The sequence below is a fragment of the Acomys minous genome (assembly GCF_964271855.1).
Source record: "Acomys minous genome assembly, chromosome: 10".
In the NCBI taxonomy this organism is placed as follows: Eukaryota; Metazoa; Chordata; class Mammalia; order Rodentia; family Muridae; genus Acomys; species Acomys minous.
In genome coordinates, this window is record NC_140491.1 from 36,339,029 (window position 1) to 36,411,117 (window position 72,089).

The 72,089-nt window shown below is 42.9% G+C and overlaps 1 long non-coding RNA gene across 2 annotated transcripts; it reads right to left on the reverse strand.

The window, feature by feature from the left end:
• Positions 1 to 26,864: 26,864 nt before the first annotated feature.
• On the reverse strand, positions 26,865 to 47,446 carry LOC311606386. 2 transcript variants are annotated; one of them, XR_014782324.1, is made up of 5 exons: positions 47,338 to 47,446; positions 46,244 to 46,395; positions 30,231 to 30,550; positions 29,969 to 30,129; positions 26,865 to 27,070 (listed from the first exon to the last, which is right to left on the reverse strand). It is a non-coding gene; the product is annotated as an uncharacterized lncRNA (long non-coding RNA). The 2 variants fall into 2 exon arrangements; XR_014782325.1 differs by lacking the exon at positions 47,338 to 47,446 and adding an exon at positions 47,173 to 47,310.
• Positions 47,447 to 72,089: the final 24,643 nt, after the last annotated feature.

Here is a 72,089-nt window from a genome sequence, read left to right on the forward strand (position 1 = left end):
AGAGCCAGTCATTCGACTTCTGAACTCACATGTAAAGTCACAGGTGGTTTTGCTGCTTATACCTGGTAGAGAGAATTCGGGAAAGATGGGCTTCACATCAGATTGCCTTGTAGAATTTCTTCTGATCTTATCTGTAAGTGTCCACTGGTCAGCATGTAAGGTCTTATCGTTTTGTTCACCTCAACAAGCATATTGCTGTGCTCAACCTGAGCTATTGCAGCTACAGGCTATCACTTCAGGGAAGCTTTGAGTGTGGTCATGGAGACGTTGCACAGCTGGCCTCAGCTGACTCTGTGATGTTCGAGTTCCTGTTTGCTACCTCTGTTCTGTGTTCCATACTGCCATTCCTAGACAAAGATGGGAGGTAGAGATAGGTTGGAGCTGGAAGGCCCCGCTCCACTTGCACTTGTACAGGACCGGAGCGAGGATGCCTCCTTCATGCTTGGGTTGTGCTAGAGCCACCCTAAGAGAATCCAAGATCAGCGCCTTCACCGTTGCATATCTTGGCTCCTTCTTGTAAATGGCAACAAACTTTGATCTTTTTTTTTATGAGTATCCCCCAGAGGCTTTTCTTCCACTAGGATGCCATGGGGAGATGCTCAGCGGGAACCTCCCACACAGCTTCTCATGAGTAGATGAAGGGTGCCTTGAGGAAGGGTTTTGCCCATGACACTCCCATTCTAGCTGTTAAATCAATCAATGTTTTTCTAAAGAATGACTATAGAAGAAATGCAATCTGAATGTATGCCAAAGTCAACGGTTGCATTTGTACTGCAGTTTTATGACAAGCACAACTGGAGCCATGTCACTTATGTCACGTATCATATATTGCATGTATTCAGTGCTTACCGGAGATATTTGTAGATGTAGGTTATGCTATTTGTTTACAAGACGTTCTTCTGCTTGCCAGTAGCATTGGTCTTTGCACCTGTGAGCAAAAAATAAATAGAATGTTACAAATACGAAGTGATGTCATCATTTTCTTCTTATGTTCTCAGTGGCATCGCCTGTAAGGTAATAATAAGGTAAGATGTAGTGATGACATAGGCATTTGGATATTTGCATTGGTTGTTCCTCATGTATTAGTAATCCTGGAGATCTTACTCAGTGTTCTAGCACTTTTGTGTTTTATAAAATTGCTTCTTTTTCTCCTAGTCCCAAAGCCATCTGTGGAGTATAGCTCCTGATGACATTTCAAGACTGCTACAAGTGTCCAGTGTGTACATGGCCTCCAGTTGTGTGCCTGGCTTCTATCTGCCTGTGGGTTCTATGGACTAGAAGTCTAGCAGGCTGCTACGAAGACTGCAAACCAATGGGTCTAAGACCCTCTGTGGTCAGTTTTTTGTCTATTAAGTTATGGAGACAAGAGCTTATTTGTAAAGATTCTGATCTTATTGGTCTGAGAGAATGAGTTGTCACATCTGTTGAGAACACCCCAACAGTTGAATATTTCTTGAAAGTGCACTTCTTGGAAAGCAGGTACAGTTTGCTGGGCGTGGTGTCATCTCTGTGGGGCCTGAGTGAAGCTTGCTGCACCTGTCATAGAGGAAATCTACTCTGCAGAGAGGCACTGAAGATGTCACAGGAGCCTTTCTAAGGGCTAGCCCACTCCAGCTTCTGGCCTTGCCAAGTGCCAGAGAGGAAGTTATACTGCCATCTAGGACAGTAATGTTGGTAGCTTGCAGCGATGACAGAGTAATCTTGTTAGCTAGATGACTTTTCTATATTGAAAACATAAAGTATTCTGCATCAAATCATACGATCAAGATCTCCCGTTCTCTCTTTAATTTGATCATGAGCTATTGCTGTGCTTTGCTGTAAAATATGAAAGTTTTACATCTTGATAGTTTTTCAAATGCTGATTTTACTTTCTGTGCAAATACTTCAAATCTTTCCAGCATAATTATTTAGCAGCCTTTTCAGGTTAATTATTGTCATTAACAATATGAGTCCTATGAGGGAATATCAATTAAAATATGCACAGCTGAACTTTCAAATGAGTAAATAATTTAGTTTTAGAAAATGACTGGAAACAGCAGGGTAACAGTCAAAAGGGGAACAATTATTTTAATGCGTATTTGACAAATGAGTCATTTTTACAGCAAATTAGATTCTTATCATAGCACCCCTACTGGTTACCACGGGAAAGCTGCTAACAGGAGTTTTTTAAAATAAAAGCTGTTAAGTTATGCATGCAAAGTTAAGGAAATCATTTGTATGAGGAAAAGGTGATTAGGACGCATTGTTAGTGGATGGGATACTGCCACTGGGATCTAATTAGGGCCATAAATCACACAAAATGATGTGTGTTTATCCGGCCGGAAGTATCAGAGTGATGTGTGCTCCCGACAGCAGGAGGAACCATTCCCAGTGCGTTTCCTGTCTGCACTTATCTTTGTGCTGAGCAGGCCCTAAAGCCCTGCTCAAAGGCATGGTGGCATAGAAGCCCAAGTTATACGCTTCCTCCAAAGTTCTGGAGAGACTTCGAAAATGAGTCCCTATCCTTCCTGGGAGGGAAACACTTCATAGTTTTGACATGGATTCTAGCTCCTCCTTGGTCAATTTAATTTAGTTTATTAAAACTTTTTTTTTGTCTCAATGATTTTGGAAGGAAGAAACCATGTGTTATTTCTAATATAACCAATATTGTGGTTCTCAAAATTTGAGTTTAGAGTTGCTAAAGGCAGATAAATCCATGCACCGTTTCCCAGCTCTTGCTCACGTGCCTGAACTCCTGAACTGACAGTCTTACTGGATGGCTTCAGCACTGAAATCACATCCTTCAACTTGTGTGAAAAGTTGAGTCGAATACATTGGATGGAAGTTGCCCTACTGACCCCAAAACTCAGACCCTGAGACGCGACTGCACACTGATGTCACACTGGCATCAGCATTGCCCAGGGACTTGCCTGAGAGATATGCTGGACCCCTCCAGTGGGCTGAGTCCAAAGCTCGGTGGGAGTGTTGCTGTCTCTGTTTTCACTGGTTCTACAGGTGATGCGTGCCCAGGCTTGCGAAAGATTGACTTAGGCTAATCTCTGGGGAACTAAACTGACGCCAAGTCTTGTGGGAGACTTCCAAAGTGATTCTAAGGCATCTCTAGGACTTAAGGGCCTTAAAAGGCAGCAGCCCGCCCTCTCTCTTTGTCCTGCCTTTGTCACCTGTGGGTGTGAATGTGTGCTTATGGCTTAGAAGATCAGGATTTGGTGTTTCATGGGTAAAGCCTTTGGAGTTACATACAAGGAGAGAGACGCCGAGAACCATTACCTTATAAATATGCTATACACTATAGTCTTGATTTAGTCAAGATATAAACAGAAAGAAAAAACCATTAAGGGACACTAATTAGTTTTTTCCTGGAAATTATAATTATCTGACCCATTTACCCTTTGAACTCTGCCTGAGAAGCAGCTGCATTTGTGGTTAGGAGTGTTCTATGGGCAGTAGAAACCTTCATGCCAGCTTTTCTAGACTTCTCAGCTTTGGAAGTGAGGAGCTCATCTTTCTGCCTGGTGGCATTCTGATGTCACTCCTTGCTAATCACTGAGGAAGATAAGTCAGTCCAAATCATGTCCTTTTATCTTACATCTTTGCCTTCTGTTGATCGCTGGACACGGGTGCTTTCCACAAGCCATTCAGTGTTGATCGAATGAACCTCCCCACCCAAACCCGTTCTGCAGAAGCTCCCAGCTTATTAGGGTGGGGTTGGGAGGTGGGGTGAGGGTATGGAAGTCAGATAGGGTATATTAAGTTTTTCATACGTATTTTTATTATAATTTATTTACATTACATCTCAATTGTAATCTCTTCACTCTTATCTTCCTGTTCCCACCCACCCTCCCTCTTCTGCCCTATTCCCTTCCCCTAGACTTCTGACTGGTGGGGTCCCCCCTCCCCCACTGACTGACCACAGCCTATCAGGTCTCATCTGGATAGCCTGCACCCCTTTCCTCTGTGTTCCAACAGGGTCTCTCTGCCAAGGGGCAATGATCAAATCTAGGGCACCAGAGTTCATGTCAGAGGCAGTCCCCAACCTCCCCTCCCCTTCTCTATGTGGAGAATGAGCTGTCCATAGGCTACATCTGAACAGAGGGTCTAGGTTCTCTGCTTGCAATGTCCTTGGTTGGTGCATCAGTTTGTGCAGGCCCCCTGGGTCCAGATCCCCGAGCTTGGATAGTCTCCTTGTGGAGCTTCTGACACCCCCTGACCTCCCATCCCCCATGTTTTCCATACAACTTGCAGTTCTTAACCAAGAGTCTGGCTTTAAGTCTCAGTATCTGTCCTGATCTCTTGCTGGGTGGAGTCTCTCAGAGGACATCTATGTTGGCCTAATATTCACTTATAAATGAGTATATACCATGTATGTATTTCTGGGTCTAGGTTACCTCACTCAGGATGCTTGTCTCTCGTTCCATCCACTTGCTTGCACAATTTCAAGAAGTCCTTGTTTTTGATAGCTGAATAATATTCCTTTGTGTAAATGCACCATAGTTTCTTTATCCATTCTTCCATTGAGGGACACCTAGGTTGTTTCCAGATTCTAGCTATTATGAATAAGGCTGCTGTGAACACAGTTGAGTAACTGTCCTTGTTGTATGGTGGAGCATCTTTCTGGTATCTGCCCAGGTGTGGTTATCTGGGTCTTTAGGCAGCACTCCCTATTTTCTGATAAAGAGCAAGATGGATTCCCAAAGTGATTGTATAAGTTTTCACTCCCACCAGCAGTGGAGGAGCATCCCCCTTTCTCTACATCCTTGCCAGCATGTGCTGTTACTTGAGTTTTTGATCTTAGCTATTTGGATAGGTATAAGATGGACTCTCAGAGCCTGTTTGATTTGCATTTCCCTGATGACTAAGGATGTTGAGCATTTCATTAAGTGTTTCTCAGCCCTTTGATATTTCTCTGTTGAGAATTCTTGGTTTAGCCCTGCACCCCACTTTTTAATTGGGATATTTGTTTTGGTGGTTAATTTCTTGAGTTCTTTATATATTTTGGATATTAGTTCTTTCTCAGATGTAGGGTTGGTGAAGATCTTTTCCCAGTCTGTAGGCTGTCATTTTGTTCTGTTGATAGTGTCCTTTGTCTTACAGAAGCATTTCAGTTTCATGAGGCCCCATTTATTAATTGTTGATCTTAGTGCCTGAGCTATTGGTGTTCTGTTCAGGAAATTCTCTCCTGCGCCAATGAGTTCAAAATTCTTCCCCACTTTTTCTTCTAACAGATTTAGTGTGTCAGGTTTTAAGTTGAGGTCTTTAATCCACTTGGACTTCAGTTTTCTGCAGGGTGATAAATATGGATCTATTTGCTTTTTTTTTTTTTTTTACATGTAGACAGCTAGTTAGACCAGCACCATTTGTTGAAGATGCTATTGTTTTTCCATTGTATGGATTTGGCTTCTTTGTCAAAAAACAAGTGTTCATAGGTGTATAGTTTTATTTCTGGGTCTTCGCTTCAACTCCATTGATCAACCAGTCTATTTCTATGGCAGCACCATGCTGTTTTTATTACTGTTGCTCTGTAGTACAGCTTGAGATCTGGGATGGAGATTCCTCTAGAAGATCTTTTATTTGTAGAGGATTATTTTGGCTATTCTGGGTTTTCTGTTTGTTTGTTTGTTTGGGTTTTTATTTTTATTTTTTTCGTATTAAGTTGAGAATTGATCTATCAAGGTCTGTAAATTGTGTAGGAACTTTGATGGGAATTTCATTAAATCTATAAATTGCTTTAAGGAAGATGGCCATTTTTTACTATGTTGATTCTCCCAATCCATGAGCATGGGAGATCTTTCGATCTTCTATCATCTTCTTCAATTTCTCTCTTCAGAAACTTGAAGTTCTTGTCATACAGGTCTTTCACTGGCTTGCTTAGAGTTACACCAAGATATTTTATATTATTTGTGGCTATTATGAAGGATGTAGTTTCCCTAATTTCTTTCTTAGCCCATTTGTCATTTGTAAACAGGAGGGAAACTGAATTTTTTTTAGTTAATTTTGTATCCAGCCACTTGGCTGAAGGTGTTTATAAGCTGTAGTTCCTTGTTAGAATTTTTAGGGTTACTTATGTATATTATCATGTCATCCATGACTAGTGATAGTTTGACTTCTTCCTTTCCAATTTGTATCCCCTTGTTCTCCTTTAGTTGTCTTATAGCTTTAGCTTAGGCATTCAAGTACTATATTGAAGAAATATGGACAGAGTGGACAGCCTTGTCTTGTCCCTGATTTCAATGGAATTGATTTAAGTTTCCTTCCATTTAGTTTGATGTTGGCTATAAGCTATAGGCTATATATTGCCTTTATTATGTTTAAGTATGTGCCTTGTATCCCTGCTTTCTCCAAGACTTTTAGGATGAATGGGTATTGGGTTTTGTCAAATGCTTTTTTTGCCATTTAAGGAGATGATCAAGTGGTTTTATTCTTTCAATTTTGCTTATATGATGGATTGCATTGATGGATTTCCATATATTGAACCACCCTTGCATGCCTGGGATGAAGCCTACTTGGTCATGGTGAATGATATTTTTGATGTGTTCTTGGATTCAGTTTGCAAGTATTTTATTGAGTATTTTTGCATCAATGTTCATAAGAGAAATTGGTCTGAAATTCTTTCTTTGTTGAGTCTTTCTCTGGTTTAGGTGTCAAGGTGACTGCAGCCTCATAGAATGAGTTTGGTAATGTTCCTTCTGTTTCTATTTTGTGGAATAGTTTGAAGAGAATTGGTATTACTTCTTCTTTGAAGATCTGGTAGAATTCTGTGCTGAATCCATCTGGTCCTGGGCTTTTTTTGGTTGGGAGACTTTTGGTGACTGCCTCTATTTCCTTAGGATATATAGGACTATTTAGTTTGTTTACCTGGTCTGATTTAATTTTGGTAATTGGCAGCTATCAAGAAAATTGTCCATTTTGTTTAGGTTTTCAAATTTTGTGACATATAGGCTTTTGAAGTAGGCCCTAATGGTTTTTTGGAATTCCTCAGTGTCTGCCATTATGTCTCCTTGTTCATTTCTGATTTTGTTGATTTGAATCCTCTCCCTTTGCCTTTTAGTTAGTTTGGCTAAGGATTTGTCTATCTTGTTGACTTTTTCAAAGAACCATCTTTTGGTTCTGTTGATTTTTTGAATTGTTTTCTTTTTTTTATAACAATCTACGTGTTGATGATTTCCAGCCATCTACTCCTCTTTGGTGAGTCACCTTTTTTGTTCTAGAGCTTTCAGGTGTGTTGTTAAGGTACTAATATGGGATCTCTCCAATTTCTTTATAGAAACACTTAGTGCTATGAACTTTCATCTTAGCACTGCTTTCCTTGTGTCCCATAAGTTTGGGTATGTTGTGTCTTCAGTTTCATTGAATTCTAGGAAGCTTTTAATTTCTTTTTTTATTTCATTGCTTACCCTGAGGTTATCAAGTAGGAACTTGTTCAGTTTCCATAAGTTTGTAGGCTTTTTTGTTCTGTTGTTGTTGAGTTCCAGCTTTAGTCATTGGTGTTCTGATAAGATGCAAGGAATTATTTCGATCTTTTTTGTATCTGTTGAAGTTTGCTTTTGTGACCAAGTATATGGTCAATTTTGGAGAGGGTTCTGTGAGGTACTGAGAAGAAGGTGTATTCTTTTGTGTTTGGGTGAAGAGTTCTGTATATATCAGTTAGGTACATTTGATTCATGGCATCAATTAGTTTCATTATTTATCCATTCAGTTTCTGCCTTGAGGAGCTATCTATTGGTGAGAGTAGGGTGTTGAAGCTTCCCACTATTAATGTATGGGGTTTGATGTATGATTTGAGATTTAGTAATGTTTCTTTTACAAATGTGGGTGCCCTTGTATTGGGGCACAGATATTCAGAATTGAGATGTAATCTTGGTGTATATTTTCCACATTTTGGAAATGCATTGTTCAGACTTCTCTATTTGGACAGAGACTGGGATGTCTATGAGTCTAACTGCCTCGATGGAAGATGAGAAAGGTCATCTTTATTTGGAGCATCCTGTAGGCACCATTTTTCTCACAGGGCTTCCCTATGGCTGAACATAATCTTGGTTTAACATCTTCCAGAAGTAAATAACCCCACAGAAAAATTTGTGTATTTCTAGTTTCTAGAGGAACAGTAGCTCTTCAATGACTTTCATTTCATCCATTGGAAATTCCAGCTTAAGGAGGTAAAAAGACAAGATGGATGTCATGAGGATAGTGTATGTTAGAGCCAGGCAGAGAACCAGCCCCTCCCTTTTTTTGAGACAGGGTTTCTCTGTGTCCTGGACTTGCTTTGTAGAACAGGCTGGCTTTGAATTCACAGAGATCACCTGTCTCTGCCTCGAGTGTGCTGGGCTTATAGGAGGGTTCCACCACACTCAGCTCAGGCTGTTATTCTTATAAGATCAAGGAGAGATCACCTGAATGAGCAAGGATTCTCCAGAGAAACCAAGCTAATGAAAGATAGAGAGATGTCTGCTAGAACAGGGATATTCTAGAAATTGGCACTTATGATTCTGGAGGCTGAGAAGTTCTGTGCTTTGTTGTTTGCACACTGGAAACCCAGCAACACTGTTGGTGAAGCTTACTGTGAGTTTGAAGGCCTGGGGACAAAGAGAGCTTGTGTTGAGGGTGAGAGAAGACGGGGCTCTCCCTCCTCCCTCCAATTTGTCTACTTCACCCACTGCTCCTAGTTTTCATCTTTCCCGTCTTCTCTCCTCATCCCTTCCCCACCTTTTCCCTCCTCCTTCCTGTATCTGTCTTTGTCTTTCTTCATTCATTATTTCTCTGGCTTTTCAAGGGTTCCTTTTTTCTTTTCTAAATCAGTCCCACTAGACGCTTTCCAACTGAATGGCCAGTTTTATCTGTGTGCTTCCAGCCCCATGAGAAGTTAACTGTGGACACAGAGCTAGTTATGAGGGAGGTCAGTTACCCTGAGTGTCTGAGGAGTGGTTCCCTGGAGTGGATGCTGACTTGGGTGGAAGCAAATGATTCACCCCAAGTGGGGTGAAGGATCTGTGTGTCTGGCTAAACCAGCAGTTTCTGAGTGTGACCTGGGGGTGCTCTTTCTCTTTGGAAATGTAAACTAGCTGGTTTCCTTCACATCATGGGCATTTCATCCCAGCAACTGGGCAACAGACACAGGCCTGTCTTGTGCATATATATATGCACATATACACCTTGGTAATAATAATTATAATATATATAATAGTTTTTGAGGCCCTGTCCCAAAAAAACAAAACACAAAAATTTCCCCCCCAAAGCCAGAACATAACACATCTATATTGCAAATGCTTTCTGGAGTGAGGGTGCTTAGAGTTGGTATGAAGTCCCTCAAATCATAAGCCACTTCCTTGACTCAATTATAAACAATTTCATGCAATGATAGACTTGTGAATGTACTGTCTGGTCTGCCATATCATTCTAATCACTAGGACTGAGCCCAGGGACTTGCAATTGTTTTCTGCCTTTGTGTCCTGCTAGTGATATCTATATAAGGTAACAGCCAAAACAATTTCAACATTTAACGATTTTCAGAATAGAGTTTGAAAGAGCTAACAACTTTCTACTGATGTTGGCTATGTCTGCTGCTGATGTCCTGGACACATCACTGGATTTTTAAAGTATGACCTTTGAAACAGGGAGGGTGCCTTGAATTTTGTTCTCCAGAGGACCCGGCAGGTCATCTCTCTTCCTGATGTATATTACCACTTACTGATTTTGACAGTAAGTAGTAACAGCTTCGCCTTTTATATAAGGAAATACATAAGATATTTCCAAATATGAGGCAAGCAGGAATGGCCAGAGTGTGCAAACTAGGAACAGAGGCCATGCTCTGCACTTTTCAATCAAGCATCAAGCATCTAAGCAATTTAAATGTCTTTTTAAAAATGTAAATATCTTGACTGGATGCTCATCAAACTCAAGGTAATGAAATAAGCCATGTGAAAACTAGGAACAAATATGGACATTCCTCGCCCTGAAGTACTTCATAGAATGATCAGTGTAGGATTTATCAAAGATGTTTGGTGTGAGGTAAAGTGGTGGAAATTTATCTTCAGAGTTGTTTTCCAAAGACAGCTGCCTCTCTACCTTCTGGATAAGTCATCAGGAGCAAAGATTCTTGACATCTGCTCTTTGAACTTCTCTGAGGGATTCTGGCACATGTCCACCAAAGACCCAGGGGTTAAGGAGTAAGGCTGAAGTCACACGAGAGGCTAAATACAACTTGGGACATACGTCAAGTACCTAGTGCCAAGGCAAGGGATCCAGGAAAAAGCTTTCAGAAAAAGCTCCCTCTGCCTCTTAGTGCACAAATACCTCTACAAACAGGACAGAATCGGGTGCTGTTAATTTAAGAAGCCAGACCTTCAAGGAAGCCACTGTTCAAATTTCTTCTCAGAGAGATGCACAGCTAAGTAAGTAAAATTGCAGTCACCTTTACAAACGTGGATTTTACTGGATCTTGGGAAATAGAAAATGGGATCTCCTCCCGTCATTTAAGATTGGGTTCAGCTCCACGCATCAGAATGCTGGATTCAAGTAGCTTAAGCAAAGACGTTGAGTTACCACATATAATAAGGCCAGAAGTGGGTGATTGTTCAAGCTGACTCAGATGCTCTGCAATGCCAAGGTTGACATCTCTGAATTTCCAATTGGTTAGTCTTTTTCTGCTGAGCCAAGACAGACCAGGGTGCCATTTTAGACACACATTGGTATTTAAAGTAGAAGGAGGTTGGGAGAGAGGATGTGTGCTTGGCACTTGCATCCCTTCTTCCTGGATAATTAAGGACAGTAAGGTGGTCTGACTCTTCACCTAGCGCTTTTCAGCACTGGTCCCACCCTGGGCATCAAGTCACTTCTTTTTTTTTTTTTTTTTTTTTTTTTTTTTTTTTTATCAAGTCACTTCTAACTTTGAGGTTTTATAGGTTAAAGAAGTGGTCCTGTCTTCGTTCAACCCTTCCTGGGGGGAGGAATGGCAGTGAGAGGAAGAAAGGATTAGAAATGACTTTTGAGTTTCCAAATATTAGCTTTTGCCTTGCAGTTCTTAACTTGGCTTCACACCAGAGTCAGCCAAAGGACCGTGAGAGCCCAGAAGCATGCAAGATAATTTGGAAAAATTACACTTCAATTATGTGGTGATGCATAGGCAAGAGGTAGTATGACTCTTTTTGTTGTTGTTGTTTTTGTTTTTGGATATAGAATTCAGAGTTTTTTTTCTTTCAGAGACACATTTTTATACAACTTTCAACATTTATATGTTTAGACAAAATGAGCAAAAGTACACTGAGTGCTAAAAAAAAAAAACAGAACAGAAGTAGTACAATTTTAAATTCACTATTTTAAAATACAGAAATTAGGAAGTAAGAATACTAAATATAACATTAAGCAAGTCACTTGTCTTCTCTATAATAATAATATAAGCTACTTAGAGACTTACAGATTCAGAGTAAAACAGAAACAAAATAAATACTGAACACTTTCCCTGCCTGCAGAGGTAGTCTGACTCTTTTACCCAGCATGTTTCTGTGCGTGTTTAAATGGACCAGTCAAATGCATGTCCAGCAGAGGTCAAAATCTACTGATCTAACCCACCACCAAAGGTTTTTTTTTTTTATCAGTTCCTCAGAGACCTTTCTTGTTGTGCTTCTTGGCAAAGCACACGTTCCTCAGGAACTTGGGGTCAGCCCCCTTAAGAGATTTGCATCTTTGTGACCGGGGTTTCTTCAGGCCATTTCTATGCCATCTGTGGCACCGGCTGTGTGGGGTGTGGTTCTTGGACTTGTCAGCCCAGTTACCCACAGATCCCTCAGTGCCTGGGACCACAGGACAAGCTTTTTAGTGGACAAAGAGGTACAGCCTAAAAGGCTGGGGGATGCTGAAATTCAGGCAGGCTCTGTTCATCAAGCTCCCACTGAATACAGGTATATGTGCTCTCAAAGAAACAGTGTCTCCGTAATTGTCATGTAGATGACGTGTGACTGTGTGTGTTTTAGCCTTAGCCGTTACCGACACTATCTGTCTTTAAAATGACTCCATTCCGCCCGTTCATTTCGTCCTTTTCCTACTCACTATTCACGACACAGAGCAATGGCTCTCACCCTTCCTAACGCTGTGACCTTTAATACAGTTCCTCATGCTGTGGTGATCCCAGCCATAAAATTATTTCATTGCTACTTCATGACTGTAATTTTGCTTCTGTTATGAATTGTAATGTAAATAGTTTTGGAGATAGAGGTTTTTCTAAGGGAGTTAAGACCCACAGGTTGAGAAATACTGATATAAAGGCTTTCAGGTTGTTTTGTTCCCTTCTAGAAAATCCCTAAGAGGCATTGCCTAATGTACGTTCTGGGCCTTTCCTGTTTATGTATGTGTAGTTTTCTTATTGGGATTCATTAGCTAATCATATGACGCTAGGATTTTTAAAATCATTATTTTTTCATAAAAGCAATATACAGATTTGATAAGAAGTGAAATCATTTAGAATTATAATGAAATCTACAATTTTTCTGCCTGTACCCTCATCCTCTAACACTGCCACAGTAGTTCCTTGATTCTACTGTTTAAAATTGCTGTTTCACAAAACACCACCTACCCCAAGGATCCTCTGCCAATGTCTGTGGGCGTCCTATTTGGAAGGTCAATGGAGTTGAACCAGAAGGGATTACTCTGTCGTCCCTGATATAGATGAGGCTCAGAAACACTAAGAGTCTGAGATGCACCATAACTTTCCACGTGCTCAGTTTGTCCTCTCTCTATTTCTCTATCTTCACTCAACTATTTGCACAAAGACTGGTACTGGGAATACAGTAGGAAATTACCAAATACGTGTGAATGAGTCACGAAATAAATCAATGCAGGGTTAATATTTATATAGTATATAGGGAGAATTCTGAAAAATTGGTTTCTTTAAAAATATAGAAATATAATTTGAATAAATTAATAAATTAAAATAGAAACGAAAAATATAGAAATATAAAAAAATAGTTTTTTGTTTTAATTCAACGTATGGGGATATGGGGCTGCTTTGCAGAGGTGATTGTGATTTGTCTTGTGCTCTGGTGGGGGCATGATTTTTCTAGCTGCAGATAGTTTGTGCAATTGTGTTTTGTGACATTTGGAATTCTGGGGACTTTTCAGAGGACATATAAATACTAGGACCTTGAGAGGCAAGGATCTCTTTCTTTTCATCTCGATTCTCTTGTTCTTTCTTATCTAGTGTTTGGGAGTTGAAAGGGTTAAAGAAAGGGGGTGGAGAGGGTGGAAAAAAGAAGAACCCACAAAGTAGCAATTGCTGGCTGCAATAGTGTCCAAGCTTCAAGATGCTTTCAAATAGCTAACTATATCAGGTGCTTTTCCTGTTTCCCTGACAAAATGCTTGAAAAAGGCAACTTATAGAAATTTTGAATCATAGTCTGGGGACAGAGTCCATTGTGACAGTAAAGCCACAGCAGAGGACCCCGAAACAGCTGACCACATTGCACAGTCAGAAGACAGAAAGTAAAGCATGCTTGGGCTCGGCTTCTTTCTTTCTTTTTTTTCAGGTCAGGACTTCAGCCAGCAGAATGGTAACACACATTTTAGGTGGGTAGATCGTCTCATTTCTACTTAACCCAATCTAGAAGCTGTCTCCCATATGTGCTCAAAATTTTGTCTCCTAGGTAATTCTAGATCAAGTCAAATTAACAATCGATATTAAGCATCACGCATCTACCCCCTGTGAGCTTGGCATCAAAACACACCACTCTTAAACCAGCACTGTCCACCCTTTGTCTCTATAGGTTCATAATTAAGAATGCATTCAGCCCAACCTAGAAAATACCCATAGTCTTTAACGGCTTCAACACTGTTGAAAAGTTTAAATGCAGAGTCTCTTCTGAGAGTCAGGGTAACTCTTCAAATGACAAACATTACCCTATGTGCAGTGCTGGGAGTTGAACCCACGACTTTGTGTATGATAGGTAAACCCTTTATCAACTGAGCTACATCACTGGTCTCCGTCAGGCTAGCTCTTTAATTATGAGTCAATGTACAATCAATACCCAAGTTTCATACTTCCAACATGAAAGTAAACATGCCTATTTAAGAGGTAAGAGAGGGAAGCATAGCAAGGAAAGATTGGAAAAGAGGAAAGGGAACGAAACGCAGCAGACCCAACACTAAACCCTGTGGTTCCACCCTGTGGTTCCATGTTGGGCATCTGGAGTTTGTGATGGAATTACCTGGGCTCTAAAGAGCTTGGGTAGCCCCATCCCTCTGGCTCTGCTATCTGCAGCACATGGAGTTTTTCTCTTGGGTTGACTCTACTCCAAGCATGTAGCTTTCTTTGGCAGATAACCCCAGTGCTGGCATCTGCGATATCCTGGGGGGACTTCATTGTGCCTCAGGTTGTCCCTTCCCAGATTTATGAAATGTCCTTTCAGGGCCTCATTGCAGGGAATCTCACCCTACCAGACAATGCCAGCGATTTGCCTTTTGGAATCTTGGCACAAACGTTCATGAGTACCTCAATCTTGCATCCTTCATGTCTGTCAAACCAGTATATATGGATGCTGCTGCCAAGTTTTAATGCCAGCTTGAGCTATAGCCTGGCCTCAATGGACCACAGCTGCATCAGGCACTGTGAGTGTGAGCCTTTCATGATGACCCCAGGAAAGCATGGAGCACCTTTAGGTATATTCTCAGTTTGCAAGCAATCAATCAATCATTCAATCAATCAATCAATCAATCAATCTTTTCCTCCCCTGCTTCTTAAATGAATGTGTATTTTCAGAAGATGCAGGCTTTGATGAATAGGGTCTTTCAGGGTACCTTCCCTATCCCTTGTACCAGTGCACAGTGGGATGAGCTTGTCTTGAAATTTCCTCCAATCAGCCTACACGTTGGTGTTTCTCTTGGCATCCTGTTCTTCTGTGTTTCCACTAAAATGGGCCATTAACTCTACTCACATCATACAAGGCATTTTCTAGCCCCCAACTTCCAAATTCTTCCACTTTTGTCTTATAAACAAGTTTCAAGGGCCTAAGAAACACATGGTTGGGTTTGTCACTTCGGTGGCCCCATTCTCAGTACCAATAACCCATTGTAGTTACTCCTTTTGTTGCTGTGACAACTTGATTGAAGAGAGTCTATTGGGGCATAGCAGTGGAAACTTGGGGTGATTGGTCACATTGCAGTGCAGTCTGGAAGCAGGGAGGAATGGATGCCAGTGTTAAGCTCACATCATCCTTTTTACCTATCCTGGGACCACACATGTAGGATGAGTCTCCCCACTTCATTTAAGCCAATCCAGAGCTTTCTTCACAGATATGCCCAGATGTTTGCCTTCTAGGTGATTTTAGATGCTGTCAAACTATTACTGTTAAGCATACATTAACAGAAGGCACTCTTATAAAGAGGCTTTTACTTATAAACAGTGTAATACTATCTCTAATATTGTCTACATTATATATGTGAGAGAAATAAAATAACTTGCCAAGATGGTAAAGTGTTAGTTAAGGTACCCGAACTGTCTGCTTACTGAAAATAAGTATGTATGATGAAATCTGTGTTTGTAAATAGGATTTCAGGAAGGTAAAGATATAATCATACCTTACACTGAGCTTATGCCTAGAAAGGAGGGAGGCAAGAGAGGGTGGTTGAACCAGCTATCCATCATAAAATGTGGTTTTTTTTGGGGGGGGGAAGACTAAATAATTACGAGATTTAAGGGAAGAACTTCCAGGAAGCTGGGATCTAGAGGACCACACCCTTGGTGCAACGGGCAATAAAGGCAGCAACTAACAATCTTTCTGTCTACTCACAAGACTTAAAGAAAATTCTCTAACCTTGGCACTGAACTAAATGAGGAAAAATCTTCCTTGAAGATTGGTAGCAATTAACCATCTGCTGTGAGGCTTCGAGATCAAATCAATATCACCCCGGTGGCCTGAAAACTCTCAAGTTGGTGAAACGTTCTAAGTCTTCTAGTATTGATGATGTCATCACTCCTGGACAGGACAGACACAGATCATTATTTGTGGCTTCTGTTTTCCTACCAGGACACAAACAGCTTTCGCTGGGAAAGCTCAGAGAGTAATCTCTAGAATAATCATATTTATATGAAGAAACAAGATACCATGGCAAGAATCAGCAGGCACCAAATAACAAGTTAAGACCCTAAACACCCTCTGAGCCTGGAAAAACCTGCTGCAGAATATAGAAAAAAAATTTTTATAAGACAACAGTAAGTGATTGAATAGCAAATTGCAAAAATAAATTACTAGGCATAAAATTTTAAATATTGTAATGCCCATTTTTTATGACAGTAATGTGTTTTATATAGTTTTTGTTATAAGGTGTTAATTTGCTTTTAAACAGACTGTTGATAAAATATTTGTTGAAGCAATTCCATTTCTCTTTGTCTGATATTTCTGTTTGGATATAAATTTATGTATGGACGTGGTGGTCTTCAAACAGTGAGGGCCTATTGAATGACCTTGATGGCTTTCCCTGGAGCTGCCTGGGTGCACTATTCTCTCTTGGCAGGGTTGATCTGTAAAGATCATGTTGCTCACAGACCGGCCACCTGGGATCATATCCTACAAGCTGTGCACCCTCAAGTCAGTTCTTCAGACCCTATGAACTTCAGCTTCCTCAGTCACAGGACTGTGTGTCTAATAATGCTGTGGTGGGGGCCGGTGAGATCATATATACAGTATTTGGATTGTGACCAGCACATGATAGTGCTATTGTGATGATAGTATACAGCAGGCCAAGCAAGATCAATACCCTATTAGGTATTATTATTCTTAAGCAGACACATTTAAATGTATTTATGAAGGACAACTTCCACTGATTTCAAGCTGAAAGATAGCTGACGGTTCAATTAGTCATGTCCCCTAACTTTAGAGGCAGAAGTTTTCAGAGCGTCCGAGTTTATATCAGAAGCAATCTCCTGGACTTCTAGATTCGTTGAATTTACAAGGCAGTAGGACAGGGACAGTAAATATAAGTGCATCTTAAACATTTGGGGGTGAATCAAATCTTTATTTGTCTGATCGAAGGGCATGCTCATCTCAATTATATATATATTTTCTCTCATGGAGCCGATTGTTAATGGGACTTGTAAGAATTGCTCAGGACAGGTAGACATTTTGCAGAGACTGTTACGGTTTTGATCTGTTCTCGAAGGAATATCTGGTAGAGGCCGTGAGGATGGCAGTGTGGCTCAGAAGCCTGCTTGACTGAGGGGAACTCAGAAGCCTTGCAAACTAAGGGCAGGCTTAGCAATGCCGATGAGGCAATTGAAAGAAAAGCTGAAGACTAGCAGACAAAGATACTTACTTGTTCCTCGTTCATTTCTTTAGCATTGATCTAATGATATAACGCTTGGCGTCATGGCTTAAATAGGGCTTATTCTTGCCACACACATATACAGATAATTCTGTTTCTAAGAAAGTTTGTTCTTAAGGGACTTACAAAGAGAATATACGATTAGGTGGTGTGGGTGCTGCTGTCTTCCTGAGTCTGTGGTAGCAAATAGTTGGCAACAAGAGGTCTTCAGAGGCCAAGGCGCTACCTGGTAGAGACCTACCACCCAATACAGGCAAGGGCCACAGCTCCCTAAATTTCGATCAGCTAACTGTCACAGGACTGCCACTTGGTGGCAGCACACTTGAAATGTGAGTACTGGTTTTTGGGTTGGGATGATGAATAAAGTTCTTGTAATAGTTGAAACTGTGAAATGAAGGTGATGAAGAAGTGCTCAAGTGTCTTGAGTATGCCAAGAGCATCAGAAGTATCGTCTGTGCTAGTTAAAGTGGGGAGGGGATGGAAAAATTTTCTTTTACCACATTCTGTCTAGTTCTTTAAATTGTGCTGATTAATTTCGGGTTTTTACCTCAAATTTAAATGTTTTACAGCCATAGATCTTAAATTGCCTTTTTGTACCCCATGTTTGGGGGAAGAGAGAGAGAGAGAGAGAGAGAGAGAGAGAGAGAGAGAGAGAGAGAGAGAGAGAGAGAGAGAGAGAGAGAAGGGAGGGAGAAAGGGAGAGAGGGGGAGAGAGAGAATGTCTTGAGGCATGATTAACCAATCTTACCTGGCCCAGGAGGATTGGCTTTCTTTAGACTCTTTAATGGCTGCCTCACAGAATTCAAGAAAGAAAGAAGATGTAGTACTGATTTACTTTAGAAAGAAAGAAAAATTCATGCCAGGGAGGTGTTTTCTGGCTGCCTGTCTGTGTGTGTGAATGTCCACAGGCTGAGCTGAGCACCCTCTGGCTTGTCTGGGATTTAGTTCATGGAACATTTTGTCATTTCTTGTTTTTCTGGATGAATAATGTGATAATAAAATATGTGACTAATGTCAGTTGATCCAGTGTGTGGCCTCAGCCTACATGTGGGGAAGAAGTATTTTTGCTGGTGGTTTGTTGACGGTGGGAACACTGCTACACTGGCTTCGTGTTTTTTGTTGGACAGATAAGTTCCTTAAAAGGCACACAGAAGGTATCAAGAGTGTGCACACAGCACTACACAGTACCAGTAGGCTATTACCTCTAATGTGCCTGGATTTGTTTTGCTGAATTTTTGAGGAGTGCCCATCACTGCCCCTCAACCATATAATTTCAGCCATCACATACTTATTGAGTTCCTTTTCCCCTGTGACAAAAAGTAGCCCAGGCCTATCTTGAACGTGATAAGTAGCCCAGGTTGGGCTCAAATGTCTTGCCTCTGCCATACAAGTTATTAGATTAAAGGTATGCACCACCATGCCTGGATGAGAACCTTGATTTTATTTTTGTTAAACAAGAGAAAGAACCACTGGTGAGAAAGGAAACACCCGAGACCCTGAAGTCTTTGGCTCTCCATCATTCTGCACAAGCTTCTGTGATTATGTTTTCTGACTATACAGGCTGGAGAAACAGTTAAGTTTAGAAAGTGGGCTGTCTCAAAGGAGTTACAGATGCTGCAGGTGTGCTGTGGAGCCTGAGACATCACCTGTGTGGTGGTACGTGAGGCTGTACATGTCGGGGAATGAACACTTTTGTATTTTACTTTATGTCTGATCCCTGATCTGGTCTTTCACATGTCCAGGATATCCCGTACCCCTGGTGGCCAGCCTAGGTGGGGGACAGCCTTTCTACCCATTAAGGTCTTGTCCAAATCAGAGAAGACTTGGATGGAGCTTCTGTTTCAGGCTAAGAAGAAGCCTGGCTGGTGTGGTAACCAGCCTCCTCCCTTACTTCACTAACAAGAGTCTACTGGCTTAGTCACCCAGGAGCATTTGCTCCACCCCACATGGAAATATAGGTGAGGACAGAACGTGAACTTAGATGTAGGTTAGCTTTCACAGGATTAATGTCGCTGTGGCTCTGCACATTCTACTGGGCAGCTTTTATTAACTGAATCTGCTAAACAAGAAACAAGTGTGCTGAGCCAAGGATTAGTCCTCACCTGCCTCAGCTCAGGGTCTTTTAGGAATTCAACACTTGATAAGATATGTGGTAGGGATGGATGAGCAATTGAAGTTTGGTTATTTCTCATAACATACTTGCTTCTTTATAACCTTGTCCATCCATCCATCCATCCATCCATCCATCCATCCACCCATCCATCCACCCATCCATCCATCCATCCATCTATACATCCACCCATCTCATCTATCCATCAATCCACCTCATCTGTCTATCATCCATCCATCCACCCACCCATCCATCCATTTATCCATCTATCCATCCATCCATCCACCCACTTATTCATCTATCCACATATCCATTCGTCCCATCCACCCATCCACCCATCTACCCATCTACTCATCTACTCATCCACACTATCCATCCATCCACCCATCCATCCACCCACCCACCCACCCATCCACTCCATAGCAGTGTTGCTCCTATTGCCGGTCCGAGAGTTGGATGAGATAGCTTGTGTTGTTTTAGAAGCTAGATAGTACACCAAGAAGCAGACACACAGACATGCAGATGAGTGGGGCACAGGAGAAGGGCACAGGCTGGGGAGAGTTAGGGTCGAGTAGTTGTAGTTAGAAGGTTGCAGAAGACTTGAATGAAAAGGAGCCAGGAATTCAAATACCTGAGGATGCAGTGGTTCAGAGTTGGCTGCCAGGGGGAATCCATAGACAGGAGTGAGTGCAGTGTGTTCAACAGCAAATGATGGTCAGAGTTATGGAGTAGGGGCAGAGCAGGATAGAAGCGACAAGGAGGGCCATGGGGAAGGGTCTAAGGGCTCTAAATGTGAGACAGAGCAGTTGAGGGTTAAGGGCAGGGGATATTATGATAGAATTTAGTCTTTCCTAAAAATGACTTAGATGAAAATGGATCATTAATGTGCATTTAAGGTGCATTCACAGAATGGAATATGCTACAGTACAGAAAACTGTGCCCCAGTCCTCATTTTTGTGGGTAAACTCGAGGGAAACAATATGTTAGGGCTTTCTGTAGGAGGGGGAACAGTACAATACGAAGATTTAGAATTATAAACAAGGATTCATTTGGTTAGTCTGCACCATGGGGCCTGGGTAGTCTGTAGGTTGCAGAGATAGAGATTGTTTCTACTTAATTCAGGAAACAGACCTCTGGGGAACCAATGGTTCGAGTCCACATTGTGTCCCAGACATAGTTTACGCCCCCACTTAAAATTACATTTATTGAAAGTAGATTTTTTTCCCCTCACACAGTATATCCTGATTACAGTTTTCCCTCCCTTTACTCCTCTCAGTCCTTTCCACCTTCCCTCCTGCTCAGATCCACCCCCTTTCTGTCTCTCATTAGAAGACAAACAGGCCTCTAAGAGATAGCAATACATAAAATAAGATAAAGTAAAAACCAACACATCAGAATCAGACAAAACAGAAAGAGAGGAGCCTAAGAGAAGGCACAAGAAGCAGAGACCCTCTCCTTCACACACTCAGGCGTCCCATAAGAACACTAATCTGAAAGCCATGCTAGAGACTCAAAGAAGCTAGTGCAGCCTCACCCAGCACAGACCTTATCAAGTGTTGATTTTACTAAATGTCCTGAGTTGGAGCAGGCAAGTCCACGGAAGAATCTGGAATTGACCTCAGCAGAAAATAGCCATGCACACTTGCACAGGAGAAAGAGGCTCATCCGTGCACAAAGGCCTACCTTCAACTTCCTTATAGCCCCAGCTGTTGCAAGGTGCTGCTGCCCACCTTCCGGGTCAGCCACTCCTCTTTTGCCCTGTCACTGCCCCGCCTGTCAATCCTCCCTGAAACACCCAACAGACACATGGTGTGTCTCACCATTCCTCGACGTCTCTTCATCTAGTTAGCCGGCCGCCAAGACTGCGCTCCACACAGAATGTGCAGTGGGAGAGCTAAGTCACAGAAGAACACAGCCTTTCAGAGTTCAGATCGGATGGGATTAAAATGAACACTTGGAGGAATAATTAGAATGACTCATAATTTTAAAAAAATTCTCCAGAGTTTATCCACTTATGTAAATGCATAGACCTAGGGCCAGCCTGGCAGCTCTGAACACGGTGGTGTCTACCTTCAGGAAGAGATGGGAAGAGGAGGAAGGAGGGTGAGGCTAAGAGGGCTTCTGAGCCTCATTAGAAGGCTTATGGGTCTTTTTTTTTTGGTTGGTTGTCTTTTGTTTGTTTGTTTTTGTCAATCCCCAGGTCAGTTTCCTGTGATGTTGCAAATAAGCCTCCCTACTTGAATGGCTTGAAACAGAAGCTGTTCTCTCAATGTTTTGGAATCTAGTGGCAGACACCACTTTTACAGAACTGAGGGTGAGGCATCGGTGGGGCCTCATCCTTGTCTCTCTCAGCTTTTTCCATCCCTTGACTGTGCTTGCATCACACACACTCCCTCCCTCCTCTGCGCGCACATAAAGGACACAGTCGGGCCGGGCGGTGGTGGCGCACGCCTTTAATCCCAGCACTCGGGAGGCAGAGGCAGGCGGATCGCTGTGAGTTCGAGGCCAGCCTGGTCTACAAAGTGAGTCCAGAACAGCCAAGGCTACACAGAGAAACCCTGTCTCAAAATAAAAAAGGACACAGTCGTGTCACGTGAAGCTCACCCAGATAATCCAGGGTCTTCTTCCCAACATGATGCCCTTTATTATATCTGCAAACTAGCAGCTCATTTTATTAGCTACATTTATCAGCCCAGGGTTAGTCTGTAGGGAGGGGGTGAAGTTCAGCCTGCATACTGTATTCTTACCCGTTCATGTGTAACTAAAGAGGAAAACACTTCTTTGGATACTACACGAAGGCAGTGCTCAGCTCCTGCCTGAAAACTGGATTGACCAGATGCCAAGTGAGGCCACACCAGGGTGGGACTGCACATGGCCCTGAGACATCATCCCTGGGTCCACCTGTCCTTCTTTGTCACCTGGTGACTTGGTCCCATGGAAGGTGTCATGTGCTAAGATCGCAACATGGGGAGGTTTGGAGGGAAAATAGCAACTCCAGCTATGTTGTCCTCTCACTAAATGCATTTTCAGCCTTTTGAAAACTGGTAATTACTAAGCTGAGATGAGGTCTCAGGTGGTTTGAGTGAGAAATGTCCTCCATAGTCTCAGGCATGTCGATGCTTGGCACCTGTTGGTGGTGCTGTTTTGCCGGGCCTGGATCCCTATCCCACTGGAACCAGTTTCTCAAATGAATCCTACCTTCTGGAAGTTGCTTCTGGTCATGGTGGCTTATGAAGAAGACTATTTACTCCCCCTCCCCGTCTCTGTGTATACACTCATGTATGTGGACACCAGAGGACAACTTGCAGGAGTCAGTGGGCTTAGATTATCTGGCTTCATGGCAAGCACCTTTACCCACTGAGCCAATCCACCTGTAATATGAGTATATACACATATATGAATATATATGCATATATACATATGAATATATATTATATACTCATATTACAGGGGCATATATATATATATATGAAGGCAAAATGCACGCACACAGACACACACACACACACACATGTACCCTGCCTACATGGTGCACAGACATACATAAGGTAAAACCCTCATGTATGTCTGTGCACCATGTAGGCAGGCTATTGGATGCCCTGGGTGTGGAGTCACAGACAGTTTGTGAACCACCATGTAGGTGCTGGAAATTGGATCCTGTTCCTCTGGAAAAACAGCTAGTGTGCTTAGCTGCTAAGCCACCTTTCCAGCCCTCTTTATAATTTTCTTACTTTGTTTAGAGTTTTGGCCCTTGACTGGCTTCTCATTTTGAGCTACCAAGGTCTGGGAAAGAGTTTTGGTAAGATCACAAAGAAAACAAAGTGTCAGATCAGACACATGTCAGATGCCAAGCAGGTAACACAGGAAACATTACAAATTACAAGTGGAGGTGAGCCAGGATGAGGTCTGAGGGTGGGGTGGCAGAAGCTTCAGCTCCTGACGGCTGGCAATCACTTTTCCCTTGGCAACAGGGGTGGGGGGTGGGGGCTCTCGTGTTATGGCTTCCACCTGCGTATAAAATTATAGACCACCACACAATTCTATACTCCAGTTATGTGTGAATGAGGAATATCCCCACGGGTTCCTGGATTGACACTCCATCTCCGGCTGATGGTGCTGTTTTGGGAGGATGTGGAACCTTTCAGAGATGGGGCCTCGCTGGTGGAGGTGGGTCACAGGGACCCTTTTCCTGTCCTGTATGCTTCCTGATCTGTCTTGAGAACTGAAGAGCTTCAGCTACATGTTCCTACAGCCATGCTTTGTCCCTTCCCCAGCCAGAGGGACACAGTCTCTGAAACTGTCATATCCTCTGAAACTGTGAGCAGAAACAATCCTCTCCTCACACGAGTTCCTTCTGGCAGGCACTTGTCACATGGCAAGAGAAGGATCAGGCTTCCACCTTCCTCTCAGGTCAGGGGCAGGCTTTATAGGAAAGCAAGTTATTTTATTTAGACTCGGATGCAGGTGGTTGACGACGCCACGAACCCTGTGGCCTCGGACTTGTTCCGCGCTTGCTGCCAGCCTGTGTTTCCTCATGGGGCTGTTGTGAAGGCTGAAGTCCGTGCTCAGGGAATGTGGGATTTTAGTGCTACCGCTTGCACTAAACTCCCTGGAGTTCTGTGCGTGCTCATTTCTGTTTTTTTTTTTTCTTGCCAATTTTTGCCCAGGGTTTTTTTTTCTTCCTTGAGGCAAAAAAAAAAAAAAAAAAAAAAAAAAAGGAATATTTACTAAGAAAGGCTGAGTTGGGAATGGTGGTATCATTGCCAACCCCTTCTCTAAAATTTCCCAGTGTGCTCTCTTGGTTTAGAAGATGAATGCTCTTCTTATAACTATATTGGCACATATCGCCATCTTAAAAGTTTTGTTAAATTCTGTCCACTTTGTGTATGGGAGGATGATGCATGTGTGCACACATGGGAGGTCAACTCCAGGTGTCATCTTTGATTGATTCACATTTTTTTTCCCACTGAACCCAGAACTCATTAACTTGGTCACGCTGGCTTGCTAGTGACTTTCAGTGTCTTCACCCCACCCCCTGGCTGCTCTCTAGTGGGGTTTGACGGATCTGAACCCAAGGCCTCAGGCTTACTCAATAAGCCCTCTCAAGTGAAGCCATCTTCTTTAATCCCTATTTTTTTTTTTTTAAAGGAGCAACCCAGCAACAGCGTCTGTGTACCCACTGCTACTCTATGCTTCATTAGGCGCAGCCTTGCCTGTGCTTCTAGGGCGAAGACAACCTAGAATTTGGGCATCCCATTTTTATACCTTACTTATAAAAATTAAACGGCCGAGATACATGGTAAAGGGTTGTTTAAGACTAGAAAATGTCACGGGGAAAGCTTAAGCTGTCTTCAGCTATGTCTGTATTTTTTGTTTCCACACTCTGCAGATGAGACGCCCCTTCCTCACCCACACCCACACCCGCCACCACTGAGTTCTGTAACTTTAGGACTTTGAGGTCTTTCATCCCCAGATGTGCCAGTGAGTGAGTTGCTGGGTCACAGGCTACAGTGAGCTCTGTCCTGCTCATCTAGTGGGTTGTTTCTAGTGTTGGAAAGACACACTTGACCCCTCATTGATGGATCCAGCTGTTAAGAGTCTACTTCTCCAAAACCTTCAGGTCACAGTGTAACTTTATGGTAGGCACCAGAAGCCATCGGCTTCCCTTCTGGGTCTACACCCGCAGGCGTTGCACCAACAGCACTGTGCCACCCAGGAATTGTAGACAAATACTCAAGCCCTCTCAGATCCTCTGAATCAGAGACTCCAGGTATGGGGTCTGGCAATGCACGTGATGAGTCCTGCATCAGATTCTGGTGCCTGCGGAGTGTGTGTGTGTGTGTGTGTGTGTGTGTGTGTGTGTGTGTGTATCTGTGTGTGTGTTGGGAGAAGGGGGCTGCTTGGAAAAATCTTAGAGGCCTTCGTTTTCTGTTATGTCTTCTCCAAGCTCCTTGCAGCTCTATTCAGGTCAGGCCAGTAGAGTCCACAGCCACACAGTGCTGCGGGTCAGGCAGGTCACAAAGCCTGTCAGAAGTGCTCCTGCTGGGGTCCGGTCTCTCAAGGGAAGCATCTGGAATCTTTATTTCTGTGTTTCCAAATCAGGGTAATGGATAGTAGAGGGGAACTCAAGTCTTTCCTGCCTGCCTGAAACCAGGGGAGGATTTAAGCAGGTCTGGGGTGAGAGCAAAGACCACGCGCCATTTAACAGTGCTTGGGTGAAATTGTGTAGGTCTGGTAGTTGCACCTCGGCTTCCCAGCCTTCATCTTCACCTGTGGAATTCGGTTGGGAGCTCTCACCCACCACAGAAGAGTATATTATAGACTGGGTATAAATTTTTTTTTTAATGACTGGCAATACATTAAGATGTTTTGACATGGGTGAGAACCAAATACAATCTAGTGTTTTTATGAAGGGGACAAGAGACTAAATTGCCACCAGCGACACTACTGTTCTTGCTATGTCTCTGCTCTTCAAAATGTCAGTTGGATAGATATGCATAATAAGAAGATGCAGTGGATGATGAATGGCTGAGCCGTGCGGAAGAGGCTTGTAGCTTCTATATTTGTTTAATTTCGGCCACATATCTTGCTCGTCAGCCTCAGGTGATTCATTACATTGGTCTCCGTGCATGGTTCCCAGGTCTTCTCACTTGACTGGGACTGTCGGACTAGGGATCAGGGGTAGAAACAAATAATGAAGAAAAGCAGCTTTCTAAAACACCCTGAAGAGGCCCTATTATAATTTCCCACTGTAAATCAAATAATTACTTGCTGCCCATATTTTCCAGTTTGTTATAAGTTCACTAACATTTACCCTAAGGAGTCATAAATCCAGTTGTGGAAATCAAAATCACAAACTGCTTGTGTGGATTTATGTTTCAGAGTGGCACACTGGTTCTTTTTTTTCTTTTTTCTCCCCAACAACAACTGTTGTTGTTTGAGGCAAGGCAAACGCTGAGCAGATTTAGAGCTTAAAACCCAGAACTTTGAATTCTTGTGTTATCAAGTCTGTTTCCAAAAGCAGCTTAATGCCCAAGGAGAGCATCCTTGGCATCAGTTAACTCTTCTTGAAACGGGGTCTTAATCCATCGATTTAAAACCCGAACGCAGATGCGACACACTTCCCTTGGAATGCACAAGCCTTCCAAGGCCAGGGCCAGAACCCTTAGTTAACTTCTGCGATGCATTTGAGGGCTTATTGAGCACTTTAAAAAACTGGAAGCAATTAATAGTGATGAAACGTATCTCATTTTCCTGTGAGCCGAGGACAAGAAGGTAAGAGCTTACTCTGAAGTGCTATAGAAGTGACATATGTGCCATTAATATGAGCCCTAAGCCCTCTGTGCCCCAGCTCTCCACGTTCTCATTTAAGAACATGCTCTGCAAGGAAGCTGGTTTTTTTTTTTTTTTTGGTTAACTCTGCCCCCCCCCCCCCGCCCTACAATTGGTCATTACTGTTGCACAAGCTGCTAGTTGTTTCTTCTAGAAGGCTCTCTAGTATCTCTCCTGGCCCCGAGCCAGCCACAGTGGCTCTGAGAAGGAAGAGGGGCCAGCGGCCTCCTTTGCCTTTCTTGTGAGCCCTTGCAGTTAGTTGCCCTGGGAAACTGAGCTGAAACCCAGATTTCCTCTCATGGCATTTCTGGGCCTACGATTATTAATCTGAAAAACAAAAATAAAACAAAACTGGACTCAGTGTGGTTATTTCACAGAGCTACCGTGAGTTTCTACCACGTTCCATAGGAGGATGTGCCCTGGCCTGGGAGGTGCCCTTGTGACAATAGTCACTACTGAGAGACAGCAGGACACAGTGTGAAGCTGAGTTCAGAATCCCAGGCCCCTCGTTCTAATCCAGGCTCCATTAGCCAGTTGGACTGTGTAAACAGAGGGATTAATTGAAATGCTGTTGGGTGAAGATGCCTCAGTGCAGAGCTACTGTTGTGGAATGGGAGGAGGGCTCAAGCCCTTCGATAGGATGAGTCACCAAAAGCTTTCTGAGCGTCTCCAGCTCCTTTGCTGAGCTCTGTTAAATCCCAGCCTGCTCCTCTTCTGGGAGAGCATGACTACCCAGCGTCTGTGTAGGAATCCTGTAGCAGACTCTGTCTGGAGGTAGGGAGACAGGCCCTCCTGTGCATGGATTCCTGGGGTTACCTGCAGTTTTTTAGGGTAACTGCCAACCCCATTTTCTTCCTATGTGTATACGGCTCTCTCTGCCTAAACCAAAGCTTGCCTGCATTATTGTTGACTCCTGTCCTTTCTTGGGCAGGCTCAAATTCATCAAGGGTACTTTGGGGGTAAATGTACAATATTTATGATTTCCTAAATGAGTGGATTAAGTATATTTAACTATAGGTACCCATTAATTAAAAATAAGCCATGGATGAGTTTATTCATTGATGCATTCTTTAAAAAATGACTGGTACATAGCAAACAATAAATAAATTCTTACCATTCAGTCAAAAATTTATTGAGTATGTATAAAATATCCATTATATACCAAGATATATCCAATATCTCTGCTTAAGGATGTCACTGAGTAGCAGCCTCTACTTGGAAAACCAAAACAAATAATATGGTCACTATCTCCTTTTCTAACACTGCTCTTGGCCACCTACTCTCTCAGAGCCTCTGGGGCCCAGGGCACAGCTGTATTACTTTCCTTTGTGCTAGCCCAGGGCCTGATGTATCTTAAGTATACAAGAAAATGTATGTTAAGAAAATAAATGAATGGTCATTAAAGCCTTCTTGTAATTGCCTCAATTTAGAAGTCAAGTCACACCATTCAGTTTGAATGGCCTTATTTTCTTTGTCTTGCTCGTTGTCTCAAGGACACTTTGTCACAGTGTGTCTGGTGAAATTCTCTCCTCTCTGTGCTGTGGGCAGTGCACAGTACATTCCTGGAATGCTCAGAGAAGTAGCTGTCAGTCCAGACCTCTTTCACACACTGCAGACAAGCCGTAGCTACTCAGACACGGCCTCTCCCATGATGGGTTAAACATGTCTAATCAGGCCTGAAGGAATGCAAGTGATCCTCACGGAGGTTTCAGTTGCTCACTCAAGAGAGAGTATTACACCCTCCCCACCCCCAGTCCTGAGACATGAACTCCATAGTCCAACTCTTCCTGCATCTTGCTTTAGTATTCTCGGCCAACAGGCTGGTCCTCAGACCTCACAGTGCCCTCTTGCACTGGGCGTTTAGAAGCTCCCATGCCTAGAAGACACTGATTCCTCACTTGGGCCCAGGAGGTAACCAACAGCTGGAGCCTGGCCTCTGCGTTCATTTGAGTTTACGCTTGGTCCGAAGGCACAGAGGTAGTTTCGCCCTTACTTTTTATGCTTACGTCACCTTGAATTCCAGGAGAAAATCCTCTATCTTGAGGTGAGCCGTTGCTATCCTTCCCTTCTGCTCTCAACAAGATACAGTGACTATCCGCCGGGTGAGGCTACAACTTATTTGACCACCTTGCAGTACCACAGCTGAGACACAGTGGGTCAGTGCTGGGCATACTCAGACCTGGACCAGAACTGCCTAATTATGTCCACTGCTTGGCCTCTATTTAAACCCCAAATCTCCTGGTAGCCCTAAGATGGACTTGGAAGTCTGGAGTTCTTTATTTGTTCATCTTCCCACTGTGGCTGCTTTGAATCAATCTTCCTTTCCTGCATTTCAGCATTATTATTATTATTTTTTTATGTATAAATGCCATATTAAGGTGAAGGGCTGAGGCCAGCTTATTGAGGCTTCTGGAGCCTGGGCCTTTACGCTAAGATCTCTAACAACACTCGGAAGAGCTAATGGGCTCCTGTTTCGACTGGATTGCTGAGAAGTGGCAGGGTACAGAGGGAAAGGATGTTTCTGAATGGCCTGGGAGAGTAAAGTGCAAACAGCAGCAGCTAGCCCATCTCTAGCCGGTCAGTCACTAGTGGGTCATGGGCTATAAAGGCCTGGGTCTCCCTTCAACTTCTCCGTTGAATTCTAAGCGGACAGGTCTCTGCTATGTTCAGTTAAGTGTTCTGCAAATGTCCATGGGTTAATTACTTCTTCTCCAGCTTAGAGTGCTACTAGGAGGTAATATGGCTTTAGGAGGGGGTGGGGTCTTTGAGAAGGGGCTAAATTATTGGGGCTGTGGCTTGAAGAAGATATTGGTACCTTGGTTCGTTTCTGGTTTTGCTGACTGGGTACTATAGGGTGAGACATTTCTTCTTGCCACAGACCCTGAAACTACTGGAAGTTGGTCAAGGGTGAGTCAGAACAACCCCTTTCCTCCATTAGTTGACTTAGCTCAGTTATTTGCTACAGCTACGGAAATCTGAATAACAGATTCCAACTTGCATAACCATGAGCTGTTGTATAACTTCTCCATAGCAGCGATTATAGAACTTGGCTCTACCCAGAATTCTTCCTCAAGTGTGGTGTACAACAGTGAGACTGGCTTAAGTAAGCAAGGGCGGGGTTAGCCTCACCTTATAGTCAGCGTTTATGTGCAATGGGGGTGACTTTCCACACTTTCCAGCCCCAGGAGTGGGCCATGGCACTGAACCTCACACCATGAGACTTACTTCTGAGCATTATTGTGTACCACGCCCCTTTCAAAGACGGTGCCATTCAAATCAGTCTGTTGGCAGTCCTAACGGGTTTGGGTCAAGACTCTTCTTAGGCAGCACATGCAATGTTTAAGGTGAAAGCAATTATACTTGGTGAGAATGTGCATTTTTTTTCCCTGCAGACAATAGAAAGGAAATGCAATTTGAATCTGGTTTTGATCTGCAAATCTAAGTTCTTAATCACGTGCCACCATCCCTCCCTTTCCATGCAGCTCACCAGTGGAAGCTCACTACAGCTTTGAAAATGAAAACTGGAGGTCAAGACTGTTGTCTTCATAGCTATCTATGGTCGTCCTTCCTGAAGAATGTATGCTCACCATCCTGTCAAGATTGTACAAACGGCAAATGGTGGAGAAAGGTCCTGCTTTGCCTTCCCTAGGTTGGCTTTCCCGCAGGTCTGCAGGGCACTCTTGATGTGTTTATGAGGAACATGGCTGACGGATGTCTGTCTTCCAGCAACTCTAAGAGACAAGTGTGCGGGCAGGGCCATGGTCAGCACTGAGCGCGCTTGAGTTCCTGACACACTGCCAATGTGCCCTGAGAGAAAGAAAGCAGCAAAAACACCCTACTCAAATAACTACAAGTAGTTAAAAGTTAGCAATATACCTACTCAAAGAAGAAAAGGGCGTTAAGACATCAAGAAAGGACATCAAAAAAGAAACTAGATGATAGAAAGATATTCCACACTACTAGTTTGGCAGAATTAATATTACAAAGGAAAAAAAAAGCTATATTATTATCTCTAGATAAGTTAATCTATAGATTTAATATAACACATACTAAAATTCTGATCACATATTTAACAGATTTAGAAAAAAAAATATCCAAAACTTCATGGGAAACCACAAGAGACCCACAAATAGCCAAAGCAGTTCTAAAGAATAAGAACAGACTTGGGGTTATTGTAATAGCCAAACTCAAATTACACTTCAGTGCTATCGTGATAGAGACAGTTCGTCACTGGCATAAAAATAGACAGGCATACCAGTGGGATAGAATTGAATACCTGGAAATAAACCAAGAAAGTTATACCCATTTAATTTTTGACAAAGGAGGCAAAAACCATGCATTGAAAAAAAGCTAGCCTGTTTTTTAAAAAAATTGGTGCCTTCAGAAAAATAGAATGAGATTCATATCTTTAACTTTCTACAAAAAAAATAAGTTAAAATTTTTAATTAAGTTAAAACCCCAAATGCTAAAATGTCTAGACTAAAACAGAAGGGGGTATTCTTCAAAGGACATTGGGATAGGCAAGCACATTCTTAACAGAACATCAGTAGTGCAGGAGCTAGCCCCAAGGGGCGGCAGGTAGGACTACATGAAAATATAACACTTTCAAGGGATTAGATACTTTCACCCATAATCACAAGGCAAGGGGCGGGGACGGGGGTGCTGGTGCTAACTGAAGTAATGATTCTGCAGATTGCAAATTGAGTGCTCATCCGGAGATTCTTGCTTGTTAGTTGCAGGTTAATTTTGCAGATGATTTCCTTTAAGATCACTGGCCCTTTGTAAAACATGGAGTTTATACAACTGAGGGAAATGTTTCCAGTGAGACGTAGCGCCAAGCCTGCTTCCTGCGTTCATGCATCTACTGCACAAATGACTCCATACACACGTTAGGATAGGGCAGCCCGAATGAGCATTGCTTTTGTGGCTTAAGAAATGGTCAAAGATGGTCAAAGGCAGAAAAAAATTATACTTCCAGAAAAAAATATGGTAAAAAAAAAACATTTGGTTTTGATTAATTTTTTTTTTTTTTTTTTTTTTTTTTTTTGGCCAGCGTCATTACCCTCTTTCCGATTCAATCACAAAATGAAAGCCCTTTAAAATTTTATAGCTGATGCTTTTCAATTGTCCACCACTTTACCAGCTATATTTATGCTATCACTTTTGGTTCCTGAAGCAAGACATAACGCCCCCTTTTAGATAACTATTTTACAAATAAAAAAACTGGGGTATGAAGGGCTGAGACACTTGGCTTTCTGACTCTGTCTTCTACCGTAATTGCCCGTGTTGAGGGACTTTGGCAGCGAGTCCCATAGCCGTAGCACTGGGACTGTCCCGGCACCCCCAGCTTGAGAGAAATTACAAGGCCTTTAGCATGTGGCCATTCAACCCACTGGAGACCATCCCAGTCACAGCTCAGGCAATCTTATCATCCATGGTTTGTATCTACAGTAGCATGGTTGGCAGAAGCACAGGAGTATTGGTTTTCCCGATTACAGGGGCATTGGAGACCATGACTGATCAGTTTAGACCAAAATTCCAGCCATAATAGTTCTGGAAATTTGCACTGCTGCGGCAAATGTAGACAAAGTTACAGTCGGAAATCGTATCCACGACACATGCCTGTGTTTATTCTTGGAATCTGAATGCATTGATGGTTTTGACTCTGCAGTGCTCATCAGAGCTAAGACAAGAATTCCAGCCTGGTTAGAGAGAGGCAAGCCAGTCTTTGGGGGCCTTAGCTTCACGGCTTCCACCTGACTAGGATTATCGTTGACAGTTATTGAGGGGTACCCCTAATATTTTTAACTAAAGTGATAGAGAAGTCTCTCTGTATTAACATGTAGCTTGCCAAGGGCTCTTTTATTGTTTCTTTCTAGAACTTCCTGGATCGCCATTGTCTTAAGATGTGAACGTGTGCCTGACAACGTCTACTGAGAAGTTCATATGATCTTGGAAAATGCTGTAGATTATCAAATAAACTTGAGACTTTGACAAGTTCAATGTAGTTCCTCTTGTCAGTGTCCCTCAATCAGAGAAAAAAGCAGGGGGCACCAGGAGTAATACACAGATATAAGTAATTTTTTTTCCCTATCTTCGATTTTAAATTTCAAAGTGGGAAAAGGACCTTACATTTGGAGACAACTCCCGATCTAACTTATCCAGTGCTACGTGGACAACGTGTGGTTACTCGCCTCCAGCCGCGGCAGTCTGGATCAACGGCTAAGGATCTAATGTAAGTCACATCCCTTCAGAATTGATGAAGGGTCAGGACAGGGGTCACATAGGTGGCTCAGGAGCCACACAGAATTCTGACGTTTCTCCTTTCCTTGACTTTGTCTACGATTTCAGCTGACATTCCCAGCCACATGGGGTCCTCACGGCAGCTGTGATGTCCAGATGTCTAGCTGCAGAAATGTGGCCCATATCTTGTTCGTCTGAAGGACACACGGGTCGGCGACAGGGGAAGCCGGCACCTGAGTTGTCACTCCTCGTAGTCCTTTGAGTTAGTCACATGAGTGGGCATGTTAGGAGCTCCCTGTCTGCTTCTTTCACAGTCAGAGAGCTTCAATACAGAAAAATAGAAGTCATCTGTGTGTTGAAACCTAGAAATTATTTGAAGCAGCTTGTAGGAATTTGTTCTGGGATGACGGTCAATGTTGAAATATATATAAAGTAAGTTTTCCATTTATTTTGCTGTACAAATAAAGAACAGCATTTATATATAATGGCATTTATATATGTAATAAGAAAAACATAGTATAATGAACAAATATTATGTAAGCCAGAGCATTAAGTCTAATATTTGGGCTGATCAATGGCTTGAAAGATTTCTCTGTGAACTGAGTTAAAGGCTTGAAGTCTAGTTCAGAGAGAGAAACATAACCACAGAGGCCAGAAAGCTGAGCATGTTGTCAGCAGTGACAGTTCGTAACCCCTTTGCCTCCAGACGTCATCATGTAGGCTTCATGTGCTGCCTGGAAGAGAAGCTTTGCCCCTTATTTATGCAAATGTATTCCAGTGCCTTTCTACTAAATGTTTGTAGATTTTTATTTACTAGTGAACCTGAAATATTTTCTCTAAACAGGGTTTTATGGCAGACTTATCAGCTAGAAAAACAAATGACTTAAAATGCAGATTTAGGGGCTAGAGAGATGGCTCAGTGATTAAGAGCACTGCCTTTTGTCGTCCCCCCCCCCCCTCCCGAGGAACTGGGTTCAATTCTCAGCACCCACATGGTAGCTCATAGCTATCTGTCACTCCTGTTCCAGGGGGTCTGACACCCTCACACAGATGTACATGCAGTCAAAACATCAATGTACATAAAATAAAAATAAGTAAAAATTGTAAAAGTGCAGATTTCCCACAAGAAATATGTGGCTATTACAATTGAAATTAGAAACTCAATTCTGAACCGTTGGACAACGCTGCCATGCAATCTCCACTCCTTTGAATGGTTATGATCTAGGAAATTTCTTTGCTCATATGAATTTGTAATCTTTAGGAGGTGGTAAGCAGTGGAGGACTGCCGGCTGTATCAGTTCTGCTAGAACCACCCCATTCTGCCATCAGGGTGCAACAAGTAGTCCAAGAGGCATAATTGGGTCTCTACAAATTTTATCATAAAAAAATTAGATGCAGTTACAGTTTGTGCAAACTGTTCTGGGATATTTTATTTATGTATTTAATTTTTTTTTACATTTTAAAATTAACTTTTAGAGTTAACATACAAAAACGGTGGCTTCATTATGGCATTTTTCATGCTTGTTATAAAACTGATTTTTATTCGTTGCCTCTTCGCTGTTTTTCCCTTTGTCTCTGCCCAACCCTTACTGTTTTCCTTTCTCCACCCAAAGTCTCTTCTGTATTCATGAATTCCATTCGGTTTCTCCACCCCATTCCCTTAATAGTGCTTACTAACTCATGCTTTTCTTTCTAGTTTCACAATATCCGCCCTGACACACACACACACACACACACACACACACACACACACACACACAGAAGAAGATGCTTAAATATTTAAATTTAGATCATTCATTATGCTTATTTCACTTAGGATAATGAAATCTTCTGCCCATTTTCCTACATTTTACTTATTTTTTATATTTGTCAATTTTGGGAATTATTTCCTGTGGCAATGTGGGCCCCTTTGCGAAAGTCCTTCATGTGCCTGTGTCTTGAAGTGTTTGTTATATTTTTTGCTTTTGACAATTTCAGATCTCATATTAAGATCTTTGGTCCACTTTGAAATTATTTTATACAGAGTAAGATATAGACACAAATTCTGTTTTCCTAGTGCCATGTTTAGAAGAGTCTGTCTGTTTTTTGGTGTCTTCTTTGAAACTGAGCTGGGTTGGTTTATTTCTGGGCTCCCAATTCCATTCTGTTGATCTATACATCTAGGGGATGTTTTTAACCTTTGCCAGTGCCATGAAAGGATTGTTACTATGGTTCTGTAATATGAAATTGAAATCAGGTACTGTGCTAACTCCAGCATCACTTTTTCTACTCAGGATTATTTTGTCAATCTGGAGTCTTTGTGCTTCCACATGAATTTAAGATTATACACACACACACACACACACACACACACACACACACACACACACATTTCTCTATTATTCTGTGAAGAATGCACTTAGAATTTTAAAAGGGATTCCATTGAATCTATTCATTGCTTTTGATAGTACAGCTGTGTTCCCCATATTAATTCTTTTAATTCATGCATATTAGAGGTCATTCCATATTCTAATGTCTCTTTCAGTTACTTTCTTCATTGACTAAAGTTTTCATTTGTAGAGGTATTGCACTCTTTGATTTAGTGAATGATATTCCCTCCTCTGCTATTTCTCATAGAAAAGTGGATGAGTCTTACATGTTTGACTTTTATCCTGCTACTTTGACGAATGCGTATGTCAGGTCTAAGTGTTTTCTGGTAGTCTTTAGAGGTTGTTTCTTTAAAGGAGAGGATCATGTCATCTGCAAATAAGGATACTTTGACTTCTTCCTTTCTGATTTTCAGGCTTTTCTTTAATGTTTTTTCTTGTTCTAGCTAAGACTTCAAGTTTATATAAATAGGAGCAGAGAGAGAGGGTACTCTTATCTCATTCTTTATTGTAGTTTTCCCCACTCAGTATAATGTTGGGTTATATATTATATCCATATATATATATGTCCCTTAGTATCTTGATATGTGTTCTGTTTGACCCTGAGTTCTTCATGGCTTTTATGATGAAGGGATGCTGCATTTTAACAAAATCCTTTACTTAATTTGTTGAGAGATCATGTGATTTCTATCCTTTAGTCTATTTATGTGCTATATTTCACTTATTGACTGACTTGAAAATGTTGAACTAAATTTGTATTGATGGATAAAACCAACTTCTGTGTTAACTGATCTCAAAGTGTCCTTGAGTTATTTTGATTGTTATTTTTCTGAGAATATTTCTATTAATATTTATCAGAAAAAATGATCTATTTTGTTGTTGTTGTTGTTGTTGTTGATGTATCCTCCTCTGATCAGAGTGACATTGGCTTCACAGAGTGAGTCTGTGGGCTCATTTTGAGGAATATTTTGTGGGACAATATAAGGAGAATTGGTATTATCATTTTAAAGATACAGTAGAATTTGACATTGAACTGATTCTTTGGGGGTCTTGAGCCTTTCTTCGTTAAGAGACTTAGTACTCGTTAGGGATTTAAATTGTTGATATTGAGAGGTGACCTGCCTTCTTTCCCCTGAGCTCCATCACTTGCCTTCCTAAAGATGCCCTGGGAACATCCAGGTTAAACCCCTTTACTTGCCAATCTTCTACCTGCTAGGTGCACCTGGAACACAGCCAGGAGAGGTGAGCTGCAGTCTGCCCTCTACTCCCCACCCTGACCCCCCACCACAAGTCCTTCTGGCATTAGGAACATCCAACCATCAATAGGGACAACCAGATGGCTAAAGACCAGCATAAGAACACAACCAACAAGAGCCAGGGAAATATGGCACCACCAAAGCCCAGATATTCCACTACAGTAAGCCCTGGATAGCCTAGCACAGCCAAAGCACAAGAAGATCACTTTAAATCCAACCTATAAAGATGGTAGAGGCCTTTAAAGAGTAAACTAATAAATCTCTTAAAGAAACACAGGAAAATACAATCAAACAAGTGAAATAAATAAATAAACAAAAGTGTTTAAGACCTGAAAATGGAAATAGAAGCAATAAAGGAAACACAAAGTAAGGGACTCCCAGACATGGGAAGCCTAGGGAAGATAACAGGAGCTACAGGTACAGGCATCATCAACAGAATACAAGAGAGTGAATACAGAATCTCAGGTGTAAACGATACTAGTGAAGAAATTGATACATTCATAAAAGGAAATGTTAAATCTAAATAAAAAGTTCCCAGCACAAAAATTACAAGAAATTTGGGTTTATGAAAAGATGAAACCTAAAAGTAATAGAAACAGAAAAAGACTCCCCACTCCAGGGCCTGGAATACATTTTTGACCAAATCATAGAAGAAAACTTCTTCAGCCTAAAAAAATTCCTATAAACATACACGAAGCTTACAAAATGCCAAACATGTTTGACCAGAAAAGAAAATGCCCCCTTCATATAATAATCAAAACACTAAATTTACAGAACAAAGAAATAATATTAAAAGAAGCAAGGGAAAGAGGCCAAATAACAAATAAAGGCAGAACAAGCAGAACAACATCTGACTTCAACAGAGACTCTGAAAACCAGGAGGGTCTGCGCAGACATCTTTCAGATTCTAAAAGACCACAGATGTCAGTCCAGACTACTATACTCAGCAAAACTTTTAATCACCATAGGTAGAGGAATAAAAGATACTCAATGACAAAACCAAACTTAAATAATACCTATCTATGAATCCAGCCCTACAGAAGATAATAGAAGGAAAACGTCAATGCAAGAAGGTTAACTACACCCAAGAAAACACAAGAAATAAATAACCCCATACCACCAAAAACAAAAGAAGGGAAAGACAAACACACACACACACACACACACACACACACACACACACACACACACGCGCGCGCGCGCGCATTCTACCACCACCAACATCAAAATAACAGGAATTAACAATCACTGGTCGTTATTATCTCTCAACATCAATGAACTCAATTCCACAATAAAAAAGATACAGGTAACAGAATGGATGTGACAACAGCATCTATTATTCTTGCTGCATATAAGAAACACACCTCAACAACAGAGATAGACATTACCTTAGAGTCAAAGGCTGGAAAAGGTTTTCCTAGCCAAATTAACTAAAGGGCAGAGAAACAGTACTCAAATCAACAAAATCAGAAATGAAAAGGAGGAATAACATCAGACACTAAGGCCAACCTAAGAATCATTTGCCATTGCTTCAAAAGACCAAAGCTAATGAAATCTAAATGAAATAGATGATTTTCTAGATAGATACCACATACCCAAGTTAAATCAAGACCAAGCAAGCAATTTAAGTAGACCTATTATCTCTAAGGAAATAGAAGCAGTCATTAAAAGTATCCCAACCAAAACAAGCCCAGGGCTAGATGGTTTTAGTGCACAAGTCTACAAGACTTTCAAAGAAGAGCTAATACCAGTACAACTCAAACTATAGAACCAGAAAAAATATTGCTAAATTCATTCTGTGAGGTGGCAGTCACCCTGATACCTAACCCACACAAAGACTTAACAAAAAAAGAGAATTTGATATAAGTTTCCCATATGAACATTGATGCAAAAGTACTCAAGAAAATACTCACAAACTGAATCCAAGAACATATCAAAAATATCACCCACCATGATCAAATAAGCTCCACCCCAGGGATGCAGTAATGGTTCAATATACAAAAATCCACCAATGTAATTCACCATATAAACAAATTAAAAGAAAAAAAAACCCTACATAATCATCTGCTTAGATGCTGAAAAGGCTTCTGGCAAAAATCCAACACCCCTTCAAGTTAAAAGTATTGGAGAAATCAGGGATACAAGGTGCATACTAAACCCAATAAAGGCTATATACAGCAAGCCAATAGCCAGCATCAAATTAAGTGAAAAGAAACATAAAGAATGTCTACCAAAAGCAGAGAAAAGACAAGGCTACCTACTCTTTCCATATCTCTTCAATATAGTACTTGAAGTAAGTCCTAGCTAGAGCATTAAGACAACTAAAGGAGATCAAAAGGATACAAATTGTAAGGGAAGAAATCTGAGTATAGCTATTCAAAGATGATTTTGATAGTATACATGAATGTCCTCCAAAACTCTACTAGAGAACTTCTACAGCTGATAAACACCTTCAGCAGAGTGGCAAATTAGCTAAAAACAAAAACAAAAACAAAAAAAAACCAAAAAAACAAAAACAAAAACCCAAAAACACACACACACACACAAACCAAAAAAACAGTAGTCCTCCTTTATACAAGCTGAGAAAAAATTAGGGAAACAACATCCTTTATAATAGCCATAAACAATATAAAATATTTTGATATAACTGTAACCAAGCAAGTCAAAGACTTATATAACAAAAACTTCAAGTCTGATAAAAGAAATTGAAGAAAATATCAGAAGATGGAAATATCTCCCATGCTTATGGTTCAGTAGGTTTAACAGTAAAAATGGCTATCCTACTAAAAGCAATCTACAGATTGATGCAATTCCCATCAAAATTCCAATACAACTCTTTACAGACATTGAAAGAACAATTCTCAACTTCCTATGGAAAAATAAAAAAATCCAGGATAGCTAAAAAAAATTCTGTACATTAAGAGAACTTCTGGAGATGCCAACATTCCTGATTTCAAACTGTAGAGAGCAATATTAATCAAAACCGCATGGTGTTGACATAAAAACAGACAGGTTGATTAGTAGAATCAAATTGGAGCCCCAGAAATAAACCCACGCACATACAGACATTTGATTTTTAACAAAGTAGGCAAAACCATACAATGGAGAAAAGAAAGCATCTTGAACAAATGGTGCTGGTCTAACTGGATGTCTGCATGGAGAAGAATGCAAACAGATCCATATTTATCACCGTGCACAAAGCTCAAGTCCAAGTGGATCAAAGACCTCAACATAAAACTGAATACATTAAATCTGATAGAAAAGAAAGTGGGGACTAGCTTTGAATGCATTGGTACAGGAGACATCTTCCTGAACACCAACAGCTCAGGTTCTAAGATCCACAATTAATAAGTAGGAACTCATGAAACTGAAAAGCTTTTGTAAAGCAAAGGGCACCATCAATAGGACAAAACAGCAGCTTACAGAATGGGAAAAGATCTTCACAAATCATATATTCGATAGAGGGCTAGTACCCAAAATATATAAAGAACTCAAGAAATTAAACATCAACAAATCAAATAACACAATGGAATACTACTAAGCTATTAATCAAATGGGGTACAGAGCTAAACAGAGAGCTTTCAATAGAGGAATCTTTAATAGCCAAGAAGCACTTAAAGAAATGTTGAACATCTCCAGTCATCAGGGAAATGCAAATCAAAATGGCTCTGAGATTCCATCTGACACCTGTCAGAATGGCTAAGGCCAAAAACTCAAGTGACAGCACATGATAGAAAGGATGTGGAGCAAGTACAGTCCTCAATTGCTGGTGGAAGTGCAAGTTTGTACAATCACTGTGGAAATCAATCTGGAGTTTTCTCAGAAAATTGGAAATAGGTCTACCTCAAGACCCAACTATACCATTCTTGGGCATACACCCAAAAGATGCTCCACTATACCACAGGGAGACTTGCTCAACTATGTTCATAGCAGCTTTATTTGTAATAGCCAGAATCTGGAAACAATCCAAATGAAGAATGGATAAAGAAAATACGGCACATTCACACAATAGAATACTACTCAGCTATTAAAACAAAGACATCACAACAATTGCAGGCAAATGGATGGAGCTAGAAAAGATCATAGTGAGTGAGGTAACCCAGGCCCAGAAAGAAACACATGGTATGAACTCACTTATAAGTGGATATTAGCCATAAAGTGTAGGATAACCATGGTACTACTCTCCACAGACCCAAAGAATCCAAGGAGACCCCAAGGGAAGATGCTTGAATCTTAATCAGAACAGGAAATAAAATAGATATCTGATGTAGATAGAGGAAGGGAGCTGGGAGAAAGAGGAGGTAGGGAGAATAATATACATTAGAATGGAAATCAATGGGAGAGGGCATGGGGACCGGTAACCAGAGTACAATCAGGTGTGCAGAGATTGGGGAAGGGGAAGGGAAGACTGAGAGAGAGGAGGGAAATGGTTTCGGGGATCTCTCTAGGACAGGGCAGTCTCCCAGGAGTCTGTGAGGGTGATCCTAGCTCTGAGCAGCAGGGGTTAAGAACCCTGAAGTAGCCCTCTCCTGTCTGCTATTTTCTTCTCTCCTATTGGTAGTAGGGAGTGGCTATTTTAGTGTGCTGGAAATGATGGGGTACTTCCCAAGTTTCCCTCATTTGTTTTTTTTTTCTCTTATGAGTTTTATTCTTTCCTGTACTTTAATGGTTCAGACTGTCTTCTTTCACTCTTTGTATGGTGTTTCTTTACGCATATTCTTCAGAACTGGTTTGGTGGGCATGAGAGGCATTGGTTTGAGTTTGTTTGTTTGTTTGTTTGTCTTAGATTTCATAGTTTCTTTGACAGTTCAATGACAGCTTTGCTAGGTTGGTCCTGAAATACGTTGTTCCAAACTTCCTGGTTTGAGAGTGCTGATGCATGATCTGCTGCTATTTTGGGGTGCCTGGTTCTGTGAGCTGACTCTTTCCCCTTATATCTTATAATATCGTTTTTTCTCTTGTTGCCACTCAGAAAGGAGAACAATAACTTCCACAACATCAACAACGTTAAACAACAAACGATAGACATATACTTAAAATTGATCAAAGCTCAGCAAGATAACATCAGTGAAACGTCAACACCAATGCAGAATATGTTTATGAAGTTAAAAATTACTTAGGAGAAACATGTAAATACCAACTTGTGCTTATAGTTGGCATCTTAACTATAAGACTTATATAAGCTATAAGTATTATATAGTCTTGAGCATTTCTTCTCTAATGATGTCTATTTGGGGCTCTAAATGCATCTTATATTTGGATGTCTATTTCTTTTTTTCTAGGTTTGGGAAATGTTAGGTTATAAGTTCTTTGAATACTGTTTACTTCAGCATCTTCTTCTAGTCCATAAATTTTTAGGCTTGGTGTCTTCATTCTATCAAGTTATTGGACTTTGTTGTCTTGCTCAATTTGTTTATTTCAGGGTTTGAATATGTGTTTTACCAGGTTTGTCTTCTATCTCTGATGTTCTTTCCTTGCTTGACCAAGTCTACTGGTGACACTTTCCAGTGTTTATTTTATGTTATTCATTGAGATCATCATTTACAATATTTCTACTTGGTTTTCTTTCAGGAACAATTTCCTTGCTGATTTTTTTCTTCCACGTTCTTGGCTTTCTCATCCATGTAGCTGATTTCCTCATCAACTTACTTTCTTCTCTGTGTTGCTGAATCTCCTCTCTAGGTCCTGAGTTGGATTCATCTGTTTGCTTTTGCTTTTTCTGGGATCATTTACCATTTTAGCTAGTACACTTTTTAAATCTTCATTTGTCATTCACCTCTTTTTATACCTTTGAATTCAGTATTTTATCTAACTTAATGGATTAAAGTTGCTTTGCCTTTTCATGTTTCTATGTTGAGATTTCATCCTCTGTTGGTTTGAATTTTTCTTCTGGTTTTATTTGGAAATCTTATGGAACTGCCAACTCCCACAGCCTTACTCACCAAAGCCACTCATAGAGGAGAACATTACTTTCCACAACAGCAATGTTATCAAACAGTGAAATGTATAGACATGCACTTAAAATTGATCAAAGCTCACCAGGATTGCATCAGTGATCATAGATAGGAAATATCAACACCAATGCAGACTATGTTATGAAATTTAAAATTACTTAGGATAAACATGTAAATAGCAAATAAATGAGATTTTTAAAAAAGGAGGCAAGAAAAAGAGAAGAGTGATGGAGAAGCCAGGCTGGTAAATTAGAGGAAAGAAATGTAGAAGAGTGTTACAGAGGAGATAAGAAAGAGCATGAGATTGGACAAAATTTAAAGACCATAAAAAGAAAAATTCCTAACAATGAGAAAGGTGAAAGCAAAGTTGTGTTGATGTAAGGAAGATTAAATATTAAAACATAAAAAATTAAAACATAGCCGGGCGTGGTGGCACATGCCTTTAATCCCAGCACTCAGGAGGCAGAGGCAGGCGGATCACTGTAAGTGAGGCCAGCCTGGTCTACGATGCGAGTCCAGGACAGCCAAGCTACACAGAGAAACCCTGTCTTGGAAAACTAAAAAAAAATTAAAATATAAAAGTAAAAAAATAACAGAATAAAGTAAAAACACCCCTTCACCATCATTAGGCAAGTGTCTGATGCCCACCAGAGCTGTCTTTACTTTAGCAGCTTCCCTTCTCTGCATGTCAGAAGTCTCTGCAGGTGACACTTAATTTTGTGGTTTGTGAACTGGGAAGCCTCTCTGACCCTCCCCCCCCCCAAAAAAAGTGGTTCTCAACCTTCCTAATGCTGCGACCTTTTAAAACAATTCCTTATGTTTTGGTGACCGCCCCCTCAACCATAAAATTATTTTTGTTGCTACTTCATAACTGTAATTTTGCTACTGTTATGACTTGTAATATAAATATCTGTATTTTCTGATGGTCTTAGGTGACCCCTGTGAAAGAGTCATTTGACCACAAAAGGGGTTGTGACCCACAAGTTGAGAGGCACTGCTATAGGACCCCTTGGATTACTCCCCCCTCCCCAAGGGTGGCTACTATTTTCCTGGGGATGTCTCTCAAGTCCATTGAAAGCATGAGAAGTAAGCACAGCGCTGAGATCTAAGGAGACAGAGGACCCTGCTTTGTACTCACAAGATCTCCTAATATTAACTACCCTGCTCGAAGGCTGTAGGTTAGTGAGCAGCAGAGAGCTCTCCTGCACATTGATGCGCTTGATGATCTCAAGTCAGCGCTACCACAAGAGCTGTTCCCCACTATCAGAGGTGGATTACGCACTTCACTGCCTCGAGCCCCCTGCAGCCCTCTTGCTTTCTATAGCTGCCTCAGAGGGCTGACAATTGCCTCTAAGCAATGCAGGTTAAATTCAGGCTCCCCAACTTGCAGTTTTACCTTGACCTCAGTCACGCCTCCAACCTCCAGTTACTCACTTTTAAACAATAGGACCCACGTTAAGATGTGACCAGACCCTTCAAGTCATATGGTGACGGAAAGCAATTCCTTTTCAATGTCCTTGGAGGAATCACTGACTCAGGAAAGCCCTCAACTGGACTTGAAGTTCGTGCAGGCTCTGGTTCACCCTAGCGGAGGACCACCAGCCTTCACCAGAGCCTCCTGGCTTACTTTTAGGGTCGGGCTTCTGCTTCCTTGCCTACTGTTGGGGAGCTGGACGGCTGGAGCTGCGCCTACCTTGGCTTCTTTTGGACGAGTCTCTTGTCTTTTTCTCAGCACCCTTCAGCTATCTTGTCACACTACCTCTGTGAACTTCTGAAGCTCTTCTTTCTCTCCTCTGACCCTTCTTTTTAACGGGTGGTATAGGGAGACAGACCCTAGTCTATGGTGTTACCCAGCGCTCGTCCTACAGTACCGTAAGCGACATCCCAGGCCTCCAGAATTTGACCAACAGTGCAATCAATATATTTGCTGAGACTAATGCTTTCCCACTAATAGCCGGCTGTTTTTAACTTTAGCTTTCAGGGGTGGTCTCTGCTCCAATAAATCCATATCATTAATTTTTTCTACAGTGTATGTCTTTGACAACAGGCATGTTGTTTGGTTTTGTCTGCATTGGAACGTCAACTTGCGGACAGCAAGACCCACAGAAGACCCGCGCCTTGGAGAGCACACGTTGATATTTGTTTCTGGGTTCTGTTCCTCTTCTCCTTGTTATAATCAAAGCCTGTGTTACACAAAGATGGTTGCCAGACTAAGAGCACTAATCCCACCTCAAGGCGTGTTGTCCGTGAACGAGCACCTGCCAAGCAGGGCATCACCGAACACTTTCGTCATTTCCGGTGGTGGTTCAGGAGCCTTCCTGAAGGCCCGGCCCCGAGAACCCAATCCCTCAGCTCCATGGTGACCTTGAAAGCTTATATTTCCCTGCCTTAAATGCCAAGAATATCCATATCCATTTCCTGTACTGAGTCCCTACTGGTGGCGTATGGGATTTTTGTAAGCTTTGAGACCGTCATTGAAAGCTCTCACTCAACTGTACCTGCGCTTTTGCTAATGGAATGTCTCTTGGTGCTCCCACCTCCACCCTGAGCTTCCAGTGGGGGCTGGATGACAGAGAAGGGAGGCAGACGATTACAGGGTTGGCACGTTTAACTCCATTCCCGACAAGCGTGCCCAGGGAGGGCACAGGAGATCCGTTCACTGTGCGTTTCTTCTAACTGGCTTTTCTTGGGATGCGTCCTCGGTTTGTTAAAAACTCACTAAAGGTAAACAAACAATCGCAAACAAACCCGTTTCCAAGTTGTCTGAGTCATTTTAGGAAAAGTAGAGAGGCAGTCATATAACATTTGTAACTATAGAGAAGGCCTGGACTTTGCAAGTTGTCCCTGCAGTGAGGTATTCTTTGGGGCGACTGTTCCTTTAGCATGTGTGATCTATCATGAACCCCAGGTCCATGGAAACAGAGTTGAACTGAATTAAAGCATGGAACTTCAGACAAGGTCCAAGAAGTGGTTGATGTGGGTACCTACCTCCCCTTCAACATCTGATGTCAGAAATACTCTTGTGAGTGGAAACCGATCACAGCGGGCAGCTCTCCCATCTCATTGCACAGACGGAGAACTCATCACCAATACACCTTGAGATTCAAGACTCTTCGTAACCTGTGGACACCAGGGCCAAATGGGATGGGAACAAGGGGACTAAATACTAAGGTCATATGCTATAAGGACATGGAGGCAACCACACTGCTCTAAAAGGAGTCGCTGCCCCTCTTTAGTAGCATGTGTTCAATGCAGTACCTGATATAATTACATAGCAAGCTGCAAAGCCCTTGGCCATGTTTGTAAAATCCATCAACGAAGAAGTTCATCACGTGATTTTTGGTGCACTCAGTTCTGTACATTTTCGACCAGGCCAGCTCACAGGAGTCTTTCCTTTGATCTGCTTCACTTTTCCCCAAACGCTGTCTTGGCCCTCCCCATGCAACCTGGTCCAGAAGGATTCCAGCCGCAAAGGGTAAGTGGCCTTCACAATGCATTGCAGGTAGCTTTTGCCTTTTAATTGTGATTCAGTGAAATGCCAACCAGAGTTGTTTTTTTTTAAAAACCACATGACAAAGCATAAAGCTTTATGATTAATTACCTCGAGCTCAGATATAATTTAAACATATTGACTTGTCTGAAGTAACTGCCAGACAGTGGCGCTGGGGAGACAGGAAGTACCTGGAGAGATTGCTGAAACAGGCTGGAAAGGAAGCTGAGGGCCGAGGGTTTGGATACCATCATTTGACTGGTCTCGGCGGCTAGGCAGCAAATGGCCACAACTGCTGATGGTCAGTGGAATCAACGAGATAAATTATGCCTGAGCGCTGAGTCTGAAATGAACGGGAAGAGAGTCAATAGTTTAACTTTGCGCAGTCCTAAGATATTAGTTCTGAAACTATCCATTACAAATGATTTTTTTTCCTACGCACGATCTACTCAGAGATTTCCTCTGGGGGCCCAGAGCTGCTGTTGCCAACCCCCACGCTCGGTGAACTGCTGGGATCGCAGACTCCTCCGCTCTGAGGTGGCTTCCCGGCTTGGGGGGAGGCCCCACAGATTCCGCAGCATGATGAACCTTGAACTGGGGAGCCAGGCTGCTGGGGGGGGGGTGGCTTTCTGTCGTTGGGTGGAAGATGAAACTGATTTCTTTGCAGCAAACTGGGACCAGATGCGGCCTCTCTGCGTAGAAAGTCTGAAAAATCTAACCAGCTGCTTTCAGTTTCTGATAATGGATTATGGTGTTGAGGGTCTGCACCGACTTTGATGCTCATGCATAAGAAAGCAAAATGTGAGCTTTTGGGCTAACCTCACGATTTTAACACACCCTTCGTGTGTGCGATTCAGTGACCCCTTGAAGCCTAGCGGAACCATTTCATGCCATCTGCGTGCAGGGAACGGATTTCACTGAGGTCTCTTCACAGGCTCTAGTCATCCCCCAAACTCACTCCGTGCTCTTTGTGGAGGTTCTTCAACTCAGCACAAGAGAGCGGCATTTCTGAGAGCCTGGGATCTGGCCTGCTGCTCCTCTTCCTCACCGCCCCTTGCTCCCCGCCCCCCGCCCCACCTCCTTAAAGCCCAAAGCTGAACAATGAATGATTTCACCCCACCGAAGGAGAGCAGCTTTTCAAATAAACTCTCTCTGCTGCTTCTGATTTAGACACACAAGTGCCAGGATTCAAGGAGAAGGCATGTTGGCAGGTGAATCCACCTTCGCTAAGCCGAGTGGCAATAAAAGAGGAAAGTGGGGATGGAGGAGGCGGGTGCCAAGTTACCTCGCGTCAAGACTCAGCGTAGATACATGCTTTACACAGTCCTCTAACCGATCTCAGCACTTCCGGTATAGCATGCGAACTCAGAGACCTGGCTCCCCGCCCCAACGCCCCTTCACGGGTTGTCTTCTCTCTGCAGGAACTCTGTCCTCTCACCCATGCTCTCCCCAGATCTGAGTTCCACTCTCATTTCTCTCTCCCTCTCCTACCTTGTTCCATCTCTTCAACGTCTTCCTCTGTCTATTCTATTTCCCCTTCGGAGTGAGATTTAAGCATCCTCCCTTGGTCCCTCCTTGTTACTTATCTTCTTTGGGTCCGTGAATTGTAGTATGTTTATCCTGTACTCTATGGCTAACATCTACTTATAAGTGAGGACATACTATGCGTGTCTTCCATCAGTGGATCAAAACAGATCCTGAGACTCACTGCGTAGTGAGTCTTGTGGGAAAGTTGGGGGGAAGGGTAGAAGGACCTGGAGGGGACAGGAGCTCCACAAGAAAACCAACAGAGCCAACTAACCAGGGGCCAGAGGAGCTTGTGAAGACTGAAGCACCAAGGACCATGCATGGACTGGTCCTAGGCACCAAACGCAGATGTAGCCAATGGGCAGCTCGGGCTTCCTGTAAGGGGAATAGGGGCTGTTTCTGACATGAACTCGGTTGCCAGCTTTTAGATCTCTTCCCCCTGGCAGGGCTGCCTTGCCAGGTCTCAGCAGGAGAGAGGATGTGCTCAGTCCTCCACGTGACTTGATGAGCTGGGGTGGGCTGTTAGGGGAAGGGGATTGGAGGAAGAGGGAGAGAGGGTGGGACCGAGAGGAGAGGTGTGGGGGGGGGTTATGATCGGGATGTAAAGTGAATAAATAAATTAACTAAAATAAAAGAAGTCAGAGAGGACTCCACAAGCAGCTTACACAGTAGAAAATAGAAAAAAAAAAAATAGGAGTTGACTACGATAACGTCGTTTGATCAGATTTTAGTAAAATGAACCGTATTAATTAGGGTCTTTGAGGGTATCAGAACCTGAATGATGGTTGTAGGGGGGAGGTCCGCTCCTCGTCCCCTCTTCTCTCATCATGATGCAAGGTCTGCCTTACTCAGAGGCTACCCATGGGCCTGTTAGCCTCAGAAAACGCATTTCTCTGCAACAACTTCTAGACTGGTATTATCCAGCCGAGTACCCGGGTGTTGTGGGTTAGACAAGCAAACACGTGAAAGTTATCATCGTAAGAGGTTAGGGTTAAAAGGGTATTTGTTTGTTTGTTTCTTTTTTTTTTTCTTGAAAGGAATAAAAGAACTGGAAGAAACTCGTGTGTTAAAGGAGACAGTGACTCTCGCCATTCGTCAGACATCACCATATGCACACAGAACTTACGTGTGTTCGGATGCACGTGTACACACTCCTGTAGAAGGACTAGTGAGCCCTAGGTCAAGGAGACAAGATGTAAAGAAATTAGAGAGATCCAGCTCCCTAAGCCCCAAATGTTTCCTGTCCGGATTTTAAAAACGGAAAAACTTGGCCCTGGAAATGCTCCAAAACCACCCATTCTTCCTGTTGGAATATCCTAAGGTGAAAGTTTTATTTCTTTTTTCCTAACTCTGAAGCTCAGAGGTCAAGATGTCCAGGCAGGAAGCGTGCCTCTGCAGTGCTGGAGCATGATGGGAAAATTCTCTCCACAGAAGCTTGCTAGCCTGCGTTAAAGGGCAGCAGTGACCTGGATCCTGAGCCCAACGCTTTACAAGGAAGACGCCTGTCATCTGAGAAATGACCAAGCTTGTATTTCTGGAGACATGTATTTTTGTGGAATTTAGCAGACTTTGGGATACAATGTAAGGAACAACAAGCATTTAACACTTTTCTCACTACCTAGAAGAAAGCCGAGGAAATGCTGGTGTTGATCAACTTTGCACCACTGCGGCAAAATGCCTGGGGAAATCACCTTAAAGGAAGAAAGATTTCTTTTAATCTCTGGAATCAGCTCCAATGTAGGGAGGTGGGGCACCATGGTCAGAAGCATAGAGTGTACCCAGAGATGCCCTCAGCTCACAGTGGGCATCAGAGGAGGGAAGAGGAGGGGGGAAGGGGAAGAGAGGGGGAGGGGATATAGGAGGGGGAGGGGGAGGGAGGAGGTGGAAGAGGAGTGAGGAGAGGGAAAGAGAGAAGAAAGAAGAAGAGAAGAATAGAAGGAAGCGGGAGGAAGAGAGAGCGGAGGAGCAGAATGGAGGCAGGGGAATGATCTACCTCTCCTAAGCAAACTGCCCGGGCACACTGCCTCCAACTAGCTCTAACTTCTTGTCGTGCCTTGAGTGGGAACTATGCCCCACATCCGAACACGTGGTCCCCAGTTGGTGGTGTTGCTTTGAGGGAGATAAATGGACCCTTTAAGAGGTGGAATGTTACTTGAAGAAGTACTTAATTGGGGGTGGACTTGCAGGGTTTAGAGTCTCACCTCACTTCCTGTTTTTTCTCTCTCTTCTTCCTGTGTGTGTGTGTGTGTGTGTGTGTGTGTGTGTGTGTGTGTGTGTTTGTGTGTGTGTATACATGTGACCACCCAGATTGCCATCACTCTTGCAATGCCTTCCCCACCATGATGGACTCTGTCCCTCTGGAACCACAAGCCAAAATAAGCCCTCTTTTCCTTCCATTGCTTTGTCAGGGTATTTCATCACACTGGCAGAAATATAGCTCGCACATTTCTCTTAATGTTCTGTTCATGCATGAACTTATCGGAGCCTTTATGATCTAATCACCTTGCTAGACCCATTCTCTAAACTAACAGTGAGTGTTTGGAGGGTAAGTTCATATTTAAACTGTAACAGTTCGAGATGCTTTTTAAAAAGTAGTACCTAGCCAGGCGTGGTGGCGCACGCCTTTAATCCCAGCACTCGGGAGGCAGAGGCAGGCGGATCGCTGTGAGTTCGAGGCCAGCCTGGCTAACAAAGTGAGTCCAGGACAGCCAAGGCTACACAGAGAGACCCTGTCTCAAAAAACAAATAAACAAACAAACAAAAAGTAGTACCTGAGCATATACCATGTGAGTCTAAAGAAAGAATAAGCAGGCTACCAAGATGAGACTTGATAGCCTATGACCATATAGTTGGGGAGGAGGTCCCCCTCGGTCATAGACCTAGGGGAGGGGAATAGGGTGAAAGTGGGAGGGAGGGAGGAATGGGAGGATACAAGTGATGGGATAACAATTGAGTTGTGATCTGAATAAATTAATAAGCAGTAGCTGAGAGGCTACCCGACTGTGTGTCTCATATACTCACACTCATACCCGCATGGGGGCCAGAGAAGAACACCAGGTATTCTGTCTCATCATCTCTACTTTATTCCCTTTGAGATAGGGTCTTTTCCTGAACCTGGGGCCAGCAGGCCTCAGCAACACACCTGCTGTCTCTGCCCCGCCCAGTGCTGCGTTACAGATAAGGGTGAGGCTACTCCCAGCTTTTGGATGTGGGTACTGGAGACTTGAACTCGACTCCTCATGCTGACATGCCAAGGGTTATACTCACTTGCACTGTGCTTCTGTAAAGTCAGCCTCTGGGTCTGCTTGTTTGGTACTAAAGTATGAATTCTGTGTCTTATCTGGTCATGTATTCTTAAGGAGTCTCAATTTACATGTGCTCCTGGGCCACATGGGTTGGAAATATCATTTTTTTACTCGTGAATCTGCCTCCCAAATCTTTTCCTATGAGAATAATTTCTGCTTCCTACAGACATCCCCAAAGTCCCTGCTGCTTCTGTGTCTCCACTCTGGGCTCCTGCTTCCCAGCTATTGTTTTGGGTTTGCCTCTGCTGGTGTTGTAGTCTGAAGACGCCATGTCCTCAAAAGGGCCCATGGTTTGAACCTCAACCCTAGCTTTTGGCTGTACAACATTTATGCATTGGTACCTGGCTCACGGAAGTAGATCGTTGAAAGCGAGTCTTTGGAAACTGTAACTGCCCCTGATCCTAGTCCCACACTCTCTACTTCCTGGCTTCCTACCATGTGGCATGCCTCTGCTACATGATTTTGCTACCAGGAACTCCCCATCCTTTCCTTTCAGAAGCTGTTTCTGTGAGGTGCTTAGTGACAGTTAATACAAAGGTAAATAATAGAGCCAGACATATTGGAACCCCTGACTTTTCATTCATTATTTTCTCCTGAATGCCATATGGATTTCAGAGAAGAATAGACTTCGTGTTGCAAACAGGACTACATATGTAAATTCACTCAGGAGCCAGAGGCCCGTACTAATGTTTGAAACAGGATGTGTGACATCAACAGTAAGGTCTTGGAAAAGAGTTAGAGACATTCCCCCAAAACTTTACAAGTCTCTACTCTGGCCAAACAAGCCATATCTGCTCAGTTAATGTGATGTCACCTTGTACCACCTACTTGATGGCATAATTTGCTGCAGTCTCTTTCTTGGAGCACTTGGGTCTTAGAAATCATTGAAAAAGGTTTGAGAAAAATGGTGCGCGCCTCCTTTGAAAAGTGGACATGTAATATTCATTAATTAGACCCAAGTTTCTATAAGGGGAGGAGACACATCTGTTATAGTCATTGCTTTAGCCACACAGCCAACATACAGACGACACTCACTCAAAAAGCATTTGTTGAATTAATAAGAGTGAATTCTTAATCATTTTCTATGCACACTGTTTCATTCATTATGGGGAACCAATATTTTAACTATAAATTTGGATGAAGATCAAACTGCATGAGAATAGGAAAGATTCTTATGGTTGAAAAATTAATGTAATTTACATATGATTCTTAAACTTTGAACCTGTGTCTTGCTAGCTGAGCCTGGCCTTGGGGTGTGTTTTATTTGGCTATCAGTGTTTTAGAAAAATGTGAACTTTATGCTTGGAGACAGGCAGGAGTTGACAGTTCCACGATGTCTCTGTTACTCGCAGACGCCTCATCACTTCTCTCCCCTCACAGCCCTCACCCTGTCTCTGAAGACAAGAGTTTCAGCCAGATAGAGATTGATCCATTGATGTGAAAGACATATTTTGACACAGTACAGTTTCAGTGTTGAGCCCTGTGATAGCTGGTCTCCATGATCACCTTGAGTGACTTTAGAATCATCTAGGAGACACACCTGTGGGCATGTCTGCAAGGGCATTACCAAGGAGGATTATCTAAGCGTGTGGCCAACTACTATCTGTGTAGGTAGCGTCATACAGGTGACAGTCTAGATGTAAAAAGGCCTAAGGAAAAAAGCATCCTATGTGAGTGAATCTGTCAAATTGATTAGGTTTACAATCACCATGGAAACACGCCTTTGAATGTGTCTATGAGGATATTTGCAGACAAGTTGACTGAAAGGGGAAAAGCCACCCTGAATGTGGGCTGCATCATGAATGGTAAGCAGAGCTGAGCATGACCCTTCATCTTACTGCTTCCTGACTGCAGACATAACGCAGCTAGATGCTTCAAGCTCTTTCCACATCTCCTCCACCATGATGTGTCAAATTCCCAAACTATGAACCAAAAGACTCCATCCCTTCCTTACATTCAAGAAACCCTAACAGAGTAATCCTGCCTTCATTTCTTTCCGAGCGTGTTTGTCATGGCTGCTGTGACCCTCCATTGACGTCAGCCCTCAGCTTGTTCTAATATTACCCTAGTACAGTGACTCCCCAGGCTCTGGGCACCTGAATGGGACTGCTATGTTGGCCGTGTTCTTGGTCTGAGCTGTTGGATGCTCTGTTTCTGCAGCAGGCAGATGGCCCGTGTTAAACTACCCAACCCCCATCCTGTAAACAGGTCTAGTCTTAGTGTCTCTTTTTCTCTCTGTGTCCCCAGCCCACCCCTGCCTGGCTCTCTGGAGCAGGGCATCTTCAGCCTTTCTCATCTGTGCTCTTCCCTTGTGGAGTACATGTGTGAGTGTGAATATGAGTGTGTGCGTTATGTGTGACTGCATCTGTGTGGTTTTATCCACACCTGTGTACACACTCGAGGTTGATATTTTTCTTGGTTGCTCGCTCTTTCTTTCTTTCTTTCTTTCTTTCTTTCTTTCTTTCTTTCTTTCTTTCTTTCTTTCTGTCTTTCCTTTGCTCTAGACAGAGTCTTTCACTGAACCTGAAGCTAACTAATTGACTAGAATGGTTGTCTAGTAAGCTTCAATGACTTTCCCTATCTAGCCCCGCCCCCCACCTGCCTCACTTTCATGTGGGTGCCAGAGATTCAGACTCTAGGCCTCATACTCACATGCTAAGCACTTTACCAACTGAACCATTTCCCAGACCGTTGTGACTAAATTTTAGCTCAATACTTTTTGCAGCCCTTGATACTAAGAATACACAGAAGAAGAATCCAGTCAAACATTATTAATAATGAAATTTACTAATTACTAATAAGGAAATTTATTTTAAAATGATGCCTTGGTGTGTACCATTTATTAAAGATGAAAGCAAATTGTATACTGATGAGACACATGTATTTCTCATTTTTATGTAAAGAATTATATCTTTTCTGAATATCTAGTATTGCAGGCCAAAAAAAAAAAATTTGTTCAGGGACATTCCAGAAGCTGGAGGGAATTCTTTCCTATTCCCAAGCCAAAATTCATTTAATTAATTTTTTAAAAGGTGTTTTTTGTTTCCTTGGTTTTTGAGACAGGGTTTCTCTGTGTAGCCTTGACTGTCCTGGAACTTGCTCCATAGACCAGGCTGGTCTTGTACTTACAGAGATCCACCTGCCTCTGCCTCCCGAGCACAGGGATTAAAGGTGTGCGCCACCACTGTCTGTCTTCAAATAACAATTTTGAAAATAAAATATTTTAACGTAATAAATTGAAAGATATGCAAATTCAATACATTCTGAGAAATGGTGTTATGAAAATATTACATTTTTAATAGTTAAATAATTGTGTTTCGTTAAGAGTAGTTCATAAAAACAATAGACTACGCTGTTGCCTGCAGGGCTTACTGTCTTTATGGGTATGCCAACATACTCAATATGAAGGCGCATGTTACATGCTCAGAACCAAGGCTGCAGTGAGGTTGCATCATGTCACACGGGTGAGTGTTGCCAGAAATAGCTTGGACTCATTTCATATTTGATTTTGAATTAATTTTTAAAATGTCATCAAAACCCTTTACTGTTTATTCCCCTGTTTTAGTTACATGACTCATCTCGGCTTGTGATCTTATGTTTAGAAGCTGGGCTCCAGAGATCCCTGCCTACTACAAACCCTATACATCCCATTCCCTAATTACAAACTTGGAGAAGTTGTTAACTTCTCTAAGCCTTAGGATTCTCATTTGCCAAAAAACAAAACAAAACAAAACAAAACCCAAAAACCCAAAAACCAAAGCCAAAACCAAACAAACAAAAAACCAAAGCTGATAATAGTTCTCACTCCACAGAGGACCAATGGTAGAATTACAAAGACAGCTTAGGATATACCTAGTGTGCAGTAAATGTTCCACAAATGTTACTTTTAAAAAATGAGAATAATTAATTAAAAACACGCATACATGGTTTAAATACATATAATGTACTTTGATCATATTCATTCCTATTACTCTGCTTATCATCTTTCACACTTCTCTGAGCCCTTTCTTCTTCCCCCCAAAGCCCCGCTTCTGTTTTCCTTATTTTTGTTTGTATGTTGTGAGAGAGTTTAATTAGTGTTACTTAAAGACAAATTACTCTCTCTCCCAGGAATCATTAACTATTAACAGCTCTGAAGCTAAGGGTGGGACCTCATGAGTCCTTCCTCAGTCCAGGAAGGAATTTGCTGGGCCCCATTTATGTAGGTCTTGTGCAGGTAAGCATAGTACTGTGTGCTCATAAAGGCCAAGGGCAGCACTTCACAGCAGTCCTCCACATTCCGCAGCTCTCGTGGTCTTTTTTTTTATATGCTTTTTAAAAATTAATTTATTCATTTTACATCTCAATAGTTATCCCATCCCTTGTATCCTCCCATTCCTCCCTCCCTCCCATTTTTCCCTTACTCCCCTCCCCTATGACTGTGACTGAGGTGGACTTCCTCCCCCTGTATATGCTCATAGGGTATCAAGTCTCTTCTTGGCAGCCTGCTCTCCTTCCTCTGAGTGCCACCAGGTCTCCCCATGCAGGGGACGTGGTCAAATATGGAGCATCAGAGTTCGTGTGAAAGTCAGTCTCCACTCTTCGCTCAACTGTGGAGAATGTCCTGTCCATTGGCTAGATCTGGGTCAGAGTTCTATGTTTATTGCACGTATATTCTTTGCCTGGTGCCATAGTTTGAGATGGAATCTGATGTTCTTTGAAGGAGAGATAGACCTGTGTTTGTTATGATCCCAAGTGTGGGATCTGAAAGGTCTTGTGAGAACAGGTGATGTTAATCCACTAGAAGACAAACCACCTCATGCGGGAGCTTGATTGTTGCCAGCTGAAAAGATCCCGCAGGCTCTGAGAGGAGATATATAAATGAGCCCAGGACTGGAGGTGAGGCCTTTGGAGACTTGGGATAGTTTTGGCTGTTCATCACTCCACTTTGAGACTCTCCTAGAGAGAACCACTTGAGGGAAGGCTTCGGGGCTCTGGGCTCCTGCTGAGGTTCTGGGTTCTGGTTACTCCAGGTTCCAGCAGAAGAAATCCTACTGGCAATGGCAGGAGAATTGTTCCTTGAAACTGATATCCTTATGGTTTTGTTATTCTTTAATCCTCTTTTCCTATTGTTTAGCTTAGTCGGGTTATAAGGGATGTATGCTCAGTTAATAAATTCATAATAAAATATTTTGGTTAGGAAACTTGTGCCTACAGTTCTTCCGTGATGTTCTCTAAGCTTTGGAGAAGGTAATAACAGGTGTTCCATGTAGGGCTGAGCGCTTTGACTTGTCATGTCTGCACTAATCACTGTGTACTGCAGAAAAGAAGCTTCCCTGACTAAGGTTAACAGCAGCACTAAGCCATAGGTCTAAACAGAAATGTTCAGAAGGCAGCTTGACCAAATGCCCATGGGCAAAACAATAAATAGTAAGAGGCTCTTCCTGTGGGCAGTCACTATAAAAGACCAGCTCAAACACCATTTTCTCTATAAAGCTGTCCAAGAGTTCTGCTATTTTCATTTCTCATAGAACTTACCTTATTCTTTGATACCCTTCCTTTTATCTCTCAATACAGATTCATGCATAAACACATGGTGGTAGGCAGGCAAATGAATACTAAATACTCTACAGTTGTTGAATTGGCATGTGAATAAATAGTACTGTCTGTGTTTTCAGATCCTGACTCTGGCTGTGACCATGAAATTGTCATGTGCTATGATAATGTTGGAGAGTGTTTTTATGACTCAGCTGGATACCTCCACACCATTTTCCATGTAGTAGGTATCCAGGGGATATTTGTTGAGTTGCAGAGAACATATTACTAGTTAGATACACTACAAAAAGGCACAAATGAAAGTCATCTCTTTAAATGAAAGTCACCTTTTTTTTTTTTTTTTTTTTTTTTGGTTGTTGGAGATCTTGGTATGCACCATCTGTCCTAACATTTGCTTTGGGCTCAAATGCTATAGTTCTTCAAACTTGGAGAAAGCAGAATGTAGAAGTTGATACAGTGATGCACCAAACAGGAGTGAGGGTCTTCCTGTTCTTCTAGGAGCCTTGACATTTGGAGGTATCGAAGACCATTTTCAGTTTTAGAAGACACCTAGTTGAGTCCTAATGATCTCAAGCTCTTCTTTTACCTCAGTGTGCGGGCATAAGTGAGTATGTGCATGCGTGTGTGTGTGTGTGTGTATGTGTGTGTGTACACGTGTGCATGCATGCATGTGTGTGTGCATACATGTGTGTGTGCGTACATGTGTGTGTGTGTGTGTTTACTGGTCATGCTTTCCTGCTTGCTAAGATATGTACACGGACATGGGAACGTAACTGGTCTGGAACCACCAGCTCTTTGTCGCATACCCTTCGCTTCAAATCTCAGCTTGTGAGGTTGTAGGAAATTGCTATAGGGATGGTCACGACATCACAAGTCAAGTGCAAAGCCTCAGTGGGTAATCAATTGAACGAGCGTATGGAATTCTAACCATGAGCAAGGATGATTGTGCAAATGTTCTGGAAACCGAAGCTCTAGGGGACACATACAACGTCAAGACACTGGCACACCAGCTCCCATCAGGTGCCTTGGTGTGACCATTCTCCAAGCTCTCCGTAAGAAATCTGGATCTTGCTAACAGCAGGTGGGAGGCAGAGGAGGAAACCACTCACACACACACATACACAAAACAATCTTTTTGAGAAGCAGAATCTAAACACTGTTTTTTTAAAAAGTCTGATTTGTGAATTTAGAGGATAGCTAAAGCTCGAATTGTTAAAATTTAGTGCCTAGTTTTGTTTGCCCTCTGTGTCTCCCTGTAGTATCCTCAGATGAAACGGTGCCTCTCAGACAAAAATACACAGGTCAGCTGGGGACGGTTATAAAGGCCTCAGAGTACGGGGCTCCCCCGTGACAACATGCTGCACGTCCTCAGATCACACTGAGCAGCCAGGCCTTGAAGTCTGAATCCAAACTTCAAGTCAAAATTGGGATGCAATGAGGGAAGAGGTATAGTAATATTTACATCCTGACAATAAATACTGTATTCCTCAAGATCCTTGGCCTGTGGGGATCACATTTTAAATTGTACACTTACTTGCTCAGACAGAAAGTGACTGGGGACGCATGGCGGTTGTCTGAGCGTATGAGATGAGTGATCTGGAGAATGTCTCCATCCACTGTCACCTCAGTGGTCTGTGCTGGCGAGATCACGTGGGGGAATCGCGTTTAAGTTACACTTTGTTCACTTGGCTCCAAACTGAGTCCGTCTGGAAAGCTTTTGAAAAATCTCCATGTCTAGGACCCACGTCCAGGGATTTTTGACATCTAGAGTTTTCTCCTCAAATGACTCTGAACACAAAACAGAGGTGGAAGCGTGCTGGGTGCTGGGACATCTTCTTCACAATGGTCATGCAGGCCCAGACACTGACCGAAGACATCCTCGGGGGTGCGTCAAACCACATAACGCAGAAGTCGCCGCATGACCGGGAAGATAGACTTGTCACACAGCTGAGTGTGTGTGTTTGGGGTGGTGGGGGTGGTGGTGGTGGGGATGGCCAGCCAATGCGCAGCTGCAGCAAGAGTTTCACCAGGGCAGCGGCCCTTTCCCAGTGAAGAGCTCCCTCGCTATACCTCCCCGAGAGGCACTGTTTCCCACAAGTTAGCAAGTCAATGAGTTTACCGAAGGCAAGAAGTTCTCTGGTTTGATGACCTGGAAGTTGGCGTAGTGGTAACATGCTTGCCTACCTGTACAGAGACCCTGGGTTCATTCTTTAATATAAATAAATAGCTATAAATAAATACATTATGGTTTTCTTCCATGTGCCTCCAAATGGTACCAACCAACTGCTAAGAGACAGGCATCAGTGTCATGTGGATAGGTTATAAGTGCAAACGCCATTTTTGGTACTAAAACTGTGGCGAAGAGTGACTCCAGAAGTTTATTTCCCTCCTTATGTAAAAATGCTTGGACTCATAATGAAGCTGTTATACTAAATTAGATTGTGATCTCTTATAGGGGACTTTCATAAGATTTGTCAACAAAACAAGGTTATTATTTCTTCTTATATCTATGGTATGTTGTTAGAATCCTTGGATTTCAGACTTGAGAACAAAAGCAAGAGTGTAACCTAGACAGAGCCACCTTTCTGGGAACTGGGACCATGGTAGTCATTTCACCTCTAGGTGAGTACTGTGCCATCCCTCTTTGTGGGAAACAAGCACGGGCACTCTGAGGATCCACTCACATTTTCTGTAAAACCCTCTGAAGAGAACCATGCAGAAAGCACGTCGGGGAAGGCATACCAGCATAGCTAGGAATCTCTCTGCGGCAAAACCAAACCAGTGCTTTGCTAAGCATGCTCGTGGGAACCCCCAGTGGCACGGGAGTGGTACATGGAGGGGGACAGTTGCAGGTAGAGAGAAGTGCTTACTTGCTAACACTTGTCCTCACTTAGGCTCCCTTCCCCCAGTGAGCCAGTAGTCGTCCCCAAAAGCCCCGATGTCCAGGGAAACTGGTGTCTGGCATGTCTTAGCAGCATGATTGTTTTGAATATGGCTGGTTAAACTTCTTGACTATATGAGGGGGCTTAGAACGTTTATTTAAACAGTTCATGGTTTTGAAAACTCCTTAGATGTTGCAGGGCTAAGACGTATCCAAGCATTTTGGGAGGGATGTTCATTTTGCAAACACGTATAGAACCCTGACAGATAAAATGTGCAAGCCTGCTATGGTCAGGGCTCTGCTAGGCTTTCACATTGCTGCCCACTGCCTGTGTTTCAGGTAGAGAACGGGGCATCTGGGAAGCATGTGTCCTTGATTCTTTCTGGCTTGGCTTACAGTATGCCACCCACTCCAAGTGTGTGTGTGTGTGTGTGTGTGTGTGTGTGTGTGTGTGTGTGTGTGTCTTTGTGTAGATGTGTGTGCATTTGTGTACATGTGCATATATTTGATCATTATGCCTTACTGCTTATGTCTTTCTACTAATACAGTAAAGATAATTTAATATTCTAATTCATATTTTTACTCACTGTTCAAAAGTCTTTTGTAACAGTTTTTAAAACCAATTTTCTAACCTTATAATTAAGTCAAGTTCCACAAATTGTCTTTCCATAGACTTTTTGATTATAAAACAATCTTTGCCATTTTGTTGTCTTCTGTGATTTGAGCCTGTTTGAATTTTGCATGCATTTGTCAACAGAAACCACCCATTGTTTTTGGCATTTGGGTTTTTCTTTTCTTCATTCCCAGAGTCTGCAGTTTTTAATCGGTTATTTTACATATTTGCTATCTGCTCATACTTTCCTATCTCTAAGTTGTTTCAATATTTTATTCAGTTATATTTTCTATTCTGAACCTAGGAATCCCTGAACTTACCGTGCCTGGAAGCCCTTCTCATATTTCTTTCAGGGGCCTCACTTCATTTAGTGATTTAGCTATTTTTAAATCAAGAGTCCTTATTTCACTGAAGTAAATCCCCAACTAGAAGGTATGTTCCCCTAAGAAAATCGTGTTTCCTTCACAGAGCTTCAGTGGGCCAGACATGTGGCATTCTCATTTCTTCTCTCAGTGTGAAGTTTCCTGCCTATGGAGAAGCACGCATTTGGGCCTGACTTCCGCTGTGGCTGCTTTCTCTGGCCAGTCGTTTCCCCGAGAGCTGGCTACTCCATGCTTTCCCATCTGGTATTGTGTCTGCCTCGTCACCTGTCCTCCCCTGTTGACTATTGACGCTCAAAGCCTTATACTTCAAACAGCTTTTGCTGCTGGGCAGACCTGGCTTCCCCGAGAGCCCAGCACCCTGGTCTCAGCTCAGCAGGCAGCTTTTCACCCATGTGATGCAGTTTCAGCCCTGCATGAGAAATATGTGGTAATTGAGTATGTTCTGGGGGTTCTGGAGCAGGAGTGGGGAGCAGCTGACCTGCCGCTGCTGGAGGCCACCCTGTTACCGAACTCTATGACCTCATCTCCCCGAGTCATACCTTCTGCACTCTGTCACACTGAGATGCTCTATAAAAGTCACTTGCGTTAAAAACTCACAGCTGCTTCAGAGTCTGTGCACCTGTTATTACTGTTATTTTTTTTCCCTCCAGCTGGTCGTGTGGTCAGCACAGGGGTCACACGCACTGTCTCTCTTTCACTCTGAGTCGTGTTCTTAGGTAACTAGGTCTATGATCAGAACTTATGATAGTGTATAGTTACTTAGCACGTTGATATGTTTGTATTTTTGGTTTTTTGAATGTTATCTAGCTAAAGAGAGAGATCTTGTTTTGAAAAAAACTGCTCGAGCTGGGCAGTGATGGTGCAGCACAACTTTAATTCCAGCACTCGGGAGGCAGAGGCAGGAGGATTTTTCTGAGTTCGAGGCCAGCCTGGTCTACAGAGTGAGTTCTAAGACAGTTGAGGCTACACAGAGAAACCCTGTCTTGAAAAAAACCAAAACTCTAAAACCCATTGATGATGATGATGATGATGATGATAAAGAAAAAGAAAAAGAAAAAGAAAAAGAAAAAGAAAAAGAAAAAGAAAAGAAACCTGCTTGGTACATATAAACATTCTAAATGGAAACATCTGTTGACTGGCTGGGTAATGTCTCTGCTCTGCTGCCTCCTTCTTCCTGCTGAGACTCCTTTATCAAGCTTAGGCTGGCGTCCACCTTGCAATCTTCCTGCCTCTGCTGCCTCCATTGTGTCTACTGGGTGCAAATCAGGGTCAGATTCGTAGTTACGATCGCTAGCTTCCCATCACAAGAGCACATGGAAGGGCAGCGCTACGTATTCCTTGGAACTCATCTGTGTGTGCTCATGTGCGCATGCATAACTGTGTCGTAAGCCTGGGAAAGTAAATGCGTTTATTGTACAGCCCTCATCTACATCCCTTGAATCATTAGCCACCAAAGGGCCATGATGCAATCGCTGCCTTCACACCCCAGGGAAGTTCTAAGAAGGAGGCAACAGAATGGTTTCTTCTTGAGCCCATAGCTCATTGCAGTCAGCTAGGTGTTTATAACTTAGCTGCCATAGTGGGTAGGAGGTCTCCAAAGACCTTCTAGCTGTCACAGCACTCTAGACAAGTAATTATATTATTATATAACTACTATAATAGTTATATAATATAATGTATATATTATATAATTTATATCTTATAAATAATATGTATGCTATATTATGTAATATATACTTTATAGAAATATATAGTTATATAATTATTACTAATAATAATTATCATATAATTATTATCTAGAAATAATTATCTCCTATCAGGGAGTCTTTTCAAAACTTCAAGCTTGACTTTTGCCTATAAATGAATTTGTAGCTCTCCTTCTCCTGAAATATGCTAATTTTTAGGCTTCTGATACAGCACCGGTGATGTAAAGTATTAAATGATTATTTAAGGAGCTGGAGTCCTGGCTCACTTGTTAAGAGCACTTGCTGCTCTTGCCGAGGACCTGGGCACAGGGTGCAGTTCCCAGGAGCCACACAATGGGTCACAAGTCTGCATGACTCCAATTCCAGGGGATCCAGTGACCTCTTCTGATGTCTGAGGGCACCAGTCATGCAATGGGTGCACATACATAAAATAAAATACAAAAAAATTAAAAATAACTCATTTTAAAGAATAGTTAGGCACTCAAGAATCAGAGTCAGGACAGATGTGGGACCCACCCATGGCTTACTCAGAGGGGCTATGAAAAGATGCCAAGCATAGCACAGGGGCAGGCAGCTCCTGTCATGAAGGTCAGGGTGGCAGGTTCAAGGCAGCAGCTGTCCATCACTGAACAATTAGGGCATTTAAGCATTTTTACAATCACTGTTGGCCAAATATCAGTGTTGGCCAAATATCAGCTTTGATCTTTTGGGTCCATGGCTATTCTGAGCTTCCAAAGATCCAAGAAAACATCTAATCATGAGCTATAAAAACTAAGAAACTACCTTTTGATTTTCCCATGAAGGATCTTCATCCCATTTTCCCCATTGTGGGATGAGTTTTAGCAAGATACTGTTAATGATATAATGTGAGAGAACTGAGTGAAAGGTCTTTCAAAAACATATATCTATTTTCAAAGACTGTAAATAACTGACTGTGAATGGCTATTTCTGTGGAGAAGCTATAATCTAGTGTGAGAACAAATGTGTGCTCATTTCTAGTTCTCTATTGGGGTGAACACAAGGCCAGTTTATGACCAAAAGTACCCATCATGGAAAAAGACCTAGCTTCTAAACACTAAAGGGGTGAAGGGCAGTGTGTGATGGTGTATTCCTGTAATTCTACATCTAGGAAGCTGAGGCAGGGGCAATGTGAGTTCAAGGCCCAGTCCTACTGTGAGACCATGTTTGAAAGAAAGGAATAAAAAAATGAAAAGAAGAAAGGATCTTTTGACAGAGGGCAGTTCTTACAATTCCTGCCACCTCCAATAGCTACATGCAAAGAACTTGTTGAGCCTGAGTGCTAAACCAGAAAAAGACCCGTCAGGTGGAAGTAAGGGAACACAGGAGTGGGTCCTCAACAAGCAAACCTGAGGCCGGGTGTGGTGGCGCACACCTTTAATCCCAGCACTCGGGAGGCAAAGGCAAGTGGATCGCTGTGAGTTCGAGGCCAGCCTGGTCTACAAAGCAAGTCCAGGACAGCCAAGGCTAATACAGAGAGACCTTGTCTCAAAAAACCAAAAAAACAAAACAAAACAAAACAAAACAACAACAAAACCCCCAAAAAAACCCCAAAACAACAACAACAACAACAAAAACCAAAACAACAACAACAAAAACAAAAAACAAAACAAGCAAACCTGATGAGCAGGCACGAAAACACAACGTCCATGAATCCACTCACTCTTTCTGTGGCTTCCAGACACACAGTAGGCTCTGCACCTTATCTCTTATCTAAATACAAAACTGAGACTCGTTTTTTTGGGTACCCCAAATACTGAGTTCCCCAAACACCTCCAGGAGTCCCATAATAGATTTTCTTAAATCGAGGAGAAACAAGATATCCTTTCTTGTAACCTAACAATGCCCTCAGTTAAGAAAACAAATGAACTTTTCACCTACTTGAGTTGCACAATGGTCATTAAAAAGTGAGGTGGGGATACTCTTGGCACATCTCAGCAGGTAGGAAGCACTGACAGAAATTCTGCGTTTGGAGTGAGAAGGCCTATGCTTGTGGTTTGAGAGGCTGCGTTATGAAAAGGGCAGGCAAGAGAAGCCATTTCTCAAATGAGGTTTTCCTTTGCTTCTAGAAAGAAAGCAGCTTACCCACTCCTGAACATCTGTGCAGACTTGTAAGATGTGCTCTGCCGAATGCTGAGCTTGTTCTGCCTATGTGGTTGGAATGCAGGAGCTCAATGCCATTTTAATATTTATGCTGTTAACAAATTTTCTCCTGCTCCAGCCTCGGTTTGTCACAGATCAGAACGCGCATCAGAATCCCAAAGACACCAGATTTATAGTCAAAAGAACATCGGGGATCAACTCCTTCATTGGGGAGACTCTTCAGCAGAAAGCTCATTTTATCCTTAATCCTATATCCTGCATATCTGCTGAGGGGCATGCAAACCGTGTTGAAGGAGAAACTTCTTTATCACAACCTCAGAACGCCTTACTGAGCGCTGGGTTCAGATGCATTCCAAAGGGAGCAGATATGGTTATCTTAAGCGTGTTCCAGGCAAGAGAAAGAGAAATGTCCTCCAAGATGGTAGACACTTTCAAGATCTCCTCCATACTGTTTTCGGCTCATTGTTGCCATTTCAAGCTCTTACTGAATTTCTGCTCTGTGCACATGTTCTGGTTGGGCCCCCATGTTTATTTGTATATGTCCATCTTCTGTTAGCTCCTACGCATAGGAGCTCTATTGCCACATCTTTCCTGCCAAATATATATATATATATATATATATATATATATATATATATATATATATATATATATCCCTTTCTTTGATCTGGAGTCTCTGTCCCAGCAAAGCTGGATTGCTTGGCCACTCATCCTGTTTACCCTTTAACCTTCTCAAGGAGAAAACACCCCTGCCATGGCTCCTACTGCCAATCTACCTCCTTGGTCATCTACCAACCAACCAACATGAGTCTCTTTAAATACAGAACCATGCACATTAGGATGTGAATGTAGCAGGTTGCTGCTGGATCTGAAAGGTGTGTGTGTGGAGGCATCACTGACCTTCTGTGTGTGTGTGTGTGTATGTATGTGTGTGTGTGTGTGTTATACAGTAGAGTTAGACCTCCCATTTCTTTAAAAAAAAAAAAAACCAATAAGCTGTGCTCAAAAGGAGAGTAAACTGAACTATGCGATGCAGTTGGGGTTACTTTTACTTTTGATCCAGCATTGGCCTGCGAAAGTACAATGAGTCATATGCCCTGCCCATAAAGAAGTGTCCACATCATGCATGGCTGTGTCTAGGTGTAAATAGCGAGTTGGAGATTCCAGCCCTGACGGAATAGTCTGCCTAGCCCTCAGCAGCTGTGGGATGCATCCTGGCTCTGCGTTGTGGGTTGTGCAGCTTGAACTCTATTGCAGACATTGTTTGGTGGGTTCCTCGTTTCACCCTCGTCATCTTCATTAGTGATAGATCTGGAAATGATTGTTTTCCATGAATGAGAACCACAGCAAGGCAAAGGGGCTGGTGCTTCTCCCCGCCTGCTGTCCAGCTCTTTGTTCTCACTGCCTGCTCCCTTCTTCTTTATCTATGCCTCATCATCTTTCTCTGGTCAAACGGGAAGCCTAGGTATGGTTAAAGCCAGCCCATCCCAGAGTGCTGGGAGGTGGGTGGAGACTGAGACCAGATGGTCATTCCACTGGGGAAGCTGTCTCTCACTAGTGTCACACCAACGAGAGTAGCAGCAAAGGACTGAAATGATATCAACAACTGAAAGGGCGGCTGTACGGTCCTGCCTGGAGTTGGTTAGACTTCACTAAGAATGAAACCAGAAGAAAGCAGGTCTCTAAGTAAAGAACACAGTTTAAGTTAGAACACAGGATGGTGTTTTCTAAAATTTAATATAGTCCAAGTTCCTTGTCGCCCTCCAACAACAACAACAACAACAACAACAACAACAACAACAACAACTGTTAGTATTCTGCTTCAAAATGTCTACCTGTGATGTCACCTTTTACCTGCCACAGGGGCGTGGCCCTGCCCAGGACCATATAAAAGACAGACCTTCCACATGGCTCTCTCTCTCTACTGCCCCTCTTTATCTCTCCTCTTTACCTCTTCTTTCTACCTCTCTCTCTTTCTCTACCTCAACAACAACAGCAACAACAGCAATAACAACAACAGACACACACACACACACACACACACACACACACACTCCTTGGAGCTAAGCTAGTTTTTCCTATGCTTAGAGAGGTCCTGTTTGAGAGTAAAAGGGCCAGGAAGGGCTGGCCCACTTAGTTATCCTCAAGGCTGCACCATTGACCAGTAGGGACCTTGTCAAGGCCCCCTCTCAGAGCCCCACTGGACTGAGGTGACAGTTTTCATGGCACCCTCCACAGCAGCAACTTCCTGCAACCGCCACTAGGGGAGCTTATCTAAGATTCAGGCTTTGTGAGCCACCGTTTGGTGAAAGGGGTGGGGGGCGGGCGGGAAGAAGACAATGACAATTATTTTTCCATGCCTTGTTCCAGAAACCATTAGAAAGAGGACACTTGTCAAACATCACTTGGGGCAGCCTGGTTTAGCGAGATGGCTAAGCCAGGCTACTAGGAGCGGAGCCAACCAAGGCCTGGAGGACTCAGCTGAACTGTGGGGCCTGGGAGTCCTGGGAGACAACGTCTTTTGGGAAGGGTTGCCTGTATCAGCCATTGAGTGAGCTGGGGAGGCTCCCTTCAGGAAACAGGATTTCTCGTGACAAGTGCAGATGTGGCCAGCAGGGGGGTTGCCTGCAGGAAGAGTGCGGGAGGTCCTTTGAGAGCCATCCATCATATCCACAAACACTTCTTAAAAGCTACCTTTAAATAATGGAAAGTGCATCCTAATGTATGTAGACAATGGAGCTGAGGCTGGGCCTCCTGTTTGCACCACACAGAGTAATAATGGAGCCGCCGTGTCCGCTGAGGGGCAAGGTGTCTTCAGGGACTGAAGCTGCCCATGAACTCGAGCCCACATCCTGTTTTGTCCACCGCAGCATCTCCGACAGGGAATGATTCCCAATCTCCCCCTCACAATGGGGTCCTGTGTTCTGACAAGTCACTGCCACAGGCGAGGGGTGGAGGTGGGGGTGGGGGTGGGGGTTGGGTGAGCTAGACAGTCTTTCCTGGGATCCAGGCACTAGAAGGTAAATTGTGCAGGCAAAAGGCAGAGGCGGTGGATGGATGCTGTCCTCCGAAATGCCGGTTTTCCATGTGTTCCCGTCGTGTTTGTACTGATGTTCTCAGGTCGTCTGCCCAGAAATCCCAACTCAGGAAAAAGTGTTGATAAGATGAAGCAAGTCAGCATCAGTGTGTGATAACCACAACAGTGGAGGATCCTGCCTGCAGGAAACCCAGAGAATCATAGGGCCTTTATGGATGGATGACTTAAGTAAGCACCGCCTGTGTTCCTTAAGCTAGTCCGTGCAAGTGGAAAGACTGTGTTTATTGTTCATTCATCTGAAGAGCCATGTGTCAGGGACTTTTCCTATTTCGTTTGTCTTGTTCTTCAGAATAACTCCGGAAAGTGTACACAGTTCCTCGCCTTCTGGCAGGCGAGGATACGGAAGGCTTCTCTACAGGCATGAGGGGCTGCGGCAGAACCCAGATTGTACATGCTTGTGATTCTCAGCACCTCTTGGATACTGTCGTGGAACCTTGAACTCTAGTATTCCTTCAGAGGAAAATAACAAAATTCCCGGCATTCGGGATCACAGATGAGGACCTGGAAACTTCAGGTCTGGAGTAGCAGAAGGCTTCTTGGGTCCTTGTGGTGGTGACTTAGTTTTCCAGAGTGTCTGCTCCAGAGAATGATGTTGGCCAGGCCATTGGCCACAGGGACCAGCACAACCAGTATCAAGTGGATAATCTGATTACCTTCCATATTGGGCTTTCAGGTGATATCAGGCTACAGGAAAGTGGAGCCAGTCAACTTCAAGGGAGTTGAAGTATATAGAAAGGGAGCTGGGTTGACAGAAAGAGGGATTCTTAGGCAGGGATGTGTGTGGAGCCAAGACCATGATTTCCCTGTGTAATGTCTTTAAGACACGATTACATGCATTCTGGTTTCAATGTTGTTATTATTTGAATGCAAAGTGTCCTTCCCAGGTTCGTGTGTCCATGTGTGTGCTTACCAGTTCCAGATAGATGCTGTTTTTGGAGGCTGTAGAAATTTGGGGACATGTGGCCAAGGTAGCTGAACTGAATTTCTTGAAAGAACCACTTCTGGTACTTGGTAGAACGCTTGGTCAAAATGTGAGGACACTACCACACGCCCCTGCCAACAAGGCCTGGACTGCTCTTGCTCCGACGCCTTCCTCACCATGATGCTCTGATATCCTCAGAAAGCATGAGTCAAATAAATAGTGAATAGAATAAATCCATTCTCCCTTAAGTAGTGTCTGTCAGGTATTTGATCACACCGATACGAAAAGCAGCTAGTACAAGTGACTATTCCCCCAACTCCTTGTGCTGGAAGTATGATGCCCAAATTCGCTTGGTGACGGCATTAGGATGTAGGCTCTTCAGGAAGAAAGTTAGGTCCCAAGGAGCTCTACCCTGGTGGCTGGAGTAAGTCAGGGACCAATGGGTAATGGGTGGAGTGAGCTCTCTCTGACACACTTGCTCTGTCATGCTGTGATGAGTCAGAGAAGTTAATAGCGAGGCTAAGCAATGTGTAAGGATAGATTCTAGAATCCAAAGATGAAGACAGCCCCTCTCTTCATAGATTATCCAGGCTGTTTTCATCTACAACAACAGGGAACGGACTAAAGATGGATCCAAACCGGGCGCAGTGGTGCACACTTGTAATCCCAGCACTTGGGGAGGAAAGAGGCAGGGTGATCTCTGTGAGTTGGAGGCTAGCCTGATCTACAAAGTAAAGTGAGTCCAGGATATCCAGAGCTACACATAGAAAGCCTATCTCAAAAAACTGAAGAAAAAAAAAAAAAAAGAATGGATGCGGTGGCACACGCCTTTAATCCCAGCACTTGGGAGGCAGAGGCAGGCGGATCGCTGTGAGTTCAAGGCCAGCCTGGTCTACAAACTGAGTCTAGGACAGCCAAGGCTACACAGAGAAACCCTGTCTCGAAAAACAAAAACAAAAACAAACAAACAAAAAAATGGATCCATTTGGTAGGGAACTTGAAAACCAGAGTTCCCTTTTGACTCTAGACTATCTTTTCAAAACACTTCTCACCCATACCCTAAAATCCTTTACTGTTTCTTCTTCCTAAACACCCCTTACTTAGTAATCATTGATTAGTGGGTCACTACTACCTGTTCCTATTTACTTCATTCATGGTGGCATTTTAGTGACCCCTTTGACTGTTCTGGTGACTGTACCCTTGGATTCACATAGATTGTAAGGGACTTTATTTAGGGTAGAAGCTGGGTCTTACACTCTTCTATATTTTCCTTTTTTAAAAAAAAAAATTCTTCTTTTATTTCCTGGGATTATAAAATAGTTATATCATTCCCCCCTCCCTTTCCTCCCTCCAAACTATCCCATATTTCCCTTCTTGCTTTCTTTGAAATTCATGGCCTCCTTTCCTGTTGTCGCTGCCGCACATATTGTGCCCTGTCCTAGGGAAGACTGTTTCTCCCCCGTCTCAAGCTTGCTTAGTCGCTGCAGCTCTTTGTGTCGGCCTGAGGCCTCCTGGGCTTCCTCCCATCCACTTGGGCGTGCTTCTCGTTGTTGTTTTTGCTCAGCTCTGGTTTAGGTGATAATGTTGGTAAGACTTTATGGGTTTAGCTTCTAAGATGACTAGAAGACACAATCTCATAGCAAACCCACTAGTCTCCCTGTTACAACCTTTCTGCCCCATCTTCTGCAATATCCCTGGGGTCTTAGGTGCAGGAGTTGTTTTCCAGATGTACCCACTCCAACTGGGCTGCCCACGACTGCATTTTGGTTAGTTGTGGCTTTCTGCACCGGCCTCCTTCTGTTTCAAAGGGAAGGTTCCTTGATGAGGGGTAAGGACCACACTTACTTGTGGGTGTGAGGACAAATACACTGAACACAGTTAGAGATTGTGCTGGTTTGGTAAAGTGGTGGCTATGGGTTCTATAAGATCTATAGCTTCTGTGTTTTTCTTTCAATATATAACTTATTCATTTAGCAAGCACTGAGTTTATAAAGGAGAATAAAGTTGCTTTAGTGACTAAGAAGAGCTTAGATCCTAGAAACTTAAGCAAGTTAACTGGCTATACTTTGATCATGCTGGAGAGTGTTGGCATATAAACGGCCAGCCTCTAGGTTGCTTAGCAACCTCTGATGTCATCACCTGCTGCCCCCACTGCCAGGGCCTCAGGATAAAAAGACAAACCTGCTACCTTACCTCTCTCTTACATTCTCTCTCTCTCTCTCTCTCTCTCTCTCTCTCTCTCTTTCTTTTTCTCTCTCTCTCTGCCTGTTTCTGCCTTTTTCTCTGTCCCCCCCCCCCCCCGGTTTACCCTTTCCCCCTTCCTTCTCTCCCCATGCTTCTATAATAACTATTATATCATACATGGTATATGGCACATAGTTAACAGAAAGAAGGGGGAGTTTTGTATTATGCTCATGCAATATTTGCTAAGTGAGTGAAATGTATGCTTGCAAAATGTAATAGACAAATAAGGCACATTGCACGAAGGACTGCTGCCGCGGAAAGAATTATTCTTATGTGGAAGGCATGTTCATATCCCACTCACAGGTGACTAATAAGGATCCTACCACCTCGAGGTTAGGATGGTAGTTATTCTTGATTGATTGAAAGGGTTTAGAAGTATCTCGGATGGAACACTCTGAGTGTGTCCGCGAGCCTATTTCTAGAGAGGCTTAACTGACAATGGAGCTCACCTTGGCCATGGGTGGCACTGTGCTATGTAGGCTGGGGTCCAGGACTAAGAAGAAAGTGAGCATGTTAGCAGCATTGATCTTCCTCTGTCTCCTCACCACAGACCTGTGTGACCAGCTGCTTGGTGCTCCCGCTACATGTCACTCAAACTACTAAAGATTCTCTTACTGTCATGTTTTCCTGTGCTGTGATGGGCAGTACTCAAAGCGAGAGCCAAAGCAAGAGCCTCCTCCTTTGAGAGGCCTTGGTCAGGTATTCTGTCACAGCCATGGGAAAATAACTAGTGCAGAAGTTGGTGCCCTGGAGTGATGCTGTTGTTGATAACCCTGGCCATGCGTTTCTAGGGTTCTGGAATCTGCTCAAGGGAGGAATATAGACAGTTTGGAGCCACAAGTTAGGGAGGCACTAGGATGCTGTGAATACAGTCTAATGGGCTGTCTTAGTAACAGCTAAGACGACCTGAGCTGGGAAGGGCCATCCTGCACGTGGATAGCACCATCCCATTTAGTCTGGGGTTCTAGACTAAATTAAAAAAAAAAGTGAGCAGAGCATGGGTATCTCTCTCTCTCTCTCTCTCTCTCTCTCTCTCTCTCTCTCTCTCTCTCTCTCTCTCCTTCCTAATTGCAAATGCAGTCTGACCAGCTGCCTCATGTCCCCACCACCACAGCTAGAGCTTCTCTCATGGCCCTGCCTCCCCTGCCATGCACCTTCAAACTGTGAGCCAGAATAAAGCCTTCCTCTTTAAAGCCACTGTTGTCAGGCATTTTGTCATAGAGTAAGAAACTAATGGAAAGGGGCTTGCTGATATTCAGTTGACACCTCCCCCCCGCCGCTCACTTTTCAAAGTTAAAACTTTAAGTGTGAGTGGTTGGCTCACTTCGATCATGTCACCACGGCAGAAAGTTGTAGTGTTTTCTCTTTCTTCACCAGCACTTTCCTTCAGAAAACACCAGCTTGAAGGACCACAGGCTAATGCAGCATCCTTAATAACCCTGGTTAGTGCCTTGATTGAGCTTTCCCTAATCAAAGCACAGCCCCCCGTAGAAGGGAATTTCCAAAAAGCTGCCTGAGGCTGCTGATCAACAATTCATTTTTAGCATTTCTTTTTAAATCACTGTAAGTTGTTGCACCTGGGTCACAGTGACAGCTGAATAAGGGGGCTGAGCAGTAATGTTCCGGGCACCAGGTTGGTAAGCGCCCCCCCCCCCTCCACCACCGCCATGCATATGCATGAGCTCACCATTTGCATAGAGTGA